Genomic DNA, 72,089 nt, shown 5'->3' with positions numbered 1-72,089 from the left:
GGTTATCTCCATGCCGTGCTATTCTGGACTGTCATGTTAAGATAGTGACATTGGCTATACCGGGTGTGCCACAGATTCAATGGCGAGGTTCGACTGATTTTGTCCCCAGCAGGGTGATATCATTTTTGAAGGCCCAACGGATGGTTGGGAAAGGTTGTCTTTCTTACTTGGATTTTTTGAGGGATGTAAGTGTAGAGACTCCTAGTATTGATTCAGTCCCGGTAGTGAGGGACTTTTCGGATGTGTTTCCTGTAGACCTTTCGAGCATGCCATCGGACAAGGATATTGACTTTGGTATTGATTTGGTGCCAGACACTTAGCCCATTTCTGTTCCACCGTATCGTATGGCACCGGCGGAGTTGAAAGAGTTGAGGAGCAGCTTTAGGAACTCCTTGATAAGGGTTTATTCGGCCTAGTGTGTCACCTTGGGGTGTACCAGTTCTATTTGTCAAGAAGAAGGATGACATTATGAGGATGTGCATGATTATAGGCAGTTGAACAAGGTCACAATCAAGAACAAGTATCCTTTACCTCGTATTGATGATTTATTTGACCAACTTCAGGGAGCAAGGGTGTTCTCCAAGATTAATCTCAGGTCTAGGTATCACCAATTGAAAATCAAGGACTCGGATATTCTTAAGACAACTTTCAGGATCCGATATGGTCATTATGAGTTCCTTGTGATGTCTTTTGGGCTGACCAATTCCCCATCAGCATTCATGCATTTGATGAACAACATGTTTCGGCCTCATCTTGATTCGTTTGTCATTGTATTCATTGATGATATTCAGGTGTACTCGCGTAGTCAAGAGGAGCACGCGAAGCATTTGAGAGTGGTATTGCAACGATTGAGGGAGGAGAAGCTTTATGCAAAGTTTTCCAATTGTGAGTTTTGACTTAGTTCAGTGGCTTTCTTGGATCATGTGGTGTCCAACGAGGGTATTAAGGTTGATCCAAAGAAGATAGAGGTGGTTCAGAGTTGGCCCAAGCCGTCTTTAGCCACATAGATTTGCAGATTTTTTGGTTTGGCGGGTTATTACCGTCGACTCGTTCAGGGATTTTCATCTATAGCATCACCTTTTGACCAAGTTGAATCAAAAGGGTGCGCCTTTAATGTGGTCGAATGAGTGTGAGGCGAGCTTTCAGAAGCTCAAGACTGCCTTGACCACAACTCCAATGTTAGTTTTTCTATCAACTTCAGGTTCATATATAGTGTATTATGATGCTTCAAGAGTTGGTATTGGGTGTGTGTTGATGTAGGAGGGGAGAGTGATTGCTTATGCTTCTCGTCAGTTGAAGTCCCATGAGAAAAACTACCCTGTTCATGATCTAGAGTTGACTGCCATTGTTCACGCGTTGATAATTTGGAGGCATTATCTATATGGTGTGTTTTGTGAGGTGTTTACTGATCATCGTAGCCTCCAGAACTTGTTCAAGGAGAAGGATCTCAATTTGAGGTAGCGGAGATGGTTGGAGCTGCTAAAGGACTATGATATCACTATCCTGTACCATCAAGGGAAGGCCAATGTAGTGGCTGATGCCTTGAGTAGGAAGCGGTGAGTATGGGTAATTTGGTGCATATTCGTATTGGGGAGAGACCTATTGCAGTTGATGTTCAGGCCTTGGCCAATCGGTTTGTGAGGTTGGATATTTCGGAACCTAGTCGGTCTTATCTTGTGTGGTTTCTCAGTCTTCCTTATTTGATAGCATCAGAGAGTGCCAGTATGATGATCCTCATTTGCTTGTCCTTAAGGACAAAGTTGAGCACGACGATGCCAGAGATGTGACTATTGGTGATGATGGAGTATTGAGGATGCAGTGCCGGATCTGTGTGCCCAATGTAGATGGGTTTCGGGAGTTGATTCTGGAGGAGGCCCATAGCTCGTGGTATTCTATTCATCCGGGTGTCGCAAAGATGTATCAGGATTTGAGACAACATTATTGGTGGAGAAGAATGAAGAAGGATATTTTGGGATTTGTAGCTCGGTGTCTCAATTATAAGCAGGTGAAATATGAGCATCAGATACCGGGTGGCTTGCTTCCCCGATTAGATATTCCAGAGTGGAAGTGGGAGCGGATCACCATGTATTTGTAGTTGGGCTTCCATAGACTTTGAAGAAGTACGATGCTATTTGGGTGATTGTGGATCGGCTGACCAAGTCCGTGCACTTCATTCCTGTGTGTACTACCTATTCTTCAGAGAGGTTAGCAGAGATTTACATCTGAGAGATTGTTCGCTTGCATGGTGTCCTAGTTTCCATCATTTCAGATAGAGGTACTTAGTTCACTTTGCAGTTTTGGAGAGCCGTGCAGCGGGAGTTGGGTACTCAGGTTGAGTTGAGCACAACTTTTCACCCTAAGACGAACGGGCAGTCCGTGCGCATTATTTAGATATTGGAGGACATGTTGCGCGCTTTTTTCAATGATTTTGGAGGTTCATGGGATTAGTTTCTACCGCTCACGAAGTTTGCATATAACAACAGTTATCAATCGAGTATTCAGATGGCTCCATATGAGGCTTTATATGGGAGATGGTGTATATCTCCAGTTGGTTGGTTTGAGCCGGGTGAGGCTAGACTTTTGGGCACAAACTTGGTGTAAGATGCCTTGGACAAGGTGAAAGTGATTACAGAGTGGCTTCGTACAGCACAATCAAGACAGAAGAGTTATACTGAAAGGAAGGTTCGTGATGTGTCTTACATGGTTGGGGAGAAGGTTCTACTGAAAGGTTTACCCATGAAGGGTGTTAAGAGATTTGGGAAGAAGGGTAAATTGAGTCCCCGTTTCATTGGGCATTTTGAGGTACTTTGGAGGATTGGGGAGGTGACTTATGAGCTGGCTTTGCCACCTAGCTTGTCGAGTGTGCATCCGGTATTCCATGTTTCTAAGCTCCGGAAGTATATTGGCGATCCGTCGCAATAGCTTGGGGCATTAGGTTCAAAAGTTGAGATCAAAGGATATAGCTTCAGTGAAAGTGCAGTGGAGAGGTCGGCCTGTGAAGGAGGCTATCTGGGAGATCGAGCAGAAGATGTGGAGCATATATCCTCACCTGTTTGAGGTTTTAGATATGTTTCTTGACTCGTTCGAGGACAAACGTTTCTTTAAGAGGGGGAAGATGTAACGACCCGGCTGATCGTTTCATGAGTTACCGCTCCGTTTCCCCTATTTTTGTTTCATTATGTGTTTTTTGGCTGTATTTCATCATATCATGTTGGTTGTTCTGTGTTCGGAGTGGTCATGGAGTGAAATGAGACACTTAGTCTCTTATTTGGAAGCTTTAGTTGGAAAAATCAAACGAAAGTTGACTTGTGAGTAAATGATCTCGGAATTTGGTTTTTATGGTTCAGATAGCTTCGCTAGGTGATTTGGGACTTAGGAGCGTGATCAGAATGTATTTTTGAGGTCTGTGGCAGATTTAGGCTTGAATTAGCGAAATTCAAACTTTGGCGTATTCCGGTTGGTAGTGGAAATTTTGATATCGGGGTCGGATTGGAATTCCGAAAATTGGAGTAGGTCCGTTGTGTCATTTAGGACATGTGTGCAAAATTTTAGGTCATTCAGATCAGGTTTGATAGGCTTTTCGATCGTTTGCGGAATTCGAAAGTTTTGGAATCCTTAGGCTTGAATTCGAGGGTGTTTTGATTTTTCGATGTTGTTTTGAGTGTTTCGAGGGTTGGTATGAGTTTGAATGGTGATATGTGACTTGTTTGCATGTTTGGTTGAGGTCCCGAGGTCCTCGGGGTGGATTTGGATAGTTGACGGAAGGTTTGGGTGAATTTGGAGTTGAGGGAATTTGTGTTGTTTCTGCACCAGCGAATTGGGGACCGTATGTGCGATGACCGCAGAAATGGGAAGAGACCACAGATGCGGTTTGGGCATCGCAGAAGCAAAAGGAGAGTCACACCTGCGAGCTCGCAGGTACAGTGGGTTGATCACATGTGCGAATAGGGGATTTTAAGTGAAGTCCGCAGATGCGGACGTTTTATCGCAGGTGTGGGGGCGCATGTGCGGTACTTGGACCGCAAATGCGGAACTCCTGAGCAGAACATATAAATTCTTGCCTTCGCGAAATTTGGTCATTTTTCCACCCATTTGTGTTCAAGCTTGGAGAGTTTTGAGAGGATTTGAAGAGAGATTCGAGGGGTAACACTTGGAGGTAAGGTTTTTGAACTCAATACTCGATTCTATGATGATTTTTAATTGATTAGACATGAAATTAGTGGGATTTGAGGGTTAAAATTTAGGGATTAGGGCTTGAAATTTGAGAGTTTTCATTGGAGATTTGAGGGGCCATTTGAGGTCCAATTTTGATGTTTTTGGTATGTATAGACTCGTGGGAGGATAAGGATTCTAGTGATCTAATTTTTATCGAATTCCGAGACGTGGGCCCGGGGGTCGGGTTTGGCCAATTTTGGGATTTTTGGGTTAATTTGATTTTTTTGCTTGGGCTTTGTTCCTTTAGCGCGTATTAATAGTATGCTACTGATTTTGGTTAGATTTGGAGCATTCGGAGGCCGAGTCAAGAGGCAAAGGAATCACGGGCTAGAGTTTGGACTGGTTTGAGGTAAGTAATGATTATAAATATTGTCTTGAGGGTATGAAACCCCAGATTTCACATCGTTTCACTACTTTGAGGTGATGCACACGCTAGATGACGAGTGTGGGGTCGTGCACCATTGAAAATTGTGACTTGGTCCGTTCCGTACGACTATTAGGTAGCACATTTGATTAAAAATTATTGAATTCTATTGTGTTTTGGAAAGTATTACTATGTTTGGGGCTGAATGCCGTATTTGGGCCTCGTGCCAATTATTTGGACCCTTAGGGGCTTTTTACTACTGTTTCCTCACTGTTTTGGTTTAATATCTACACTTAGTCATGCTATGTTTTACTGATTTCTTAACTCAGTTTTATTTACTCCGTTTTGATTCTATAAATGACATTTTGGGTTGAGCACCCTGTTTTGCTGTTAGCCCGAGTGGCTTGAGAGATTTCTGACTAAGTAAGGCCGAGGGCTTGTGTTCTGAGGATATCATGGGATCGGGCTGCACGCCACAACGTGTTGTACTGTTTTGTGATATTTGAGAGGCCGAGGGCCTGATTTATTATGCCATGAGATGGCTTGTGATAGCGCTTGGGCTGTAGGAGCTCTTCCGGAGTCTAAACACCCCCAGTGAGCGCGGGTACCCAGCGTGAGCGATGTGATGTTGCCCGAGGGGCTGATTATGAGTGATTGCGAGGTAGCTCGAGGGGTGGTTTATGGTAGATGTCTTGCCCGAGGGGCTTTTTATGTTCCTATTATTTTTACTCACTATTTAACCACTTGTTTGAAACTATTGAAAAATATTTTTAAAAGAAAAGGTTTTACTGAAATTGAGTTGTTTTTACGAGTTAATTGATTTCTATGTTGTTTTAGAAATATATTATTTTGCTATAGTGCTATGACGTGGAATTATCTGATTTCTTACTACTCAACTTGCATTTACTTTTATTACTTACTGGGTTGGTGTACTCACATTACTCTTTTCCAAATTAAAGTCTGTTAATGCCTTTATTTGGAGCGCCAGAAGAAACCCTATAACTAAGGGTATCTAACGGGTGGGCCGGGCTGGGCTAGGTAGGGAGTATTAGAACCGTACGAGTTACGAACCGAGCGGGTTAAGGATTATCGGACTTAACAGGTTCGGGTTCATCCGGGTAAAAAATGAACCGTAAGGGTTACAGGTACAAGGGGCCGGGCCGGGTTAGTTTTTAATTTTTTTTTTTATTTTGTATAACTATTGTAAGTTATATTAATGTAAAGTAAAAATATAAAGAATACAATGAAGATGGAAAAATATTGCACTTATAAATTGCAAGTGTTACATTTGTTTCAAAGTTATAAATTGAAGTTTGCATTTAACAAGTAAATTAACGAAAAAAGAGTAAAACTAAATTTTCATGCATAATGCTTCAAATTAATCTAACAAACTAAAACGTTAAGCATAAATACGTCTAATAATTTTAAAATAACACAAATTATCTCAAATCAACTTAAATACGAATTTCTGGAGGACGCTCAAGACAACTCTTCATATGCCTCCTTAAACAGCCTGTGCCCACACACTTTGGACAAAGATTTAAGACTCGACCATAGTTCTTACACTTTACTTTGTGAACTTCTTCATTTTCTTCTACCACCTCAAAGTGTTCCCAAACATATGAGCGCACTCTAGAAGTACGGGGCATGATTTAACTTGGTAAAAATAGCACGGTTTAGCCAGTTTTCGGACTGGTCATTCAAAAATAACCAGCGTTTACGAAGTCAATGAAAAATAGCCACTATTTTGCTGCAACAGAGACCGGTCCAGCATAATATACTGGAGTTCGGTGCACCTATGTATGAAGTCCAGCATATTATGCTGGACCGGTATACTTTGCTGACTCCAGTATAATATACTGGAGAATGGAGCACCGGTGCTCCAAACTCCAGTATATTATACTGGACAATTATACTTGCTGGAACTCCAGTATATTATGCTGGAGTTCTAGTGTACTTATGCTGGAACTCCAGTATAATATACTGGCGTATTTTCCGGGTGTTGAACAGTGTTTTCGCTCAGATTTATCTTTACATGAAAAATGGCTAAATTTCGATTACTTTTGAAACTGAGCTATTTTTGAACGACTAGATGTAAATCTGACTATTTTTTAATTTCTCCCTTTAGCTTGACACTACAAGAAATTAGGTTTTTTGTGGCGACTCAAAAACTTGCCACAATATTGACATGTTTAGTGGCGACTGTTTTATCCGTCACTAAAAATTATATTTTAGTGGCGACCAAAAATATATCGCCTCAAATGTGCGTTATTCTCTCTTTCGCATCAAACATATTTTTGGCTGACAGTGTATTTGTGGGGATAAGTTAGAAGTCGCTAAAGGATATTTAGAGGCGACTATGTCATCCTAAGTAAAGCTCTTGTGGCGATATTTTAATGAGGAAAAGACCCTAATAATCCCTTATGTACAAGGGTCGGACTATATTTGTCCTTTATATATTCCAATTGACACAAAAGGTCCTCTATGTTTAACAAAAGTAGACTCGTTTAGTTTTACGAGACGGAAGACGTCAAATTTAACCAAACGATTCTTATGCCTCGGTGCATATCATCCCTAAATCTGGAAAATACCTATTTGCTCACCAACTTGGGTTCTTTGACTCCAAGTAATGTTGAATTAGACGAGGAGAGAAAGTTAAAAGCAACTTGGTTAATAGCTACACAAAGCCCAATTCCAAGGTGAAGATAAAACTTAAGACATATGGCAATGGAAAATAGTTTGGATTCAGGGAAGACCAGCGGACTCATTTATCCACAAAAAAAAAAACGAAAGATTTTAAGGGATTGTTTAAGATTCTAGATTTAAATTGTAAGGCTAGAAGATGACAATCTTGACCAGAAGCTCCCTAATTCTTGGAATTTAGGAGCCATTGAGTGCACAATTGCACTCACTTGATGTGTCATCTTTAGTCTCATAATTCATCGACCTCTTCTTTGTCACCAAATCCTTCATGAACTTTGCATATCCGAACATTTGTTCCAAAGCCTCAACCACTGGTACATTAATAAATAAGCTCTTCATCATGTCAATCATCTAGCAGAAGCACATTAATGCGTGTAAAATCCTGAAGGAACATTCACCATAGAAGAAAAGTTGAGGGTTTCACTTTCAAACTACACAGCTAGTAGAAGTGTATGTTTTACATATGCCAGAGTCGTGGATCAATCTACACAGCATTAGAAGGAGAAAGAATCAGTCTCATGATTATAGGCACTCTTGAAGAATAAACTGACTTACTGAAATAGTTCACAAAAGTAATTCACTGAGATTTTCTTTATTAACATAAATTGCATGTCATTCAAGTCAAACTAATAGCCCCTTAAGCAAGCAATAAAAGGGATGAATAGATGTAAAAAATTGACTGCTATATAGGATGATAAATACAAGAAAAATGTTAAGAACTTACAGCTTATAGCCAATGCAATAGAGCAAGTTTTTGAGGTATCTCATCCTTTGAGAGTCCCTTTAAAACCTTGGAGACTCCTGCGCGCTCTAGTCCACTGTGAGAGAGCAGTTTATAGTTTCTCCACCTTGAAGAATGACACAAAACTCCTTATGAGAGCTGTGAAATCCCAGTCCTTCCACCTAGATATCACATAAACATTTTAGTAACTATAATAGAGACGTTAAATCAGGACTCAATTTTCAAAAGGTGAGACTACAAACCATAGCTCTTCAACCACAATAGAACAGTCCGCAAGGTTTTTTCTGGCCTTGGTACTCTTTCCGTACTTCTTGCGCGTAACAGCTCACTGAATTTGTCTTCTCCAAAAAGGAAAATCAATATCTTGTAATAAGTTTGCAAAGTCAGAATAATGAAGTGTAATTACTTGTGTTCATAGTAACTACAACTCTTATACAATGACTTTCATCTAGCTTTTCATTTTTTATCAAGATATACTTGGATCAAATATAGAAGGAAAAAAGAAAGTGAAATTTAAGTAACTTGTTAAATACAAAATGAAAAAAATCAGATTTGAAGCTTGAAACAATAAACTGAAACTAATGACCATTTAGAGTATCATTAAGCACTTATGGTAAAGCTCGACAGGTAAATCTCTATTGGCAAAAGGAAAATGCATTCAAATTGAAGTGCAAAAAGCACGTGGATGAAAATTAAAAAAAGATCACATCTAAAGGAAATGTAAGAGTAATAGAAAAAAAAGCTCCTTGAATGAATATCCAAACTAAAAGTTATAAATTATTTCAGAATATAAGAAAAGTTGCTAAAAACATGGTTAATCCTTCCTTAAACTCATCCTTTTTGTGGTGCTCTCAGCTCAGATGGGACTAATTTAATATGTCAATATGTAGAGGACCAACATTTATTTAGCCACACAATTTGACTAGTAATCATGCTACATAAGTTGATATTAGTGTAGATTCAAACTAAACAACCTATTCACATCTTTCATCTGTCTTCCAACCAGCACAGTCAAAAATGATATTGGCATCATCCTCGGAGAATGTCACCTAAAGTGAAATGTTATTCAACATGACAAAATAGAAAAGCTAAAGAGTTACGTCCGAGAACTACTTCTCTTGCACTATTAAATAATACCAAAGAGATCAGACACAACAAATAAAAGTATAAAATAGCTACAATATAAGCATACCTGTTTACATATTCCCACATGTTCAACTCCACACTGTCAATGTTTTTCTTTTCTGTTTCTTCCTTTTCTAGGTTGATATATCCAAATAATCCAAGCTCATTCTGTTACCACCTACCATCCATCAGCAGATATGTCGGTGAGGTTTCATAGAAACAAATATCAAACATCTTTTGGACGAACATAATAGGATAATTTCCCACTTCACCTTTTAGTATATCAGATTGATTCTCTTTGGATCAACAACTGTGACTTGCATGGAAGAGAGATGTTTACAAAATTTTACTAACAGTCAATTATCTTAACTTTCAAATACATATTTTTCCATTTTCATTCCCTCCTACTTTCTATATAAGCATAGCCATTTTCCTCTTCCCCTTTTTTATGGGAGAAAAGGAGTATAGGGGGCAAAAGTAGTGTGCACCAGATTTTAAACTACCGGAAATCATAAAGGAGCCGTCAAACTAATAACTCAAGTTTAGATAATTAGCTTTGATAAATATGAAGAACCCAAGCAGAAAGATATTAAATAGGTAAAATCACAAGATATACCAGCAAGCATAATCTCTAAATAGCTCCTATTTTATGATGAAATTGTAGCAAAAGATGTAGAAAAAAAAGTCTCAAATATTGAACGAACACATATGGACTATGTATTGGAAAAAAAACTGAATTTATATTAAAAATGATGTGGCATGACACGTGGATTAGTTGAATGGTCAAAGAACAGCAATTGACTAAGAGGCACAGTGAAAACAGCCACGGAAAGAAGAATTTAAATAGGCACGAGACGACGTATAGATACGAGTCTCGTACCAATTTAAATTATTTACAGCCAACGGATTAGAAGGCATTGAAAGCAAGGATCAGATGACAGAAAGGAGTCCAAATTCATTATTAAACGTTTGATACGTTATAAAGTTGGTATTTAATAGGAATGATTGTATAACGGCTTATTTAATGTCATTTATTGCTCATGATTATATCATTAAAGCTGAGGCTTTATTCCTTTACCTAGAATGATCTATAAAAGGAAGAAGTATCATCATTTGTAAGGACACGGAATACTATTGAGAATTCATTGAAATACTTATCTATTTACCTTCTACCATTGTTCTCAAAAGTATTTTATTTTTTGTCTCCTGATTATCAGTAACCCGAATTTCTCTTTTAGCTTTGACCAAGGACTCAGATTTTTGGTGAAACAAATTGGTTCCGTTACCGGGAATCTGATAATCTTTCCTTTTAAGCTATATCTTATCTATTATCGTCACCATGTCAAACAATAACGCCGACAACAACAGTAACAACACATTGGGAAACCATGAGAATCAAATACATCAAAATCAAGATATCGTGGTTCCCTCTCCTTTAAATTCACCACGTCAATCTCGTGAAGTCACTCCTGTTACTGAATCCCGTGCTGATCAACAAGAGCAATCTGAACATTTTGAAGGAGTTACAACTGAAGCTTTGCAAAAGCTAATTGATGCACAAGTCGGCAAAGCTCTTCAGGCACTTGTTAGTCGATTGCCTGCTGCGCCACCTACACCGACTCCTAATAATAATACATTGGAGAACCCCCGTTCTGGTCTTGATAATTCTGGAAACGGAGCAACCCCCAGTGAACCACAAGAAGGGGGACCAGGTAATTTAAATAATTCATATTTGCAAAATTTAGTACTAACCTTGCAGAAACAGCTGAAGGAACAAAATGAGCGAATAGAACAAATCCCTGGAGTTCCACCTGTAATAAAAGGAGTAGACATGGACAAATACTCACAACAACCATGGAAGCCTAGTGCTGCTCCCCTTCCAATTCCGAAAAAATTCAAAATGCCTGACATCCCGAAATATGATGGTACTACAGACCCACGTGACCACGTGACTGCATTTACAACCGGCGTGAAAGGCAACGACTTGACCAAACAAGAAATTGAATCAGTATTGGTCAAGAAATTTGGAGAAACACTCACCAAGGGTGCATTAACCTGGTATTCTCTTTTATCTGAAAATTTTATTAATTCTTTTGCTGAGCTTGCAAATTCTTTTATTAAAGCACATTCGGGAGCACAAAAAGTTGAGGAAAGGATGGAAGATATTTTCAAAATCAAACAAGGGGATTCAGAGTTGCTTAGAAACTTCGTTGATAGATTCCAACGTGAAAGAATGACTCTACCTCGTGTGCCAGACAATTGGGCTGCTATAGCTTTTGCAAGTAATTTAAATGACAAAAGTTCTGAAGCCACGAGACGACTCAAAGAAAGTCTTCGAGAATTTCCTGCAACCACATGGAATGATGTTTACAACAGGTATAGCATGAAGCTGCGAATCGAAGAAGATACCGTACCTAAACTCCATCATGAAGAAAGGGGCGGTACCCGAAGGTCAGATTCCGAAAAAAGATCAGGTAAAACCAGGTACGATCCATATATGGGACCCGCAGGAAAGGACCCACGGTCGAAGCAAGATAACCAGCAATACGATCAAAAGTCAAGAAACCGGGATTCTGGCTCTTCTTCAAAGTTCAGGAATGATCGGAATAGACAAGAATCACGTGATGATGACAGGAGTTTAAAGGCACGATTCGGTGGATATAATTTTAATGTCTCTACCTCCGAGCTCATAGCTGTTTTAAGAAGCATGGGAGATAAGGTACGGCGGTCGAAAGAAATGCGGTCAAATCCAAGTAGACGCAATCCGGATCATTGGTGCGAATTTCACAACGATCACGGGCACAAAACTTCAGAATGCAGATTCTTGCAAAGTGAAGTAGACCATTTATTGAAGCAAGGATACCTCACTGAGTTATTTAGTGAGAAAGGAAAACAAGCTTATATGAAAAACAGACAAGAACCACCACAACCTCCTTCACCCAAGAGGACAGTGAATGTCATAAGCGGGGGAGAAGATATTCATGGCATAACTTACACAGCTTCCAACAAGGTTTCTAAGGTAACGATTACACACGGGAAACGGGTGCGGCAGGTCCTTGACAATGAAAGCATTTCGTTCGATGATGCAGATACCGAAGGAGTGACAACTCCACATAATGATGCACTGGTAATATCTTTACTTGTACATGATACTAATGTAAAACGAGTTTTGATTGATCCAGGAAGTTCTGTAAATATTATATTACTAAGGGTACTGCGGGAAATGCAAGCTGAAGACAAAATGTTACCCAAGGCGCACACCTTGTCAGGCTTCGACAATTCAAGTGTAGTAACAAAAGGTGAGGTAATACTAACAACTTTTGCTATGGGTGTTGTGAAGGAAACTAAATTTCAGGTAGTTGATATGGAAATGGCCTACAATATGATCATGGGAAGGCCATGGATACACGATATGGATGCTGTCCCATCAACCCTGCATCAGGTTATCAAATTCCCATCACCATGGGGAATTTGTCAAATTCGTGAGGATCAACATATGGCCAGAAATGTCAACACTGTAACAAGTACGAGCACCGTAAATAAAGCAAAATAGCAATTACAGGAAACAGTTGAAGGTAAAAAAGATCAAACTTCAACTGAACAAGAGAAAACAGATTTGGACTCAAGGCCTGACACAATTCAAGAACCTGAAGAGAATAAAAGCATCAAAACGACGATTGAAGAGCTTGATGCGGTGATGTTATTTGATCAACGGCCTGGACGGAAGGTTTATATCGGGGCTAATTTAAACACGAACATGCGAGGTATGATAATCAAATTTTTAAAAGCTAACTTAGATTGCTTTGCTTGGTCCCACGCTGATATGACAGGGATACCACCAAATGTGATGACTCACAAACTCAACGAGGACCCTTCTTTTACACCAATAAAGCAAAAGAAACGGAAACAAGGTGCTTTCAAGAACTAGGTGATTCAGGATGAAGTCCAAAAATTATTAAAAATCGGATCAATCCGTGAGGTAAAATATCCAACTTGGTTAGCTAACACGGTGGTTGAACCCAAGAAAAATGGTAAGTGGCGTGTTTGTGTAGATTATACTGATTTAAATAAAGCCTGTCCGAAAGATTCCTTTCCCTTACCACATATAGATCAACTAATTGATACGACCGCAGGTCATGAACTTTTAAGTTTTTTAGATGCATACTCAGGATATAATCAAATCAAAATGGATCCTGGTGATGAAGAAAAAACTTCTTTCATCACAGACAGGGGGACTTATTGTTATAAAGTAATGCCCTTTGGTCTCAAAAATGCTGGGGCAACCTATCAAAGGTTGGTCACCAAAATGTTCCAAGAACATTTAGGGAAAACAATGGAGGTATATATAGACGATATGCTCGTCAAAACCCAGCAATCTCATGATCATATTTCTCATCTATCTATTACTTTTGAAATTTTGCGAAAATTTAATATGAAACTCAACCCAGAAAAATGTGCATTTGGAGTTGCATCAGGTAAGTTTTTGGGTTTTCTTGTTTCTAACCGTGGTATTGAAGTGAATCCTTCTCAGATCAAAGTAATAGAAGAAATACCGGATATCCTTACTAATAAAAGGGAAGTACAACGATTAACGGGAAGAATTGCAGCTTTGGGGAGATTTATTTCCAAATCCTCAGAAAGGTGTTTTAAGTTTTTCTCTGCACTTAAAAAGCAAGATCATTTTGAATGGAATGAAGATTGTCAGCAAGCCCTTAGAAATTTGAAAACTCATTTGTCAAAACCACCGTTGTTGGCAAAACCGAAGGTAGGGGAAAAACTTCTCATTTATCTGGCTGTATCTGAAGTCGTGGTAAGTGCTGTTTTAGTCCGCGAGGACCAAGGTAAACAATCTCCTATTTATTACGTAAGTAAGTCCTTATTGGAAGCTGAGACACGATACCCACAGCTAGAAAAATTAGCATTAGCTTTGGTCATGGCATCTAGAAAGTTAAGACCTTATTTTTAATGTCATCCCATTGTTGTAGTTACTGCTTTTCCGCTTCGAAATATTTTGCATAAACACGAACTTTTAGGAAGATTAGCAAAATGGGCTATAGAACTAAGTGAATATGAAGTTATTTATCAACCCAGGACCGCTATAAAGTCTCAAGTACTAGCTGATTTCGTGGCTGATTTTAGCCAGGGGATGCATTTAGAAGCAGAAAAAGAATTATTAGTTTTTAATGGTGCGAACCCGGGGACTTGGGTTTTATACACTGACGGTTCATCTAATGTAAAAGGGGCAGGCTTAGGAATAGTCCTCGTACCACCTGCGGGTGAGACCATTAGATAGGCTATAAAATGTCATTCTATAACTAACAATGAAGCAGAATATGAAGCTGTAATTGCAGGTTTAGAATTGGCACGAGAACTCGGCATAACACAGATTATAATCAAGAGTGATTCTCAACTCGTGGTTAATCAGTTGCTGGGGACTTACACAGCCAGAGAGTCACGAATGCAAGAATACCTCGCAAAGGTACGGGAGTTAATAAAGCAATTCCAAACTTGGAAAGTAGTGCAAGTCCCAAGAGATGAGAATGTAGAGGCAGATGCTTTAGCAAACCTTGCATCCGCAGCAGACGTGGCAAACAATACAGATGCTTCAGTCATACATGTATTTCATTCCGTTCTTGAACCTGAAAAAAACGAGGTAAATTTTAATCATCTAACATGGGATTGGAGAAATGAAATTGTTGCCTTTTTACAGCACGGGACCGTGCCTAATGACAAAGGAAATGCTTACGCGCTTCGCAAAAAAAGCTGCACGATATTGTTTATATCAAGGTAATCTTTATCGAAAGATGTTCGACGGACCACTAGCAAGGTGTCTCGGCCCTTCTCAAACCGAATATGTCATGAGAGAAGTACATGAAGGACATTGTGGGAATCACGCAGGAGGACGGTCACTGGTAAGAACATTAATTCGCACAGGATATTATTGGCCTAAGATGGAAGAAGAGGCAACCAGTTTCGTATCCAAGTGTGATAAATGTCAAAGGTACGACAATAATATGCACAGACCAGCTGAGTTACTACATCCTGTTTTAGCCCCTTGGCCCTTTATGAAATGGGGAATGGATATCGTAGGTCCACTTCCACAAGCAAAAGGTCAGGTAAAATTTCTACTTGTACTTACAGATTATTTCACTAAATGGGTAGAAGCAGGGGCATTTAAACAAGTACGAGAAAAAGAAATTAAAGACTTCATATGGCGAAATATAATATGCCGCTTTGAAGTACCAAAGGAGATCGTATGTGACAATGGACCACAATTCATTGGAGCACAAGTTACAGAATTTCTTCGAAGTTGGCAGATCAAAAGAATAACATCTATGCCATATCATCCAGTGCGGAATGGACAAGCGGAATCAACTAACAAAGTTATTATCAATAACTTGAAAAAGAGGTTACAAGATTCAAAAGGTAATTGGCCTGAGGTGTTACCCGGAGTACTATGGGCTTATCGTACAACGACCAAAACAGGCACTGGAGAAACACCATTTTTGATGGTTTATGGTACGGAAGCCTTAATACCAGTTGAAATAGGTGAGCCAAGCACACGGTACGATCAGGCAACAGAGGAATCCAATAATGAGGAGATGCGGGTTAGCCTAGATTTACTTGAAGGAAGAAGAGAAGCTGCTTTGATAAGGATGGCAGCACAAAAGCAAGTAATAGAACGATATTATAACAGGAAAGCACGCCTCAGATTTTTCAAAATTGGGGACTTCGTGCTTAAAAAGGTGTTCCAATCTGCAAAAGCTGTTAACTCAGGAAAGCTAAGTCCAACATGGGAAGGACCATACAAAGTCTGTGGCATTGCGGGAAAAGGAGCGTACCAGTTGGAAACAATGGATGGTAAAGTTTTACCCTCACATTGGAATGCTGTCCACTTAAAAAGATATTACTTTTAAGAAAGTACCTACGGTCAGGTATCATCATGTAAAAATTCTTCTCTTGGTTTATTAATATTTTACTAACGATTTTAGATGCTAGGCTAAATATCCTAACTCGTGCCAAATGATGAGTCACAACCTGCAAGGCAAAATGGAGTATGCTTAAATTCCTAGCCCAGGGTTACAATTAATCTGATGGAAATACACACGAGTTAGGCAGTCTTCATCTATAGTCACACCGTCGAGTCCCGTATATCTTTCTGTTTTAGGAAAAAGGGCCAAAGTAAAAGAAATAAACAAGTGCTCGAGGCTTCATACTTCACCGCTCAAACACTTGGGGGACTACATATCATACACAGATAGGTGCAAAGAAACAGATACGAGTATCGAACAAAAATCGGCCACAAAGAAGCAAGTGTTGAGAAGAAGTTACGAAGTCTTCAGCATTCATGAGAACAACAGAGTCATCTCTCAAACTCATAAACAAAGTCACCTCTCAAACCCTTCTTAACATGTAAAGATAGGGTCATGACTATGTACTGAAACAGGTTATAAAAAAAACCTTGTTTATTTTATGTTATTTACAAATCTGTTACAAGAAAAACAGTTACGAGAAAAGTTGTAGATGTATTGTAATACATGTAACAGTCAAACACTTGTTAAAAGTTTATGAATGAAAACTTGCCAAAGTTGTTTCATACAAAACGTGTGTTTTCCTATTACTTTCATCGTATTTTAACACCATTATGAAGTTGAGACGTCTTCTTCATTAAGTGTCGATAAAATAAAAGGGCCCTCTTTTATAAGCCTCATGTCAATAAGTCATGGGAAGAATCATAAAGCATTTTCAAAGGATAAAAATGCTAAACTATTCTATAAGTCCTAAATAAGTAAGGAAAAGGCAAGAGTAGAACACATTGAAGTACTAACAAAACTTCTTGATATAATTAAAAAGACTAAGTAGAAACTTAGTCAATAAAAGTTTATACAAGTGCCCCATTATGATAACTGGGGACTTTCACCAAAAAATCCTTTAAAAAAACTAAGGGATAAAACCATCATTCAATTGAGGGGGTTGTCATGGAAGCTTCAACTTCCACAGACTGGGTTGTAGAAGTTTCACCCTCTGAAGCTGGAATAACAACATTTTCAGGAACTTCAAGGGCAGGAGAAGGAGTATCAGTAGACTGTTGGCTTTCCTCGATGGTATCTATGACTTTGGCCAGTTCAGACTGCAAGTCAAAACCCTCTTGAGCAGCTTCTGTCAAAGCATCACGACGAGAATTCAGAAAAGCCCAACTCACTTCTATGTTAAAATTTTCCTCTAGAAGTCCATATTCCTTTTCCCACATAGCAAGATTGTTTTTTAAAATTTGATTTTAAGCTAAATGGGAATCAAGGGAAGCTTCAAGAGAAGCATGAGAACTCTTCAAGGCTTGAATCTCGTCAGAAGAAGTCTGTAAGTCAGCCTGAGCTTGAGTCAAGCTTTGCACTAACTCTCCTGCATATTCTTCCTTTTTAGCCAAAAGTGCCTTCAGCTCTCTAACTTCTTCACTAGCTCTGGATAATTGTTCTGACAAAGAGCATTCCAAAAGCTCTTTGTCTCTTTTCAATTGGCTTGAAGAGGCTTTGACTGTTGCCAGTTCAGAAGTTAAACCACGGTTTTGCTGCTCTAGGAGATTTTTATCTTCTTGCAACTCTTCTATGGTCCCTTGAGCATTTTCGAACTGCTCCTTCCAATTGGTTGCTTCAAGTTGGGCTCCCCTAGCTATTTCCTCAGCCTCGTGGACAGACTTTTCAGACTCACGAGCTTTTCTTTCCAGTAAGGAAATTCTTCTCATTAATTCCGTGCTAATAAGGTTAGCCTACAGAGGTAAGTCATGGAAATGAGAAATTGAAGATAATTTAAAAAAAAAGAGAAAAAAACTTGTTGGTAGAAATACCTTCAAAGTAGAATGAACTACGTCATTCATCAAAGTTAAGCAGCTATGGCTCTCCATCTTCTTCTTCTCGATATCTCCAATTAGAGGTTCGAGCCAAACATCGGCTCTGCCGGTCTTCCTCAGGAGGCTATGATTGGCAGGAACCTCCAAAGTAACACTTCTCATTGTCATATTTCCGCTGCTAGAACCTGTCTCTGTATGATGAACAGAGGGAAGAGGAGCAACGGAAGGAATGGAGGGAAAAGATGTAGAAACCAACACCGGAGCAGAAGCAGGTGCGGTTGAAGCAGCCAAGGGAACAGATATAGGAGCGGTAGAAATTGGCAAACAAACGGAAGTTGTTAAAGCTGGTAAAGAAACACTTACGGCTGGCAGAGGAATGGAGGAAATAGGAACAAATGAGGAAAGAGGAGCTTCATCAAAAATAGGTCCGAGCTCGCCACTCCCGAAGCCACTGTCAAAAAGGTGCTGAATTGACTCATTATTATCTCTTGGTTCGGCATCCTCATCAGATTGAATCAAAACAGGCTCGGTGGCGGAGGTACGAGCAGGAGTGTTTTCAATTTCATTATCAATGATTATTCGTCTCCTGACCCTTGGCCTGGTAATTAGGGAGGTACCCTCCTCTTCTTCTTCTTCAGAACTTTCCTTTGTAGCTTTTCTGTTAGGCAGCAAGGCTCGAGCCTTATCTAAATCCAGAGCAGCATTCGCAGACATGCGAATGACCATAGCTACTTCAGCTGTCATTCCTCTAATGCCAAATCCTGATTAAAGAATGGATATACATGATTAAAGTTGAGGAAAAAGTGCTTAACATGTAAAACAAATTTTTTTTAAAAAAAGGGGGGATACCATGTGTTTTGACTTTCCAGCCATGTAAATAAGAAATTGATTTCCAAGTTCTCTGCTCCCTAGTAGCAATCTTCAAAAGTGAATCTACCCAACCACGAAAGTTGGGAATAGGTTCCACATCTCCCATGGTTGCTACAAAAAACCAAGAAGGGACGAGGTTAAAAATAACATTCTTTTGAAATTCTCAAAAGTAGGTACGGTAAATAAGAGGAAACTTACGTTCAAAATTCCACTTCTCAGGAAAGGGAATATTTGTTTCGCCAATCAAATCCACTGTACGGACAGCAACGTAACGGATATACCATCCACGATCTTTATCATCCTCAGGGTTTACCAAAACTTTTTTGCTCCTTGCAGTTAAGGTGAAAACCCCATGGCGTATTAAGTTGGGATGGTATAGATGAATGAGATGAGAAAAGGTGAAATTGACGTTGGCCTTGGATGATAAATATCTCAAACAAGCCACTGTTCTCCACACCAATGGACCAATTTGGGCCAAACAAATTGTAAAGAAACGACAAAAATCGAGAATAACTGGGTCAATCGGAGGATTAAAACCTAAAGTGAAGGGGTAAGTGTAAACAGAAGAATACCCATTTCTAAAAGAGGAAATTCTTTGATTTGGGGAAGGAATTGACATTCGGAGACTATCCTTCCAGTTACAATCTCTTCTTATGGTGGGGATTGTAAGCTCGGTTACTAATGTTGGGTAAGTATCGGCTCTTTCTAAATTTTTAATTTGTTTTTGAAGAGACGTTTTGTCACTTTCAAAAGACAAATCGCCGGGAACTATATCATCAACTGAGGGTTCTTGAGAAGTATCAAGAATTTCCCTACTTTTAGAAGAAGGGGCTTTTGGGACAAAACTCCTTGAAGAAGAACCAGAGGAGCCGCCTCGCATAGATTCTAACCCTGTTCGAAGCCTACTTCCTCCGCCTCTTCTGTGTCTAACAGAGGCGTTGGGGAACTGATCTAGAATTGGAACTTTTTTACGGTTAGGGTTTGAAGAAGACATTGTTAAGAAGGAAGTATGTGCTGAAGATTTGTGAAGAAGACAAAGGAAGACAAAGTTATGTGTAAAATGGGAACCGTCAACTTTTTAAGTATAATGATGAAAAGTCTATAATAAAGGCAGCTATCACTTCGTAAATAGTGAGAATGAAGAAGTCTCGAAGAAGGGTATGAATAGCGGAATCAATTATAAAATGACACATGGACAGAACATTAAATGGAAAAGACTGCTGAGACGTTAGTACTGTCATGAGCATTAATTGTGGCAAAAGTTCTTTTTACATGAAGATCCACTTCCCAATTATTTAATTGATAAAAAAAATGGAAAGTGGGGGGACTATCTGTATTGGAAAAAAACTGAATTTATATTAAAAATGATGTGGCATGACACGTGGATTAGTTGAATGGTCAAAGAACAACAATTGACTAAGAGGCACGGTGAAAACAGCCACGGGAAGAATAATTTAAATAGGCACGAGACGACGTATAGATACGAGTCTCGTACCAATTTAAATTATTTACAGCCAACGGATTAGAAGGCATTGAAAGCAAGGATCAGATGACAGAAAGGAGTCCAAATTCATTATTAAACGTTTGATACGTTATAAAGTTGGTATTTAATAGGAATGATTGTATAACGGCTTATTTAATGTCATTTATTGCTCATGATTATATCATTAAAGCTGAGGCTTTATTCCTTTACCTAGAATGATCTATAAAAGGAAGAAGTATCATCATTTGTAAGGACACGGAATACTATTGAGAATTCATTGAAATACTTATCTATTTACCTTCTACCATTGTTCTCAAAAGTATTTTATTTTTTGTCTCCTGATTATCAGTAACCCGAATTTCTCTTTTAGCTTTGACCAAGGACTCAGATTTTTGGTGAAACAGACTATCATACAGATTAAGTGTAAATTGAATCAGCCAGTTACAATATCTTGAAATTATTTATGTTGTACCTCTGTTGACAGTACGCCCAAGATCATTATTTTCATTTCAAGGGTTCGGTTATATGTCGATGCTTTTGTTGAAATACTCATGTATGCATTTCAAGACCCTTGGATGAATTGAGAATACTTCCATACAGCTCCTTGCAAGCTCTTCAATAAGCAACTATATTATCTGGCATCGCAACTGCAGTAAAAAAGGAGCAATCATATGAAAAGGATCAAATAAAGAAAAAAATCAAATCTCTAAAAACTGAATCATATGTTCCACCCCCACAAGGCCACAAACCCCAAAAAGAATATTTGCAGCTCATTAAGGGTATAAATTTAAATGTGTATGACATTATGGGAAAGATTTAAGACTCAACTATTTTAGATAGTACAATATATTATCCAATGTCACATACAGATCAAATGGTTTTTTTCTGATTCTATAGATTGTTTCTCCACGACTAACAGATTGGGCCACTATAACCTCTCTAATATGAATAGTGTCACAAATTAATTTTTTTTACTTCCATCCTCATTCAAGATTCTATTCCTTAGAAATTTATAAATATTTTTATACCTCCTTTCTTCATTATTTGCATCACCAACAAATGCGCAACTATAACAGAGTTATTTGTCAATACTATTTCATAGCAAACTCAATCACTTGCTACCACATTCTAATTTACCACAATATTTTAGGAGTTATGCTAATCGCATAAATTTATTGATCAGAACTATGCTTCACCGCCCAAAAGAAGCAAAAAGTAGACAATGACATTTCTATCATTATATTTACCCTATATATAAAGCTTGACATCTTGCGTCGAATAACATCTTAAAGTTATAGCAGTAGACCACCATCACCAAAGACCCTAGTTATAAATTTACTTGTTCGGGAAATATGGAAGATAAAATAGAAGCTCCAATTTTGTAGCACGGCTTAGAATGGACAACATGGACCAACACATCATCAATAATACCCAATGATCTCTTCATAGTACGAGCCGCCATTTGTAGCCTCATAAAAATGGGTCTTGGTTGCCCAATCCCCAACGTTTTAAAAATTGAGTAGGACATTAAGTTGAGACTTGCCCCTAGATCACAAAGAGCTTTGGCAAAGTCGGCGCTCCAATGGTACAAGGGATTGTGAAAGCGCCGGGATCTTTCAATTTAGGAGCCATTGAGTGCACAATTGCACTCACTTGATGTGTCATCTTTATAGTCTCATAATTCATCGACCTCTTCTTTGTCACCAAATCCTTCATGAACTTTGCATATCCGGGCATTTGTTCCAAAGCCTCAACCAATGGCACATTAATAGATAAGCTCTTCATCATGTCAATGAACTTCTTGAATTGGTTCTTGCCATTTTACTTGGCAAGCCTTTGAGGGTATGGAGGAGGAGGCCTTGATATTATTGCATTAGCCTTTGACACTACCAGTTCCGGTATGTCAATAATGTGTTCCTTAGACGGGTTTACTTCTTCTTGAGTCTCCTCCACATTTTCATCAATATCAATTCTCACTTCGTCATTTGCTTGCACCACATTATTTGGAATCTCATCTTCTTGAATCACTTGTTCATCATCCACAATATTTCTTTGCTTGAGGTGGTTGCATCCCCACTTTTTTCACTTCTTGTGTCACGACCATGGCTTGTCCCGGGTCGTTCCACCCTTCGGGTTCACCACCGTGTCATTTGGTAGTGCCCTCATAGGACGGGTGTTCAAAACTTGTGAAATTTGCCCCAATTGAACTACCAAATTGCGAATTTAAATGTTGTGTGAGGCTAGTTGAGCATCAGAGTCGACATTCTTCTCCATAATTTGTTTGAACATTTCTCAATTTGCCCCATCTCATTATTGGACGAGCTAGGCCCATGAGAAGGATATGGAGACGGATTGCTTGGTTGTTGATACATCGGGGGCATTTGAAATCCCGACCCCCAATTCCCTTAGTTATTGTTCCAACCCCCTTGGTTGTTGCCTCCCCAATATCCTTGATTGTTTCTACTCTAATTGGCTTGGTTGTTTTGACCATTCCAATTGCCTTGATTGTTTTTGTGAGCACGTGATTTTTGCTTCACGAGACAATCGCTCCAAAAGAAATAAAAAATAACAACAATTGATCCCGTTGTACAATTTTGGGATTTTTACATGGCACTTCGTTAATTGTTTATGACTTTGGCCCATTTTTACTTTATTAAAACAAAATACAAAAAATGTACGTGTCATGCATAATCTGAACCGTAACATGGTTGTTAAATAGAAAAGCATAAACAGGCATCTTTGTCCGTGATTTTGTTTTGTTTGATTTTTACCTGTTTTGAATTATTTTAATGTGTGTGCAAATAATTGTATTAAGTGTTTATTTTAATTTGATTTTACTTAGTTTTGTATTTTTATAATAAAAAAAAGAGAAAAAAGAAGCCTTTCCTTTTTCCGGATTTAGGCCAATTTGTTAAAATTGGCCCAAACAAACAATGCCCAAACCAGGCCTGCCCGGTCCAGTCCGAGTTGATACCCAGGGTGTCCAAACGACGCCGTTTTAATCCAGCCTGATCTGGGCCGTTGATCTCAGATTGATCAACGGCCAAGATCACATTTCCCATACCCACGAACAAAACCCGACCCGTTCCACCCGGACCAACCCAAACCCCCTTTAGTTGAAACGACACCGTTTCCCCTAAGCCCTTAGATCCAAGCCATTGATTTCAGTTGATCCAACGGCTGAGATCAACCCACCCATTCCATATGTAAGCCCTTTAACCTTACCCTGCCCCCCAATTTGATACCCCAGCTCCCGTCTGCACCATCTTCCCCATCAAACCCTAGAGCCGCCCCTGTATCCTTCACCATGAAAGCCGGCGGCATGGACGCCGGTGACCCTACCCTCAACACCATAGATGCTCCTCACCATCCTGAACCCAAATCCACCAACCACACACCTCGAATCCCATCCCACCTTCTCGAATCTTCATTTGAAAATTCGAGTCGGAACCCGATTTACACCAACCGACCCCAGCTTCACACCAGACACTCCCCAGACCCCCCTCGTGACCAAACCATGCTTGGTTTGGTCCGAATCTGATCAGGGAAGCATGAATCCCAGATCTGAGTTTTGGAACCTTGTGATTCTTCGTCACTGGTCCATATCCGTTCAACCGAAGAGATTAAGGTCTAATGGACTTTAATCAAAGTGTTTCTCATCTGAGAAACACTTCGATTAAAATCCGTTCAGCCTTAAAAAAGGTCTGTCCGAGTCCGAGTTAAGGTTTTGATTTTTCAAGGTTTAAGGTGAGTTTCTTTCTTTTCTTTATTTGTTTTTGTCCATGTGATTGTTCTAAAAACTGTCCATGTTTGGTGGAATCTGGTGTTTTGAATTTTATTAACTGTGTCCTGTCCACCTTGCCCGAGCCTTTGTGTTTGATTTGTTTCTTTCTTCTACTTGTTCTGATAGTATGTATGTATGTATTTGTTGTGCAATTAGTTGAATTCCAAATTTGTACTGATTAACTGATTCCTCGAAGCACAATTCTGCTCAGTCAATATAATGCGAACCTTGTGTGATACTGTTAAATGTCGGATTTTTGGCTACGATTGTATGTGTTATAACTAATATAGTCGAGTCGACATGTGTCGTCAATTAGTTTCAACTGTCTGAACAAAAAATAAATCGATTTGCTTCTGTTGAACATTGCCTGAATCAATTAAGAACCAAGTTCAGTTACTTATAGTTGTTAATATGATTTCAGAAACCTAAGGCTTGGTCTGTAATTGAAATCTGAGTTGATGGCATGTGCACTTGTGCACAGCCTGTTTCCTGCATAAAAGGGCTTTTGATTTAAAAATGGTTAGACAGCATATGCTGTCAGATATATTCTACTGCCCATACTTTGCTTTAGTTTAAGAAGTATTAAACCTTTTAAAGGGTAAATCTGCCAGGGAATGTTGATGGGGGTTAATACTTAAATAACTAAGTGGAACTGAAAAGAAGAGGGCACATGGGAGGGATGTTCTTTTGGGGTCTAACAGGCTGCTAAAGGGCTGAGGTTTAGGCTTATAAAAGGGGGGGCTGGAAAATACATACAGGATACAGACAGAGAGAGAGGCACACAGTGAGGAATAAATTGAAAGAAAGAGAGGGTGATACAGATTGAGAGATATACACACACACACACATAGAAACAGACATTGACAAGAACAGAGTGATTTGAGGGGAGAACATTTTGAGAATTAAAGTGAGGAAAACAGAAAACTGGAAAAGAATTCTCTTTGATGACACAGACAGGCAGGATCAGAAATTACATCTTTGATTGCTGTCTTGATTTCACTAGTCTTGACCTGTTTGTGCAACATTGATTTCTTCCAAATCCCAGATGAGTCTGCTTGATTGTTGTCATTTTACTCGAAGACTTGGTCTAGTTGAGTATTCCCAGTTGAGGTCTTGATCCCACTTCAATTATTTCGTGTGTTTGTTGCTGCTGCTATTCTGTCCCTGTTGCTGCTGCTATTCTATGTCCTGCTGCTACTGTTAATTCTGTTTCCTGCTGCTGCTGATTTCCCCATCTTCTTCCTCTTCTCCTTTGCATTTTCAGTGTTTCCAGGTACACATTTCAAATCCCACTTTGGTGTTAACTGTAACAGTTCAAAAGCATGAAATGAAAGGAGTTCTTGAAGAAAATTTAGACGTCTGTTTTGTAATGCTCGTGGTATATTGACTTCTGTTGTATAAATTGATTAGTGTGATTCAGTAATGAAAGATTAGTTAGATAATACTTAATCAAGTTTTAGCCTCTTGCATCTTAGTTTATAGTTGTTTGCCAGTATAAGATGTAATGGTACAGTATATAGAAGGCATGGAGAATTGGTATAGATTTTTGACTGGATTCCCGTTTAACTAATGACATGCATAGAATAGAATATTTCCACCTTACACAAATGTTCCTCGTTTATTTTTAGTTTTCCTTTATCATAACCCGCTAGGCAGCATATAGAAGCGCGTTCGAATCCCCGCGAGTAATGAGACATAGTAGTTAATTCCCTTAAATTCAGCCTTAATAAGTCTAGTTAAATTCAATTCAAGAAACGTTTGGACGCAAGTATAACATTGGGTCAATCTCGAATGTAATTTCTTTGTCCAATTAAAGCATGTTTCACAAGTTATGACATCCCTCCACTTTGTAAATAATTAATCAGAAATTGATAAGAATCCGGATTAGGCAAAAGCATATAGTTAAATTAGCATGTCCCTTTTCTTTTAGTTTTAGGGACAAATGCATTAGAAATGTAGCCACTTTAGGATATCCTTTCTAAAATAGAGACGAGCCTCGCCAAATAAAAATGCAAATTGCGGGGCCCTCAATAAATAATCATAATATTTAGAATTCAGGCTAGGCCGTTTAGTGAATCTCATGGCTTTTCCACCATATAATAACGCGTTAGACTCTTTAGGCACGGTTTAAGTAAATTATATTCTTAAATTCGGGTGCGCATTGATGTGACCCAAATCCAAATCTCAACGGAGTCAGAATGTGTCGACGACCACGGGTGCATTGATTGTGACGTAGTTCGAGATGCATTTTCATGACGTTGCAATTCTATAAAAATAAATGATAATAATAAAAGCGGTTTAAACTTAATAAAAGCATGTAAATCATAACATATTTTTAAATTAGATAATTAGCCATTATAACAATTTAAGCAACCGTGCTAGAACCACGGGATTCGAGGGTGCCTAACACCTTCCCTCGGGTCAACAGAATTCCTTACTTAGAATTTCTGGTTCACAGACTTCACTCGGAAAAGTCGAAAATTTCCTCGATTTGGGATTCAAGATAAACCGGTGACTTGGGACACCAAAAGCCAAACCTTTCCCAAGTGGCGACTCTGAATTAAATAAATAATCCCATTTCGAATATTGTCACTTAAATTGAAAAAACTCCCCTCGCGCATTTACCCTTCGGGGCCGGGCGCGCAAAAAGGAGGTGTGACAGTTTTGATTGTTCCAATTACCTTGGTTGTTACCACCACACCAATTGCCTTGGTTGTTTGAGTTCCAATTCCTTTGATTACCTTGAGATTGCCATTGTTGTTGATTCGGGCCTTGAGAGTTGTTTCTTTGCCCTTGGAAGTTGTTCACATATTGCACTTCCTCATCTTGTTCATTGTAGGATTCATCTTGGTTAAATCCACTATCTTCTTGCACATATTGTTCCGCACGGTTTTGCACTTGTTAACCCTTTTGCCTTTGTTTGTTCACCATCATATTTACACCTTCCATTGCATTTACTTGCTTAGGACCTTGAACTTGTTGAAGTTGAGGTTTGGCTAATTGATTCATTGTGGTGGTCAACTCGACAATTGCTTGCCCATGATCATAAAATATTTTATGTAGGTGAATCACATTTGGATCACCTTGAAGAAAATTTTCTCTACTTTGTCATGCCGATGAAGTATCCTCCATTTCATCTAAGATCTCACAAGCTTCGGCATATGGTGTTGTCATGAAATTTTCACCGGCAAGTTGGTTGACCACGCATTAATTGGTAGTATTGATCCCCCAATAGAAAGTTTGTTGAATCATAGCCTCCGTCATATCATTGTTTGCGCACTTTTTTACCATAGTACGTTACCTCTCCCATTTCTCATGCAAAGGCTCATTGGGTTCTTGTTTGAATGCCAGAATCTCGTCTCTAAGAGTAGCCATTTGCCCGGGAGAAAAGAATTTGGAAATGAATTTCTCCGCCAATTCATCCCATGTACGGAGAGAATGGTCTGGCAATCTTTCTCACCAATCCAAGGCTTTCCCCCGTAGAGAGAAGGGAAATATCATCAACCTAAGAGCATCCTCAGAGATGTTGGTCTGTTTGCTCCCCCAGCAAGTGTCCATAAACCCCTTCAAGTTTCTGTATGTATTTTGACTCGGAGTCCCGGTGAAAAATCCTCGTTGCTCTAGCAATGTGAGCATAACATTAGTGATTAGGAAGTTGTTCGCCCTAATGTGGGGCAGGACTATGGCACTTGCATATCCTTCGTTTGGTAACACCCGGTGTGGAGCCGCTCTTGGGGTAGGTAGGGGAGGAACGGGAACATTGTCTTGAGGCAGACATCCTCGTCTATTTGCTTGAGGTTCAAGAGGAACCTCTTCAACTTGTTCATCCTCTTCGTCATCCCCCAATGGTAAGTTTCCGAGAGGATCATTGTTGTTGAGAGTCATTTTTGTACCTACAATTGTTTCACCAAAAATGATTAGTAACACAGAAGGAAAGGAAGACGAGTCACATACAAAACCAAATATATAGCTAAATTCGTTTTTAGCTCCCCGACAACGGCACCAAAAATTGATCTCGCCCAAGTCACACCTCAAATTGGGGTTGTGAAGCGGTCAATTGCAATAATAATTACCCAACTAAGAGTCGGAATCGATTCCACGTGGAGTGTAGATGAGATTAGGTATATATTCGAACTAAGAGCATAAAGTGTCTAAGATGAACTTCCACAATCTTTATCTTGATTCTACTTCCAAATTATGCTATGGTTTGCAAATGTAAAATATGAAATTAAGGAATGCTATTTTTGTTGTTGTTTTTCAAATATGTTAAAGGTCTAGGGCTGTGACTTCCACCTAGGTAGTTGCTTAATGGGTTGTGGGCTTTCGAGCGAGTTTCATTGTTCGGGATGTATTATAGCAATTAACACATAATTACCCACTCAATACCTCTCGATAAGAGAGTGGTTTTGTCCAATTTTGCTTTAAGTCCAAATGGGTATTGCACAAAACAATTGATAAATGCTCAAGTGGGGTTTTACTATCTCTAGATTCAACCCTTTAATTGAGACTATCAATCTCTTGAGTTCATCCAAATTTGCCAAGTTTTCCTAGACTTTGTCTCTGTTCCTCAAGATGAGACTAAGTCAAATAGGTATGAACTAATGTTTGCAAACATTAATTCTACAATTATAAGAAAAAACTAGGCTAAATATTAAAGGCCTCGAATAAATCAAAGAACATCAAACACTTTGTAAAAACCGGTTAAATTAGGCTACCCTCGGCAAAAGAAAAATATAATGGGCTTCGATAAATTCATCCCTTGAATAATTTAAAGGGCTACGATAAATCCAGACCTCGAATAGTTTAAAGGCTTCGATAACATCAGCCCTCAATAAAACCTCAAGAGGTTTTCAATTATCAGTACACAAACAAGGTTCCGATACGTTGAACCCTCGAAAAACCCAACGGGTACAAAAACACATGCTAAGGCATAACTAAATTTTCACTAATTCTTTTAGCCGACAAGAGGGAAAATTATATAGCCATTCTAGAGGCCAAATTGGCCCAACTAAAAGGGCCTAAGGGCCGAAATAAAAGAGCCTAAGGGCCAAAAGATATAGAGTTCGAGACCCCGTTCTCACTCAACTCGGACTCAAGAGTCACATTATTCCGAGCTCACATCAAATTGGTTTAAGCTTAGCCCGAGGATTAACAAAACCTTAAAAGGTGTTATATTGATCAATAAAAACCTAAGGGTTTATTATGTTCTGAATCCGAACCAATACTCGGACTGACTATTTGAATTGTACAATCGAAATCCTTCATAAATGAGAATAAATAAAATTCAACACAAGTTGAGGATAGAGAAAAAAAATACTTTATATTCATAAGGCATGTATTACAAAACATATTTCCAATGCAAACAAGGGACCCTTGCACAAAAAAGAAAAATAGAAACTAATCTATTTTCGAGGTCACATCCCCAGAAGCGCCATCATCAGGAACTGTACCCTCGGCAGCTTTGTCTTTGGGAACCTCCTCTTCCTTGGAGGCACCTTCCTCACCTTCCCTGCTCTCGAAGCTGCTCATAACATCTTCATCATCTCAAGAAACAAGAAACCTGGCATCGATTTCCTGAGCCTTTGCTTCGGCTATCTCTTCAGTAAGGTCGAACCCTCGGACGTGGATTTCTTTGAGAGTCTCCCTCCGACCTTGACACTTGGCCAAATCATTTCTCCATTTTTGTCGGTTAGAGGCCTCCCTCAGCTCCGCTTGAACAACCGCGTCATCTCTTAAGTACACGACAATGGCCTTATCAGTTGTGGCCTATGTGTTCTCAAATTCACCCTTAGCTTGTGCAGCTTCAGCACGGGCTCTAGCAAGCTCTCAAATTCACCCTTAGCTTGTGCAGCTTCAGCCCGGGCTCTAGCAAGCTCTACCTCTAACTCCTCAATTTTTCGGGCCTGGGCCATACCCTTCACTTTAATATCCCAAAGTTGAGTTTCAGCCGAGGTCAGTTGGGCTATGACGGCTTCCTTATCGGTAGCAAGCTGATTTATATTTTTTTCCATCAATGGCAGTCAGCCTTCACTTGATCAACCTTACCCTGGATCTGCCCAATCATCTCCAACTTTTGCTGCAACTGAGATATCGAACTGTTAGCCTCCGAAGTAGGGCCAAGGAGACCATACTCTATTAAAATCATAGTTACCTGCTCATCTAGATCGGCCTCGTTTTTTCGAGCTTTGGCCAATTCAACCCGGGGGTCCTTAAGCTCCTCTTCTTTTTGGCTGCAGAGGAGCCTCATGGCCTTCTCTTTGCCCAGAACTTTCTTGAGCTTGGCCTCACATTGTCTCAGCTCATCTCTAAACTTGACAGTATCCTATACATAAATAAAGATATGTCAGTCAGAGGAAAGGAAAGATAGGAAAAATTACAATAATTAAAGTTAGTATTTACCTGAGAGAGGAGATGTTGAGCCTCTTCGAAGATTGTAGATGCATCATTAAGGTCGGTGGCATCCTCAACCCCAGCAAAACAACCCTAAAAGGGATCTTCCTCGAGGACCTTGCTCGGGTTGGGCGTACACAGAGTTTTAGCATCTTCAATTGTCTCCTCAAAATAAGAGGGTAGAGAAAGGGAGTGACCTGTTGTCATGGCTTTGAGCTCTTCACACAGGGAGTTTTGATTTGCTTCGAGGGTTTCTGCACTCACCCCTTCAGGTATATTTGTTGAAGGTGGAGGTGTCGCGCCCCCTTTTTCACTCCTCATGGAGAGAGGTCCGAGTTTCGACATTCCATGGAGTGCAATGACTCATTTCCTTTTTGAAATTAGGTATTTGAAGAGTCGCCACCTAACAGATTATGGTGCGTTAGGACACCTAGAGTGATTAACTCTTGGGTTGGTTTACATTACTACATATTAGGGTAAGGGCTCGAGATAACCTCGAAGGGAAGGGGTTAGACACCCCTATTGGTCTACAACTGTGGGTCCCGACCGAACTTACATTTACAAATTAGTCCATACAAATAGTTGAATCAAATAAGTTGTAAAGCTCATTGATCAAGTCAAGTAGGGAAATAAAGGTTGAACAAATTGTAAAGAAAACAAAGTTTTAAACAAGGAGAAGGTTTGGGGTAAGGAGGGGTCCTAGGTTGTTTATCCTATAGGATCACCCCATGCAATGTCCGGTAAACACTCCTCAATAAGGGGCTACACGTGACATTAGCGCGTAGTCATCATATCCTATGTCTACCCTTCCCATCCCCTTATTGGTCATGCAAAGCGAGTGTTGGACATTGATTCCTATTGCGTGCTACTACCCGTCCCTTCTTAATAGTCATGGAGGGAGTTAGGACCTCTACCTATAGGTGGTTCTAGATGTATCCCTAAGGTTTTAAAGGCAAAAATCTAAGGCGACAGTCAACGAAAAGCATTTAGGACTTTCACATAAATGGAGCAATTAAAGGCTCATAGTTTCCTCTACAAACAAGCATACATGCAACACGAGTCAACCACAAGTAAGGTATTTAGTAATCAAAGTCCTAAAACAAGATTTCTAAGTGATCATGTAGAAATAAACCACTTTCAGATACAGAAGTCAAAACCTATTAGTTGCCTAAGACCTCATCTTTAAAAGCTTTTTAGAATTCAGAGACGTTGAATGACAAAAACAACTTCAAAGAAATGCAGGCTTTGAAAATGCCCTAAGGCTTGCCTATATGCAGTACTGTGTCTATGTTAATGCAAAAATAGACAAGTTTTGAAATAGAACATTTCAAACCTATAGGCAGGATATCTAATGAGATTACAACAATTTTGAAAGGACTAATTTTAGAAAAGTTATTGCTTAATGAGGCCAGTTTTAAGAAGTAAACTAAGTGAAATGAAATCGACTTGTTAGGCTAATTAGATTTTCAGACATAATTGCAAGTAGAAGTCCCTATAGGCATAGTATCTAGGCGTGTTACCGGTTTTAGCCGATTTGTAGTAACATGTGAAAAACTTACTTAGTCGGAATTATGTCCTATAAGCATGGTATGTATACTTGAATTGATTTAAAACATGATGGCTTGGAACCTAAAAACATGGTTTCTAACATGATAAATGCCAGATTTATGAACATGGTTCATATTTGATGCAAATGACATTAAAAGTAAAGTCCTTGTAGGCATAATTTCTATTATGATGCAAAATGAAATTGAAAGTGGAACCCTATAGGCATGATTCTATTATGCAAACCCAATCAGATTCATCGAATAAAGAAAAACCTATAGACATGTTTCTTATTGAGTGAAACATGCAAGTTTGAAAATAAATCCTAAGAGCAGGATTTCTACCTATATTACCCCATAGAGCATACATCTACCCACCCTTTTACTAAGTACCTGTGATGACCCGACCAGTCGTCTCATGAGTTACCACTCAGTTTTCCCCTATTTCTGCTTCTTTATGCTTTGTTTATCCATGTTATGTGGTATCGGGTTGGTCAAATCGAATCTGAAATGATTTTGGTAAGGTTTGAGACACTTAGTCTCTTTTAATAAAGCTTAAGTTGGAAATGTCACTTGGATGTTGACTTATGTGTTAGAGGGATCGGATGTGAGTTCCGATGGTTCGGTTAGCTTCAGGAGATAATTTATGACTTAGAAGCGTGATCGAAATGAGTTTCAGAGTAGATTTAGGCTTGGATTGGCAAAGTTGATATTTTGGTGATTTTCGGTTGGTAGGCGAGGTTTTGATATAGGGGTCGGAATAGAATTTCAAGAGTTGCAGTAGTTCTGTTGAGTCATTTGGAATGTGCGTGCAAAATTTTAGGTCATTCGGGCGTGGTTTGGTTGGGTTTTTGATCAATAGCGGAATTCAGAAGATATTAGAAAATTTGGCTTGAATCTGAGGTGTTTTGATCGATTTGATGTTGTTTGAGGTGCTTTGAAGATTGGAACAAGTTTGAATAAGGTATTAGGATATGTTTGTACTTTTGGTTGAGGTCCCGGGGGCCTCGGGGTGATTTCGGATGGTCGACGGGGAGTGTGAGAAATGTTTGCAGCTGCTGAACTTTTGCTGCTTCTGATATTTCCGCACCTGCGGATTTGGGGACCACAGGTGCGATGCCGCACATGTGGAAGGGGAGCCGCAAAAGTGGGATATCGAGGAGTTTTCAGGAACCGCAGATGCAGTAGTGGGACCGTACATGCGGAGTCGTAGGTGCGGAATATTGAGTGTAGGTGCAATTTTGGTCCGTTAAGTGATTTCCATAGAAACGGTGGAAGAACCGCATATGCGGTACCACAGAAGCGGCTATGGGATCACATATGCGAAAACCCTAGCCAGAAGGTATATATTGCTTTCTTCGCGAATTTTTGCAAAATACTCCATTTTGAAAACGAGAAAGAGGCTAAGACATAGGATTTCGAGAGGAATCAAAGGATATCATATGGGTAAGTTCCCTAAGCTTAATTACTTGGGTTTAAGATCATTTTTCCATTGTTTAATCATGGTTTTAGTGGAGATTAAGGAAGAAAAATTGGGGATTAGAGCTTGAGATTAAGAGACCTTTAAATGGAGATTTGAGGGGTCATTTGGACTCCGATTTCAGTGTTCTTGATATGTATGAACTCATGAGGAGATGAGGAATCTATTGATGCAAAAATTATCAAATTCCGAGAAGTGGGATCGGGGGTCGGGTTTCACCAATTTCGAGATTTTTGGTATTATTTGATTGTTTTCGCTTGGACTTCATTCCTTTAGCATATTTTGACGTTGTGATTCTGCTTTTGGATAGATTCGATGCGAGTGGAGTCTGATTAGAGGGGAAAAGGCATAATAAAGTAAGAGATAGAAATGATAAAGAGGGAGAAACACGGGACTGCGGGCATTAAGCAGCTGCCTCGTGGACTCTGATATCTGTCGGGAGCTCTCAACTCGCACTGGCAGGATCCACAACTGAATATGCACACAGGGGTGCTGGGAGTAAAGTGAGTACTCCAACTCAGTGAGTAACAAATGTAAATAAGGACTGAAAGCAAGAAATTACGTAAGGCACAAAGCATTCTATAGTGAAGAAGTAACATCATTTTCTAACACAGGTTTAAATACCAAATCTTCATAATAAGTGTTTAAAACACAGTTACAAACGCGGAATATCAAATAAGCATGAAAACTACACAGCCCTATAATCTGGTGTCACGTGTATAGAGCCTCTAAATATACAAGTATGTCTGTCTAGTACATAACAAGTTTAAAATGTGGGAAAACAAGGATAATAGTAAGAAAGCAGGGCTGTGGGCGCCATGCAGCTACCTTGAAATTCCCGGCAAACTCTGACAATGCTGAGGACCCTTACTCTGCCGCTCAGGCACCTGGATCTGCACACAAGGTGCAGGCTGTAATGTGAGTACACCAACTCAGTAAGTAACTAAAGTAAATAAGGTCTGAAAGCAGTGACGAGCAGTTAAAAATTATATAACTGAATAAACAACAGGATAACAAATCCATTTCACAGTTTAAAACTAGTTCTGTCATAAAATCATCAATTTTAGTTTAAATACTTGTAATCATATACTTAGCACTTTTTCAACAGAGGCTTATTTTAAAAGAAGGGTGAAATCAGTAAAAATATCATAACTGAGCCTTTCGGCCAATGTATCACTCAGAATATGGCCTCTCGGGTAGCCTCTCAGTCACTCGTGACTCAGCTCTCATCACTCAGTACTCACTCTCAGCACTCATGCTCCTTAATATCTCATAATAATAATAATAATAATAATAATAATAATAATAATAATAATAATAATAATAATAATAATAATAATAATAATAATAATAATAATAATCATAGTAACTGCTGCGACGTGCAGCCCGATCCATAATTTATAGTCGACTACACTCACTGGGGGTTTACAGACTCCGGAAGGGCTCCTACAACCCAAGCATCATATCTCTGCGGCGCGCAGCCCGATCCAATATATATATATCGCTGTGGCGTGCAGCCCGATCCAATATATATGTCACTGCGGCGTGCAACCCGATCCATAATATATACATATAATATTCTCACTATTAGGTTCTCAACCTCTCTCAGTCATTAACCTCACACAACCTCTCGGGCACAACAATAGAACTTAGGGAACTCAGCCCAAACAGTCCTCACAATTAGAAGTGGAGTGATAAAACCAGTTTTAAAATATTTGAACAGGTAGAACATGACTGAGGATGTGCTTCAACAAGTAAAGTGAGAAAAACAGTAAAAATGCCCCTAAAGGTCTCAACAGGTCGACACAAGGCCCCAAACATAGCATACAACCCATAATACAATATAAATGACTAAAGTACGGAATATCATAAGGTTTCAAATCAAATATGCGGCTCAATAGTTTCTAAGGGACGGAACAAGTCACAATCCCTATCGGCGCACACCTACATGCTCATCACCTAGCATATGCGTCACCGCATTTATCGAAACAAGTCAAATACTGGGGTTTTGTACCCTCAGTTCCAGATTTACAATGGTTACTTAACTCAAACCGGTGAAAATACTACTCCGTGATGCTTTTTCCCCTTGAATCGGCCTCCACTCGCGTCGAATCTATCTAAAATACGAATCATGGCATCAAAATAAGCTAGGAACAAAGGCCAAGCGAAAACAATCAAATAATACCAAAAATCTCGAAATTGGCCAAACCCGACCCCTGGGCCCACGTCTTGGCATTCAATAATTTTTGCATCAACAGATTCCTTATCTCCTCACGAATTCATACATATCAGGAACACTGAAATCGGAGTCCAAATGACCCCTCAAATCTCCATTTAAAGGTCTCTTAATCTCAAGCCCTAGTCCCCAATTTTTCTTCCTTAATCTCCACTAAAATCATGATTAAACAATGGAAAAGTGATATTAACCCCAAGTAATTAATCTTAGGGAACTTACCCAACTGATATCCTTTGATTCCTCTCGAAATACTATGCCTTAGTCTCTTTCCCGTCTTCAAAAATGGAGTATTTTGCAAAAATTCACGATGAAAGCAATATATATACCTTCTGGCCAGGGATTTTCGCATCTGCAATCCCATAGACGCTTCTGCGCTACCGCATATGCAGTTCTTCCTCCGCTTCTGCGGAAATCACTTAACGGACCAAAATCGCACCACGCTCAATATTCCCCACCCACGACTTCGCAGGTACGGTCCCACTACCGTATGGCGTATCTGCGGTTCTTGACAACTCCTCGATAATCCACTTTTGCGGCTCCCCTTCTTCATGTGCGGCGTGACACCTGCGGTCCCCAAATTCGCAGGTGCGGAAAGCAGCAAAAGTTCAGCAACTGCAAACATTCCTCACACTCCCCGTCAACTATCCGAAATCACCCCGAGGCCCCCGGGACCTCAACCAAAAGTAAAAACATATCCAAATACCTTATTCAAACTTGTTCCAATCTTCAAAGCACCTCAAACAACATCAAATAGATCAAAACACCTCGGATTCAAGCCAAATTTTCTAAAATATTCAGAATTCTGCCTTTGATAAAAAACCTAACCAAAACACATCCGAATGACCTAAAATTTTGCACACACATTCCAAATGACTCAATGGAACTATTGCAACTCTTGAAATTCCATTCCAACTCCTATATCAAAACCTCTCCTACCAAATGGAAATCACCAAAATATCAACTTTGCCAATTCAAGCCTAAATCTACTCCGAACCTCCGAAACTCATTCCAATCATGCTCCTAAGTCATAAATTACCTCCCGAAGCTAACCGAACCATCGAAACTTACATCCGAGCCCTCTAACACATAAGTCAATATCCGGCTGACTTTTCCAACTTAAGCTTCCTTAAAAGAGACTAAGTGTCTAAAACATTACCAAAATCATTCCAGATTTGATCCGACCAACCTGATACCATATAACATGGATAAACAAAGTATAAAGAAGCAAAAATAGGGAGAAACGAAGCGGTAAATCATGAGACAACTGGCCGGATCATCACATCCTCCTCAACTTAAACAACGTTCGTCCTCAAACGAGTCAAGAAACATACTTGAAGCCTCAAATATGTGAGGATATCTGCTCTGCATCTCCCGCTCGGTCTCCCAAGTTGCCTCCTCCACGGGCCGACCTCTCCACTGCACTTTCACTGAAGCTATATCCTTTGACCTCAACTTTCGAACATGTTGACCCAAAATCGCTATTGGTTCCACATCATAAGTCAAAATACCATCCAACTGAATCGTGCTGAAATCCAAAACATGAGACGGATCCCCAATATACTTCTAGAGCATTGAAACATGAAATACTGGATGCACACTCGACAAGCTGGGTGGCAAATCAAGCTCATAAGCCTCCTCCCCAATCCTCCGAAGTACCTCAAAAGGCCCAATGAATCGAGGACTCAATTTCCCTTTCTTCCCAAATCTCATAACACCCTTCATGGGCGAAACCTTCTATAGCACCTGGGAGTTGTTGTGAGTGCGGTGATATGGGTCACATGTGGAGGCAGTGCCCTCGTCGTCTTGCGAGTTCATCTCAGTAGAAGGGTTAGTCATCGGCTTCAGTTCCAGTTACTTCACCACCACCCGCCCAGCCAGCTAAGGGTGGAGGTTAGTCAGCTAGGGGTTACCCCAGAGGGGGAGTCCTATCAGGTGGCAGTCAAGCCTATTTCTATGCACTTCCAGTCAGACCCGATGCTATTGCTTCAGATGCTATTATTACAGGTATTGTTTTAGTGTGCCACAGAGATGCCTCTGTATTATTTGATCCTGGTTCCACCTTTTCTTATGTGTCATCATACTTTGCTTGTTATATGGGTACACCCCGTGAGTTTGTTGCTTCACCTATTCATGTATCTACCCCGGTGGGCAATACGGTTGTTGTAGACCGTGTGTACCAGTCTTGTGTTGTGACTATTGGCTGTCTGGAGACCCGTGTGAATATTTTATTATTGCGTATAGTGGATTTTGATGTCATTTTGGGCATGGATTGGCTGTCTCTATGTCAACTATTCTGGACTGTCATGCTAAGACAATCACGTTGGTTGTACCGGGTGTGCCACAAATTGAGTAGTGAGGTACAACTGATTATATTCCTAGTAGAGTGATTTCATTCTTGAAAGCCCAGCGTAGGGTTGGGAAGAGTTGTCTTTCGTATCTAGCATTTGTGAGGGACGTCAGAGCTGAGACTCCTAGTATTGATTCTGTTCTAGTTGTGAGGGGTTTTCCCGATGTGTTTCCTACAGACCTGCCGGGCATGCTACCAGACAGGGATATTGATTAAGGTATTGACCTGGTGCTGGGCACTCAACCCGTTTATATTGCGTCATATCGTATGGCACCAACAGAGTTGAAGAAACTAAGGGACCAGCTTCAGGAACTCCTTGATAAAGGGTTCATTCGGCCTAGTGTGTCACCTTGGGGTGGGCCGGTTCTATTTGTGAAGAAGAAGGATGGCACTGTGAGAATGTGCATTGATTATAGGCAATTGAACAAAGTAACAATTAAGAACAAGTATCCTTTGCCTCGCATTGATGATTTAATCGACCAGCTTCAAGGAGCGAGAGTGTTCTCCAAGATTGATCTCCATTTAGGTTATCACTATTTGAAGATCAAGGAATTGGATAATCTTAAGACAGCTTTCAGGACCAGATATGGTCATTATGAGTTCTTGGTGATGTCTTTTGGGCTGACCAATGCCCCAGCGACATTCATGCATTTGATGAACAATGTATTTCGGCCTTATCTCGATTCATTTGTCATAGTCTTCATTGATGATATTCTGGTATATTCGTGTAGTCAGGGGGAACACGCGGAGCATTTAAAAGTTGTGTTGCAGAGATTGAGGGAGGAGAAGCTTTATGCAAAATTCTCCAAGTGTGAGTTTTGGCTTAGTTCAGTTGGTTTCTTAGGGCACGTGGTGTCCAACGAGGGTATTCAAGTTGATCCGAAGAAGATAGAGGCGGTTTAGAGTTGGCCCAGACCATCCTCATCCACAGAGATTTGTAGCTTTCTTGGTTTGACGGGTTATTATCGCCGTTTTGTTCAGGTATTCTCATCTATCACATCGCTCTTGACCAAGTTGATTCAGAAGGGCGCTTTATTTGTATGGTCATACGAGTGTGAGGAGAGCTTTCAGAAGCTCATGACAGCTTTGACCACAACTCTAGTGTTAGTTTTGCCATCAACTTCAGGTTCATATACCATGTATTGTGATACTTCGAGAGTTTGCATTGGTTATGTTTTGATGTAGGAGGATAGAGTTATTGCTTATGCTTCTCGTTAGTTGAAGCCCCATGAGAAGAACTACCCCGTTCACGATTTAGAGTTGACTTCCATAGTTCACGTGTTGAAAATTTGGATGCATTAGTTGTATAGTGTGTCTTGTGAGGTGTTTACTGATCATCGTAGCCTCCAACACTTGTTCAAACAAAAGGATCTTAATTTGAGGCGGCGGAGATGGTTGGAGTTGCTTAAGGATTATGATATCACTATATTTTACCATCCGGGAAAGGCCAATGTGGTAGCCGATTGTCACTACCCAAAATAGGATTGTGACTGACGCTTAGGAGCAAGTGCTCCCAAGTAAGCCTCATCAAAAATTTTACAGAAAATTGGACAGAGTTTTCCCTGTTTTTAGACCATCCCAAAAATTTTCCTGTCTCAAATCAATAACCAAGCATCATAATATCATACCAAACAATTAACAACTTATCAATTAACCAATACAAGTCTCCACCATAACTAAACCACCAACTAACCACTAGAAATACTAATTTATCTCCAACTTTGACAAATGAGAACGATACTCAACATAAAACTATATAACAAAAGAATACTCATGACACTAAAATAATGACTATGGAGCGACTCTAAGAGTTCAATGAGAAGACCATAATAATAAATAAAATCTCTGTCCACGCGAACAAGTGCGAGGCTCACCGAGAAATATCAACCTGTGCACTCTAATTAACGAAATCCTCGCATGCGTCAACTGTTGTCTCTGTAAAAAAATTAGCGGGGAATGAGTCGCTAGCTCAGTGAGTAATAACACATAACCACGACCGTTTTTATTGGGGACAAGTTAGAAAACATGCTAGTATATCATATAGGAAATAACATAAAAATGCCCTTTCAGAAATAATAATTATTTTTCAATCACATCATGTTTTTCTTGTATCATAATACAATAAATAATTCAGTAATAAGCTTGGTAACCACTGTATAATATCAATATTCACATTTGGGAGGTTTTAACGAACAGATCATGTAATCGGTATAACTGTGGACTTCTTTGTAAGAAATCAAATATAACGGTAGTCCCTACTCAAGGAAAATCGGTAATGGTATGCTAGTTCAATCTTCCCACTAGCGAGGACTATAACTGTACTTTGTAATCGGTAAATACAAGGTGCACCAGGTCTAACGAACTCACCGTTAGCTACGGGATCCTTCAAAGTCTACTCCCATTTATACTTGTCTCTGTATCCGTATATACTCACAAAAAAATATTTTGAAACAATATAGGGCATTTAGGTTCTTATCAAATCATGTAATTTCATTTCGATAATAGTATATTCAAGTAACGGTAAAACATATCTAGTGACAACAAGAATATTTAAAACAACGATAATCAAGTCAAATAACTATTTCGGTATCATATCGAGTAAAAGACTTGTCCTACATGCAACTTAAAATAATCGGTAACATATTCATATTAGAAATCATGTGTAAATCATGCAAGTTATGAAAACACAAATTACGGTAAGATTACTACTCACCTCTTGATGCCTACTAGCCAAAGCTCGACTTTTTATCACTCCAAATGCCCAATTTGTGTGAAATCTATAAATCAATATAAATCTAGTGTTACTACCCATCAACTCCATAATTCATCCTCTAAATAAATATCTATCAAATTAAATTCTCTTTTTTTTTTATTCTCAAACCCTTCCAACTTTTTTTACTAGTATTCTGGAGCTTCAGGGGATGGCTAACAATAAGATTATATTTCCTTATCCCTTTAATAGTTAATATAGGCACAACAGATTAAGTTGGCATCTTGACTTCCAACTCAAACAATTGAAAGTATAAATATGATATTGATTTGTAAATATGATATGAATAGAAAACTCAAATATAAATTTGTTCCCTTTACCTAGTGCTACAAACAGTCTAATAGATTGTTCGATGTAGTTATATGAACACCTTAAAAAGGATTCTGGCAACATAAATTTTGATGGAGGGTTCACGTAATACCCGAAAGAAGTAAAAGAGTTTTTCTCTGGTCTTCAAGAACAATGTTGGTATGGTTCCAAGAAACCGTATCAGCTGCTCCCCAAACCTAGCACTTGTGTGTCCTTCACTGTTACGAATTCGATCTCTTAATTCTCGAATTGCTCCTGTTAATTTTTTTTTCTTTCCAATTCAACAATTCAATTGCTAGTGTATTAGGACTCTTTCCTTAAGACTTTGTTGCGGCAGAAGCTTTTGCTTCGTAACCCCTCCCTTAATCCTTATTCTTTTTTTCTTTTTTTTGGACTTTACCAAATATTTCCTATAGGTTTTGGCCTATTATCCCTTTTTTGGTTTAATTATTTTGGATAAATGAATATTATGTCCTTCTTTAAATTATGAGGTATTACATTTTCCCCACCTTATGAAATTCGGTCCCCGAATTTAACTTAAGTTCGTACCTGTAGACTGAAACAAATGGGGATACTTCGCTTGCATATCTTTTTCTACTTCCCAAGTAGCTTCTTCAATGGTATGATTTCTCCACAAAACTTTAACGAACATAATTTGTTTTGACTGTAGCTTTCTTACTTGTCTATCAATAATTGTCATTGGTTCCTCCTTGTAAGACAACTTTTCATCAAGCGGTATAGTAGGGGCTTCAATTATCTGAGATAAGTCTGATATATATTTCCTTAACATTGAGATATGAAAAACTGGATGAATAAAGGACAACCCAGGAGGAAGTGCCAAACGATAAGCCACAACTCCCACTCCGTCTAGTATCTCATACAGTCCTATAAACCTAGGGCTCAAGTTTCCTCTTTTCCCAAATAGCATCACACCTTTCATGAAAGAGACTCGTAAGAATACTTTGTCGCCAATTGTGAACACTAAATCTCTTCTTCTCTTATCAGCATAAGACTTTTGTCTACTTTGAGCTGTAAGCAATCTCTGTCTGATCAACTGAACTTTGTCCATAGCTTTTTGTACTAAGTCGGGTCCCAATAAGTTAGTCTCACCAGATTCAAACCATCCGATAGGAGAATGACATTTTCTACCATACAATGCTTCATACGGTGCTATTTGAATAATGGACTGGAAGCTATTGTTGTAAGCAAATTCAGATAACTGTAGATAAGTGTCCCAACTACCTCCAAACTAAAGAATGCAAGCTCTCAACATATCTTGCAAGATCTGATTAGTACGTTCAGACTGCCCGTCTGTCTGTGGATGAAATGTAGTACTAAGATCTACTCATGTACCCAATGTTTCTTGAAAATATTTCCAAAAGCATGAAGTGAACTGTGATCATCTATCATAGATGATGGATACTGGAACTCCGTGAAGTCAAACAATTTCGTTCATAAATATCTGTGCATACCTGACTCTACCATATGTCGTCTTCACTGGCAAAAAGTGTGTTGATTTCGTCAGTCGATCTAAAATCACCCATACCGAGTCATAACCTCTAAAGGTTCGTGTTAGCCTGGGGACAAAATCCATAGTAATTCTTTTCCATTTCCACTCTGGAATCTCAATTTGTTGTAGTAGTCCTGCGGGTCGTTGATGCTCAGCCTTGACCTGCTGACAAGTCAAACAACTAGAAACAAAGTTAGCAACATCTTTCTTCATACCTTCCCACCAATAAAATTACTTTAGGTCATGGTACATTTTTGTGGATCCAGGATATATAATGTATTTAGTGTTGTGAGCTTCTTTAAGAATAACATGTCTCAACCTATCTACGTCTGCTACATATAGCCTGTCACCCATTTGAAGAATACCATCACTTTCAACAATCATATCCTTGCTTTTACCAGCTAAGGCCTCATCTCTGTATTCGCATAATCGTTCATCCTCATATTGGATTACCTTAATGCGCTCAACTAATGAAGACTTAGCCTGAGAACAAGTCAACAATGCCTCTGAATTTCCGACACTAAATCTGATACCTGTATCTTCTAGTCTCTGAATATCTTTGGCCAAAAGTCTCTTTGTAGGGGCTATATGTGCCAAACTCCCCATAGATTTTCTACTCAATGCATCAGCCACTACATTGGCTTTTCCAGGATGATACAAAATAGAACAATCATAGTTTTGAGTAGTTCCATCCAACAACGCTGCCAAAGATTTAGATCTCTCTGCTGAAAGATATACCTTAGACTTTTATGGTCAGTATAAATCTCACAAGTTTTGCCGTATAGATAATGTCTCCAAATTTTTAGAACAAATACCACTGCAGCCATCTCCAAATCATGTGTAGGATAGTTTTGCTCGTGATTTTTCAATTGTCTCAAAGCATAAGCAATAACGCGACCATTTTGCATAAGAACACATCATAATCCCACCCTCAAGCGTCACTGAATACTGTAAATCCTCCGGAACCTAATGGTAAGGCTAATATTGGTGCAGTTGTCAAACATGTTTTGACTTTTCAAAAGCTCTCCTCACATTCCTCCGTCCACTGAAACTTTGCATTTTTCTGTGTTAGCTTGGTCAATGGCGCTGCAATTCTAGAGAAATCCTGCACAAAATACTTGTAATAGCATGCTAAGCCTAAAAAGCTATGAATCTCTGTAGGACAAGTAGGTCTGGGCCATTTTTGCACAACTTCGATCTTCTTAGGATCTATCATAATTCCATCTTTGGATACAACATGAGAAATGCTACCGAGTCTAGCCAAAATTCACATTTCGAGAACTTAGCATAAAGCCGATGTTCTCGCAATGTCTACAACACAATCCTGAGATGATCCTCATGTTCTCCTTGGCTACGAGAATATATCAGGATATCATCAATAAATACTATTACAAATCTATCCAAAAATGGCTTGAACACCCTATTCATTAAATCCATGAATGTTGCTGGGGCATTAGTCAGTCCAAAAGGCATCACAAGAAACTCATAGTGTCTGTATCGAGTTCTAAAAGCAGTCTTAGAAATATCTTCATCTTTGATTCTAAGTTGATGATAACTAGAACGGAGGTCAATCTTTGAAAAGTGGGAAGCTCCTTGTAACTGATCAAACATGTCATCTATACGAGGCAAATGATATTTATTGCGTATTGTTATCTTATTCAACTGCCTGTAGTCAATGCACATTCTCCGGGAATCATCTTTCTTCTTTACAAACAGTACTGGTGCACCCCATGGTGATACACTAGGTCTAATAAAACCCTTATCTAACAAATCTTGTAACTGTTGCTTTAGCTCCCTCAACTCTGCTGGTGCCATTCGATATGGGGGTATCGATATGGGCTGTGTGTCAGGTAGAAAATCAATACCAAAGTCTATTTCTCGTACTAGAGGCAATCTTGGTAATTCCTCAAGATATACATCAGAAAATTCTCTCACTACGGGTACATTTTCTATACTAATTGTTTCCTTTCTTGTGTCATTTACAATATCTAAGAGACCCAAACAACCTTCCTTCAAAAGTCGTTGAGCCTTCATAAAAGATACTCCCTCCATTTCAATTTATGTGAACCTGTTTGACTGGGCACGAAGTTTAAGAAAAAAATGAAGACTTTTGGAATTTGTGGTCCTAAATAAGTCCAAATGGGGCCTAGAGTATTTGTATGGTTATAAAAGCTTTTCATTAAGGGTAGAGTTGTAATTTAAGCTAAATTGTTACCAAATTTAGAAAGGGTTCATTCTTTTTGGAACGGACCAAAAAGGAAATAGGTTCACATAAACTGGAACAGAGGGAGTACAATTTTGCAAGTCTCTGAACCTGACTCCCTCTTAGAATAAAATTTGGTTCATTTGGTATCTCAAACTTAACTATCTTTGCAGGACAATCGACTATAGCATAGCAAGAATATAACCAATCCATTCCCATCAGCATGTCAAAGTCAATCATATCAAGTACAATAAGTTCAGCTAGAGTATCTCTACCCTCAACCCGAATCTGACAAGCACAATATACGTATTCAGATAATAGAGACTCTTCTGCAGGAGTAGTAACTAGAAAATGATCATTCAATAGCTCGGGATGTCTACTAAATCTCAAAGCAAAGTAGGAGGACACATAGGAGTGAGTAGATCCCGGATCAATCAACGCAAGTGCATCAAATGAACAGACAGAAAGAATACCTGTAACTATTGCATTCGAGGCCTGAGCATCCTATCTAGTAAATGCAAAAACTCTCGCCTGACCTCTACCAGTATTGCCTTGTCCTTGATTCACAGTAGCACAGTCTCCAGCACCTCAACCTCTATTTCCTGTACCTGTAGCACCTGAAGTATTACGAGTAGTCTGAGTCGGTGCAGCTGACTGAATAGAAGCCTGGTTGAAATTTCTCGGAGGCTGAGGGCAATCCCTCAAGTGATGTACCAACTGGCCACACCGAAAGAACTCTCCAGTTAGAACACGACATTGGCCCAAATGTGATCTACCACAAGTCTGGCAGACTGGAGTAGTGGCATATATCTGCCCTGAATTGCGATGTCCAGAAGATGATGGTCCCCTATTACCTTGTCTGTAATGTGGTCTGTATGTGGACTGTGAAGACATGTGTGTCCATGTCTGAGAACCCTATCGTTGTTGTTGTCCCTGATTTCCTACTCTTCTATTTTTACTAAAACCACCACTGAAAGCCCCTCTTGTCTTGTCATTCTTACGTAAATCACTAGCTGCATGCTCCACACGTCCCTTGTTTTCAATCTTTCTAGTAAGGTCGACTACATCAGAGTAGGATAAAGTCTTTAGCTGTGGGGCTACTGCAGTGTATAGACGACCAACCAATCCATCAACAAACCTCTGAACTCGAGCTTCTTCAGTAGGCACTAAGTGAGGAGCATATATAGCCAGCTTACAGAACTTAGTGTTATATGTTGACACATCCATATCCGGAGTCTAAACCAATCTCTCAAAGTCTCTAGCATATTGTTGCATCAGACTGTCTGGAAGAAGATGATTCTTGAACAACTTAGTGAACTTGTCCCATGTCAGTGGTGATACTCCTGCTGGCCTTCCTAGCAATACCGTTACATACATGTGTTGGCCATATCCTCTAGTTTGTATGCTGCGAGCTCCACGGATCTCTCACTAGAACATCCAAGAGCACGTAATGCCTTAAGCGTCCCATCCAAGAAACTTTGAGGATATGTTGAACTATCGGAACCTGTGAATTTTGGTGATTTAAATTTCAGAAACTCTTGTAGGGATACTTCCTTATTCCCGAAAGTCTGAGTCTGTGCAGGTGCTTGTATCTGTAAAGTAGCCTGAGGAGCTGAACTTCCTCCTTGAGTAGGCACCAATGCCTCTAACACATTCAATAACCTTGCCACTACATCTGCAGGTAACGCAACAGTAGGTACAACAGTTGGCACTGGTGGTGGAGCATTCTGAACTCCCTGCTCTTGCACTTGATCTGGCATAACAGCTTGGGTTTGACTCATGTTCCCAACTTGAGGTTGAGGAGCTATCTATATTCTAGTTTGGTGAACCCCAACTTGACCGCCACTCTAGGTAGCACCACGTCCAACAAATAAGGGTATGCGTGTCCTAGCCATCTACGAAATAAATATTCCAAAGTCAATCTCAAGTTATCTCAATGCACGATCAAAGAATGAAAGAAGAGAAAACATTCCTAGATGTTCAGTAGCCTCAAGATCATAACTATGGACGCCTACATACCCATGAACAAGACTCTACTAAACATTGCTCCATGACTCGGGACTTAAAGCCTAAGCTCTGATACCAACTTTGTCACAACCAAATTTAGGATTGTGACCGGCGCTTAGGAGCAAGTGCTCCCAAGTAAGCCTCATCGAAAATTTTACAGAAAATCGGACAGAGTTTCCCCTGTTTTTGAACCATCCCAAAAATTTTCCTATCTCAAATCAACAACCAAACATCCTAATATCATACCAAACAATTGAAAACTTGTCAATTAACACAAGTCTCCACCATAACTAAACCACCAACTAACTACTAGAAATACTAATTTATCTCCAACTTTGATAAATGAGAACGATACTCAACATAAAACTATAATAACAAAAGAATACTCATGACACTAAAATAATAAATATGGAGCGATTCTAAGAGTTCAATGAGAATACCATAACAATAAATAAAATTTCTGCCCACGCGAACAAGTACGAGGCTCACCGAGAAATATCAACCTGTGCGCTCTAATTAACGAAATCCTCGCCTGCGTCAACTGCAGTCTCTGTAAAAAATATTAGCGGAGAAGGAGTCGCTAGCTCAGTGAGTAATAACACTTAACCACAACCGTTTTTATTGGGGACAAGTCAGAAAACATGCTAGTATATCATACAGGAAATAACATAAAAATACCCTTTCAGAAATAATAAATAATTTTCAATCATATCATGTTTTTCTTGTAGGTTAATACAATTTACATTTCAGTAATAAGCTCGGTAACCACTGTATAATATCAATATTCATATTTGGAAGGTTTCAATGAACGAATCATGTAATTGGTATAACTGTGGACTTCTTCGTAAGAAGTCAAATATAACGGTAGTCCTTACTCAAGGGAAATCGGTAACGGTATACTAGTTATACCTTCCCACTAGCGAGGGTTATAACTGTACTTTGTAATCGGTAAATACAAGGTGCACCAGGTATAACGAACCCACCGTTAGCTACGGGATCCTTCAAAGTCTACTCCTATTTATAATTGTCTCTGTATCCATATATACTTATAGAAAAATATTTTAAAACAATATAGGTCATTTAGGTTCTTATCAAATCATGTAATTTCATTTCGATAACAATATATTCAAGTAACGATAAAACATATCTAGTGACATCAAGAATATTTAAAACAACGATAATCATGTCAAATAACTATTTCGGTATCATATCAAGTAAAAGACTTATCCCACATGCAACTTAAAATAATCGGTAATATATTCATATTAGAAATCATATGTAAATCATGCAAGTTATAAAAACACAAATTACGGTAAGATTACAACTCACCTCTTGATACCTACTAGCCAAAGCTTGACTTTTTATCACTCCAAATGCCCAATTTGTGTGAAATCTATAAATCAATATAAATCTAGTGTTATTACCCATCAACTCCATAATTCATCCTCTAAATAAATATCTATCGAATTAAATTCTCTTTTTTTCTATTTTTGTTTTCCGCTAGGCAAGCGCCTAGGGCTATTTTTTTTATTAATGAAATAGGAAATACAAATATCTTGATGTCCTACAAAATGTAAAGCATAAACTTTGTAAAATACATGTACCCTATTATCAATTTGAGTAGATCACTCAAACTTGATATCACAAGTATTACTAATCATTTCATAATAAAATTAGCCCATGAGAAGCATGTGTAGCCCATGAATAAGTACAGGCGTGCATTATTCTTGTAATTCAAATCTTTTTTGTCCCTATTGTTTAATGGATGAAAGCCTCGTTGATCGAGAACTTCAAGCAATAAACAATTAATATGCCTTCCATGTGCTGCTGCATTTCGAAAAGAATGTTGGTGCAAATATCTAGACATCCTTTTGCACCTGCTTGTTGTAGGTCCCCTCTCTTAGCTCCTTAACCGAATACTCTCAAGCATCCAAACATCTTGAAGCACTATTAAAATGCTATAAGCCTGAGTGGATTCCATGTCTTTGTTGAAGCATGCGTTCATTTTAAAATCAACAAAACTGTAATTTTATAATCCATAAGTGCATGCCTACACTTTCCAGCTTTGTTCTTGTAAATTGCATCCACGCTTCTAAGCTTTTCGTTTGCATCGAGGACTCTTTTTAAGCATTACTCTTGTTTACATTGCCAAGCCTTTGTTTAATTCCCAGGCGTGCCACGATCCATTTCTTAGTGGTTGTAGGTAGCGTGAATGAACATCCATCGTAAATTGCCCCCTTTCGATTCTTAATCCAGTTGTTGTCCTTGCTTTGTCGACAATGTTGCCTTCCCAATGTACTAGCGCACGGCTTTCTGCATCTATGCGTATGCCACGCGTGCCCCTCCAGAAACATGAGAAATCATGCTTGACCAAAATAGCATATTCCAATTCATTTTCCAGCTTTCGTTACACTGCCAACGAGCAATTCCATATCCCTTTTTTACGTCGAAACCCCATGCACATGCCTTCTTTCCCATGTGTATGTCAGCGTGAAAAACCTTGTGAAAACAAGCGTGCATACCTGTTGGAATTTAAACTGTCCTCCCAACTCTTGTAGCTCGTCGACTGAGTAATATCCAGGACCCAAACATCTTGAAGCATGCATTCATATAGTAATGCTAGAAGCATGCGTGTATTCCATGTCTCTGATTACACCCAGTAGTGTTATCCCAATGTGCATGCCTTCATATTCTATCAAGCTGCTGGACGCATGCTTACAAAATAGCTCGAATTTTTCTTCTAACGATGACTCCTCGATCCCATGCATTTTTATTAATTTAAAACTCCAGGCGTGCCTGCCTTTGTCGTTCCTTTTGTCTTGATGGAAAACAAGACATTCCCAAGTCATGGCCCATATATGCATTTTAATTCTTGGCTTTTTGAAAGCATTGGATAATATACTCATAGTGGCACCTCCTGCTCTTCCTTTTCTCTTTGCTTCTTATCTCCTGTCCACCTTCACCCTTAGACTTGGACATTGCAGCTTATCTTCATTAACTAACCTCCTTCCCTGTACATCTAGATGCCAGAATTGTTGGCATTCTATTTCTCCATGATCTAAAGCATAATTAGCCAAGTGATCTGCCAGCTTGTTGCCCTCCCTATGAATATGAGTAACTATGTAATTGCCCCCATTCATTAGTTGCTTCATTTCCTCTACCTGCTCAGATATGATCCATGGTGGTTTCCAGATCCCATCCATTATCTTTTTTAATAACATTGAGTCAGTTTGAAGCCATACATGAGAGTATTGTTGAAATCTGCAGAACCTTAGTGCTTCTACCATGGCCTTCGCTTCAGCTACTGTGTTTGTTGTCTCCTCAATCTCCTTCCCTACAGACTTGACTATGTCACCATTTCATTTCTTATACAAAAACCTATTGAGCTGCTGCCTGGATTTCCCCTCGATGCACCATCCGTATTAACTTTTAGCCATCCTGCACTTGGAAATTCCCACATGACTTTGGTAACCTTAAGTTTAGGAGTGAAGTTTTCCATCATAGCTAATAGATCTTGCCATTTGTGAGGTACCATATTCATCCCAGGTTTTCTCACTTTCACCAATGCTTCGAGATTTGATGAAACTTGATAAATCACCCTGCTAGTTGTCACAGCATCACCATACTTCATACTATTTCTTCTTTTCTAGAGTTCCCAGACTACACATGAGGGGAGTGCTTGCATTACTGGTTTGAGCCTTAAACATACATTTGCAGTCCAACATTTTGTGATTTCCTGGTGCAATGTTAGTCCCTCCACAGCTATTCTTGCCCTCGATAGAAAATACTTCCAAGTTGTCTTTGCAGTTTCTGATCTAAAAAACAAGTGCTGAAGAGATTCCTCGTCAGGCTTTACACAACACCAACATTTTGATGGCATGCAGTAGCCTACCCTTTTCAAGAAATCATCTAAAGGTAGCTTTGCTTTCCACAGTTTCCACATGAAAAATGCTATTTTAAAAGGCAGTCCCTTTACCCAAATCATCCTATAAGCTGTTCTTGGTTCGTCTCTTCCTCTTGTATAATCCCATGCTGACTTAACACTGAAATATCCTCTTGTTTCCAGCATCCACCAAGGCATGCCAAGAACCAGCTGAGGTGAAGGTGGTTTGATTTTCTCCTAGAATGTGTATTGCTAAGTCTTCAGGAAGCATTTCAAATAGCCTGTCCACATCCCACTCACCATCTAAGGTAACATCATGTAGATTTTGTACAGTTTCATCAATGCCAAAGTCCTGAGGAACTAAAAAATATAGTGCCCCAAGACCTGTCTAGTTTTCAAACCAAAATAGTGAGGATCCCCTTTTTGTTTGCCAAAAGATTTGATTTTCAATCAGATCTCTGCATTCCAACATTTTTCTCCAAATGTGAGACCCTTTTTTCTATGGAACAATTATAGAATTTAATTTTTACAGTATTTCTGACATACGAAAGAGCTCCATAGGCTTGGTTTTGTTCTGAAATTCCACCACAACTTGCTGAATAATGCCTTTGCTACATCATGCAGTGACCTAAAACCTATTCCTCCTTCCTCAACTGACATGCATAAGGTATTCCATGAAGCCCAATGCCTACTAGTTCCTCCTACAGAGCTGCTCCAGAAAAACTGAGCAAACAATTTGTGCAACCTATTTATCACATAATTTGGAGGGTTTACAGCTGATAATAGATGCATAGGCATGCTTTGCAGTACATGGGATAAGAGAACTGTCCTGCCCACTACTGATAATAACTTACCCTGCCATGATTGTAGTTTGTCCATTACCTTAGTAATTAGGGGTTGATAGTATTCCAGCTTTCTCCTTGCATAAAATATAGGACAACCTAGATATATGATAGGAAAATCATTCCTATGAATGCCTGTGATCCTTTCCACCTTGTTGACACTTCCATGTCTGTTAAATGATGCAGGAACACAACTGATTTGGTCTTGTTAACAAGCTGCCTAGATGCAACTTCAAATGCATTCAACACTTGCATAATCAGCATCAAAGATGTTTCATCTGAGGATGAGAAAATAATCATGTCATCTGCATACGCCAAATGATTGATCTTTGGACTTCACTTTGGCATCCCAAATCCACAAAATACAGGTTAGTATGTAGTGCATTGAGACCCCTAGATAATGCTTCTGCTTCCAAGATAAACAAAGTTGGAGATACAAGATCACCTTGTTTTACTCCCCTTGAGGACTTAAAGAACCCATGAGCTTGACCACTGATTAGAATAGAATACCAATTGTTTGAAACTAATCCAAAGACAATCCCTATCAACCTTTCTGTGAATCCCATCTTTCTCAGTACCTTGGTTAGGAATAGCCAAGATAATCTATCATACGCTTTGGTCATATCTAACTTCAGGATGACATTAGGTTCAGCCTTAGTTCTAAGCCTAATGTCAGTGACTATCTCCTGAGTTAGAAGGATTGTTTCTACTATATTCCTGCCCTTAACAAAACCTGACTGTTCCTCCGATGTCAGACTTGGGAGAAATTTCACTAGCCTTTCATGTACCACCCTCGATATAACCTTATTTGAAAAGTTACTGAGGTTTATTGGTCTTAAATCAGAAAAATGGTAACTTCTTTTTTCTTTGGTAGCAGAACTAGGTTGGTGTGTGTTACACACTTGGGTAGCTCATGACCATTGAAAATGGCCCTCACCATGTCGTACAGGTCATGCCCTATTATGTCCCAACAAGAATGATAGAATTTGCCTGTCATACCATCTGGCCCCCCAGCACTATCACCATTAAGTCCAAGTACTTCCACTTTAACCTCCTCTTTTGTTGGCTGCTTAATCAATTCTGCATTCTGCTCAGTGTTAATCAGATTAGGAACATGCTCTATGATATCAAATGATGAAGGAGTAGCTGCTTCTGTGAACTGTTCCTCGTAGAATTTGATAGCCTCTTCTGCAATTTCTTGTTCTTCTTCAATCCAGGTTCCTCCACTATTTTGAATTCTGTTAAGCTGAAGTCTCTTCCTCCTACCTCTCACTTGTGCATGGAAGAACTTAGTGTTCCTATCCCCTTCCTTGAACCAAGTCATGCCTGCCTTTTGTTGCCAATATTTCTCCTCTAGTGCAAGACATTTGATCAATTCTGCCTGAACCTTTTGTAGCCTTTCCCTGTTCATCCCTGTAGGATTTGCTTCAAATTCTGCTTCATGAACCATCACTACCTCCTCCATGCTTGCTATCTTTTGGAAAATATCTCCAAATGTAGCCTTACTCCACAATGAAAGGGCCTTCTTTAATTTTTTTAACTTGTGATTAAAAAGAATATAAGGATTTGCACTGAAATCAGTTGTCCAATTCTCTTTCACCACATAATTAAAATTCGCATGTTCCACCCAAAAATTCAAGAACTTAAAAGGCTTTTTTATTGGTGGAGTCTAAATATCACACTTCAGATACATTGGACTATGATCAGAACCAGTCTTTGACAAATGTTTCACCTCTATTCCTGGAAATATTTGTTGGAACTCAACATTGACCAAGCATCTGTCTAGCCTTTTGAATATACAGTCTTCATCTACTCTCCCATTCCACCATGTAAATATGCTGCCTTTAAATCCAAGGTCGAAGAGATTGCAAGTGTTGACGCAGTGTCGAAAGTCATCAATTTCATTCAATGACACAGGTAACCCACCAAACTTCTCTTCTTCGTCCCATATTACATTGAAATCACCTCCTATAAGCCATGGTACATCCATATCCCTTGCCATTGCATATAATGAATCCCATAATTCTATCCTCTCAATTGCATCACATTTAGCATATATCAATGTTAGGACAAACTCCACATGCGATTCAGTATGAAACAATCATAGTGTTAATTGTTGCACCATATTGTACATAACAATCACCTCAAATACCTCATCTATAAAAGCCTAGATCTTGTTGAAAACATTTGAAATTGCCTGTGCAAGTCCTATCTTGTTTCTGTACCTTTCCAGTTTTTTGCTTGTTGCTTTGGCTCCATTAATCCTACAAATTCATAGTGATTTTGCCTGTGCATTTTTGTCAACCTTTCAAAGGCCTGCCGTGTGTTGACTGACCTTATATTCCAAATGAGAGCATTCATCTCTGATTGTTGGATTTAGTTAGTGTTCTCCTTGTGTGCACCCCAGCTTTTGGGGTTGCAAAATTATCTTTTTGTTGCTTTTTCTTACCTTTTGCTGTTGATTTTGCCTTTTCCACTTGCGTAGGTGATAAGTCACCTTGCCTTGCAGCATTCATAAGGTGTTGTGTAGTTGATTCTTGATCCATGTCATATCCTGATCTACCAGGTTCTTCTCCTTCTTTATTGTCTTCCTTCCCTCTTGATGTAGCTCCAAATGCATTCTTTTTAGGGACCAAGGCCTTCTCTTCTCCTCTTTTTAACAGCTGCAACTGGTTTTTCTCCAATGTAATAGTAACATTTACTATTTTTGTTTTTTGTTTTGGCTGTTTCTCTTTCTCTATTGTGTTGTGTCCTTGTGGGTCTTCTTGTGATTTCTGAAGTTTATCATCTTCTGTTCCTCTAGGATCATTTACCTCTGGGCCTCTTCTTTCATAGTTTCTAATTTCTGTAACTTCTGCTATCTGATAATTATTGTTGTGCTCAACATTTTTTGATCCTCCCTTTATTAAAAAATTACCATTTGTATTGTTGTCATTGGGCATGGGGCTCTCCATTTACACTTTGCTCATCTTCTTCTTTGTCCTTCTCATTTGGTTCCTCATCAGCTTGTGCTCCTAGTGGTACTTCGTTCTCCTCTGAATCGTATTCCCTTTGTGTATCCCATAGCCTGCCTCCACAGCCTTGCACTCTTTCTTTAAATGTAGACAATTTTGACCCTTCTGCTTGAGAATTTGGAGTTTTATTAAGTTCCTTTTTCACTAATGTATCTTGTGATGGGATTTCCTGGCATGATGTATTGATCTTCACTATTCCATCTCCTGTTTTATCCTTGAAACTTCTTTCTACCCATTGTGCAGTATCTTTTTTTGCTTTTGATGCCTCCTTTCCATTGACTAGACCATTAGTCGAACCAATCCACGATGAGTTAAGATGAAAAGATTGTGTTGCTGGATTTAGCTTTCCCTCATTATTGACCATATGTTCTGGTTTTTGCTTTGTAGATGCTTGGTTATGAACTTCTGAACTGTTTGTTGTTTCATTAGCTGCCACCATTGCCAATTGATTAACATGTTCTTCCTCTTCATCCATCCCTTGTAATATTGCAAACTTGTTATCTACTTGAACATGATCATTATCTTCATTGTCTACTGCCACCAATTCCTTACCACTGTTGCTTTGTGCTCCTGCTTGTCTATCTACAGTACTTGTACCCTCCTTGTTCTGATTGTTTTCAAGCTGCTTAGCTGGTGCCATCTCCATTCCATTATTATTGAGACTAGTATTTTGATTTACTACATTTCTAACTCTGTTGTCCTTCACTTCCTTCCATTGCTCTTTTGCTGTAACATTCACATTACCCACGACCTTTCCACTAGATAAAATCATTATAGGCTGTGAGTTCCCTATGTCCTGCTTCTTAACTGTATCTGCTTGGTTAGCATTCCCCTTCTCCACATATAGTTCAGGGTGTATCCTCCAACATTCAAATTGATCATACCCTTGAAATTTACAGTGTCTGCAATATTTAGGCATCATGTCATATTGAATTCTCACCCATTCAGTTCTTATTGTTCCTTTAGCTTCATTGAATATGTCCATCCTCACCTTTTTAGGCAAATCTGCATGTAGATCAACTAGTACCTTCACCCTAGCACAACTAGGTCTAGTTTTATTAATTGTTGCCATGTCTAGATGCATAGGTTTACCTACTGCTGTAGCTAGATAAAATAGACATTCCTTCACAACAAAAGGTTGGCAATAGACCTGGGAATGAAATCCAAGCCATTGCCTTGGGTGTTTCTTCATCTGCTCTAAACTTTGAGTCATAAATCAATGGCCTAAGCTGATATTGATAGCCATCCCTGTCCTTTATGTAATGATTTTTTGATGAGAAATGAAGATAGTCCTGCCTTAACATCATTCTAATCAAAATATGTCTATCCCTTAGAAATCCAATGTTACACTTACCTTTAATTCCGCATTGAATTGGTATTAACTTACGCAGTTGTTGAATTTCTGGGCTGCCATAAGAACATTTACCAACTATTGCATATTGTAATCCTTCGATGATATCCATCCTTTCTACTTTTGCTTCTGTGAACTGAATAACATGCTCTCCATTCAATATTGTAGGTGTACGAATGGGAATTGGCTCAACTTCCTGTTGCTCCTGCATTGCAGCATTTAAAGTGCAAGGTTTCAGAATTTTGGAGTAATCCATCGGCTGTTTGTTGTTATTTGTGTTCCCTGATGTTTGTGCAATGTTTGGAGGAGGTTGGGTAGGCAGCGCAGCCACCAAAGGTGGCTGGCCACCTGCCTGTGTGTCCATTACAATTGTAATTCTTTAGCACTTTAATTACATGACAAAGGTGCATCAGCTTTGCAAGAAAACGATGCTACTGTAATTCGAATTAGCTTTACGTTACTTACTGCTTATGGATGTGAACCCAATTTCACAGTCCAAACTGTAAAAACAATAATTTCAATTTAAAAGTAAGCTTAGAATTCAAACCAATCTTAGAAGAGAAGAGAACACTTTCACGTTATCAAAACAAACTGTTGTGCTGAAAGGTAGTGCTGGAATTAGCTGAATCGCTGAAATTGAATGAAGAACACTGTCTGCTACAGTAACTCGTGAAAATGAAATTAAGATATACTAAAATTGACTATAGATCTGAAGTTGAAACCAATTGGGAATTATTCATATGGAAATTATGTATCTTTTGACACCAAGTTTGGTTAGTTCCACCACCGGATGCCGGAGTTATGACCGGATTTCCAACTTTATTTTTACTAGTTTTCTGGAGCTTTAGGCGAATGGCTAACAATAAGGTTATATTTCCTTATCCCTTTAATAGTTAATATAGGCATAACAAATTAAGTTGTCATCTTGACTTCCAACTCAAACAATTGAAAGTATAAATATGATATTAATTTGTAAATATGATATGAATAGAAAACTCAAATATAAATTTGTTCCCTTTACCTAGTGCTACAAAACAGTCTAATAGATTGTTCGATAGTAGTTATAAGAACACCTTAAAAAGGATTCTGGCAACAAAAATTTAGATGGAGGGTTCACGTAATACCCGAATGAAGTAAAAGAGTTTTTCTTCGGTCTTCAAGAACAATGTTGCTATGGTTCCAAGAAACCCTATCAGCTGCTCCCCAAGCCTAGCACTTGTGTGTCCTTCACTGGTACGAATTCGTTCTCTTAATTCTCAAATTTCTCCTGTTAAGTTTTTTTTCTTTCCAATTCAACAATTCAATTGGTAGTATATTAGGACTCTTTCCTTAAGACTTTGTTGCAGCAGAAGCTTTTGCTTCGTAACCCCTCCCTTAATCCCTATTCTTTTTTTCTTTTTTTTAAACTTTACCAAATATTTCCCATAGGTTTTGGCCTATTATCCTCTTTTTTGTATTTTTTTTGGTTTAATTATTTTGGCTAAATGACTATTATGTCCTTCTTTAAATTATGAGGTATTACACCGATGGTCTAAGCCAAAAGGCAGTGAGTATGGGGAGTTTGACATATATTCTAGTTGGGGAGAGACCTCTTGCAGTTGATGTTCAGGCCTTGGCCAATCGGTTCACGAGGTTAGATGTTTCGGAGCGCAACCGGGTATTGGCTTGTGTGGTTTCTCGGTCTTCCTTATATGATCGCATCAGAGAGCGCCAGTATGATGATCTGCATTTTCTTGTTCTGAAGGACAAAGTTCAGCATGATCATGCCAGAGATGTGACCATTGGTGATGATGGGGTATTGATGATGCAGGGCCAGATTTGTGTGTCTAATGTGGATAGGCTTCGGGAGTTGACTCTGGAGGAGGCCCATAGCTTGCGGTATTCCATTCATCTGGGTGCCACAAAGATGTATCAGGATCTGAGACAACATTATTGGTGGAGAAGAATGAAGAAAGACATTGTGGGATTTGTATCTCGGTGCCTCAATTGTCAGCAAGTGAAATATGAGCATTAGAGACCGGGTGCTTTCTTCAGCACATGGATATTCCCGAGTGAAAGTGAGAGAGGATCACTATGGCTTTGTTGTTGGACTTCCACGGACTTTGAGAAAGTTTGATGCTATTTGGGTGATTGTGGATCGGCTGACCAAGTCCTCCCACTTCATTCCTGTATGTACTACTTATTCTTCAAAGCGATTAGTAGAGGTCTATATCCGCGAGATTGTTTGGTTGCATGGTGTCCTAGTTTCTATCATTTCATATAGGGGCACTCAGTTTACATTGTAGTTTTGGAAGTCTGTGCAGCGAGAGTTGGGTACTCAGGTTGAGTTGAGCACAACTTTTCACCCTTAGACGGACGGACAGTCCGAGTGCACTATTCAGATATTGGAAGACATGTTGCGTGCTTGTGTCATTGATTTTGGAGGTTCATGGGATCAGCTTCTACCGCATGCGAAGTTTGCTAATAACAACAGCTACCAGTCGAGTATTCAGATGGCTCCATATGATGCTTTGTACGGGAGGCGATATAGATCTCTAGTTGGTTGGTTCGAGCCCGATAAGGCTAGGCTATTGGGGACAGATTTGGTGCGGGATGATTTAGAAAAGGTGAAGGTGATTCAGTAGAGACTTCGTATAGCGTAGTCGAGGCAAAAGAGTTATGCTGACCGGAAGGTTCGGGATGTGTCCTACATGGTTGGTGAAAAGGTTCTGTTGAAGGTTTCGCCCATGAAGGGTGTTATGAGATTTGGGAAGAAAGGGAAATTGAGTCCTCGGTTCATTGGGCCTTTTGAAGTGCTTCAGAGGATTGGGGAGGTGGCTTATAAGCTTGCTTTGCCACCTAGCTTGTTGAGTGTGCATCCGGTATTTCATGTTTCAATGCTCCGGATGTATATTAGGGATCCATATCATGTTTTGGATTTCAACACGGTTCAATTGGATGATGATTTGACTTATGATGTAGAGCCAGTAGCTATTTTAGGTCGACAGGTTCGAAAGTTGAGGTCAAAGGATATAGCTTCAGTGAAAGTGCTGTGGAGAGGTCGGCCTGTGGAGGAGGATACTTGGGAGACCGAGCGGGAGATGCAGAGTAGATATCCTCACCTGTTTGAGGCTTCAGGTATGTTTCTTGACTCGTTCGAGGATGAACATTTGTTTAAGTTGGGGAGGATGTGACGACCCGCTCAATCGTCTCATGAGTTACCGCTCTGTTTCCCCCATTTCTACTTCGTTATGCTTTGTTTATCCGTGTTATGTGGTATCGAGTTGGTCGAATCGAATCCGGAATGATTTTGGTGAGGTTTGAGATACTTAGTCTCTTTTAAGGAAGCTTAAGTTGAAAAAGTCAACCGGATATTGCCTTATATGTTAGACAGCTCGGATGTGAGTTCTGATGATTTGGTTAGCTTCAGGAGGTGATTTATGACTTAGGAGCATGATCGGAATGAGTTTCGGAGGCTCGGAGTAGATTTAGGCTTGAATTGACGAAGTTGATATTTTGGCGATTTCTGGTTGGTAGGCGAGGTTTTGATATAGGGGTAAGAATGGAATTTCAGGAGTTGCAGTAGTTCCGTTGAGTCATTTGGGATGTGCGTGCACAGTTTCAGGTCATTCGAACGTGGTTTGGTTGGGTTTTTGATCAAAAACGAATTTCAGAAGATTTTAGAAAATTTAGCTTGAATCCGAGGTGTTTTGATCGATCTGATGTTGTTTGAGGTGCTTTGAAGATTGGAACAAGTTTGAATAAGGTATTAGGATATGTTTGTTCTTTTTGGTTGAGGTCTCGGGGGTCTCGGGGTGATTTCGGATGGTTGACAGGGAGTGTAAGGAATGTTTGCAGTTGCTGAACTTTTGCTGCTTCTGGTATTTCTGCACCTGCGGATTTGGGGACTGCAGGTGCAACGCTGCACATGTGGAAGGGGAGCCGCAGAAGTGGATTATTGAGGAATTGTCAGGAACCGCATATGCGGTAGTGGGACCGCACCTGCAGAGTCGTAGGTGCGGAATATTGAGCGCATGTGAGATTTTGGTCTGTTAAGTGATTTTTGCAGAAGCGGAGGAAGGACCGCATATGCGGTACCGCAGAAGCTGCTATGGGATCGTAGATGAGAAAATCCTTGGCCAGAAGGTATATATATTGCTTTTTCGCGAATTTTTGCAAAATACTCCATTTTTGAAGACGGGAAAGAGGCTAAGGCATAGGATTTCGAGAGGAATCAAAGGATATTAGTTGGGTAAGTTCCCTAAGCTTAATTACTTGGGTTTAATATCACTTTTCCATTGTTTAATCATGGTTTTAGTGGAGATTAAGGAAGAAAAATTGGGGATTAGGGCTTGAGATTAAAAGACCTTTAAATGGGGATTTGAGGGGTCATTTGGACTTCGATTTTAGTGTTCTTGATATGTCTGAATTCGCGAGGAGATGAGGAATCTATTGATGCAAAAATTATTGAATTCTGAGGCGTGGACCCGGGGGTTGGGTTTGGCCAATTTTGAGATTTTTGGTATTATTTGATTGTTTTCGCTTGGACTTTATTCCTTTAGCATATTTTGACGTTGTGATTCTGATTTTGGATAGATTCGACGCGAGTAGAGTCTGATTAAAGGGGCAAAGGCATCACGGAGTAAGAGATAGAAATGATAAAGAGGGAGAAACACGGGACTGCGGGCGTTAAGCAGCTGCCTCGTGGACTCTGATATCTGCCGGGAGCTCTCAACTCGCACTGGCAGGATCCACAACGCCTGAATATGCACACAGGAGTGCTGGGAGTAAAGTGAGTACTCCAACTCAGTGAGTAACAAATGTAAATAAGGACTGAAAGCAAGAAATTACGTAAGGCACAAAACATTCTATAATGAAGAAGTAACATCATTTTCGAACACAGGTTTAAATACCAAATCTTCATAATAAGTGTTTAAAACACAGTTACAAACGCGGAAAATCAAATAAGCATGAAAACTACACAGCCCCATAATCTGGTGTCACGAGTATAGAGCCTCTAAATATACAAGTCTGTCTGTCTAGTACATAACAAGTCTAAAATGTGGGAAAACAAGGATAATAGTAAGAAAGCAGGGCTGCGGGCGCCATGCAGCTACCTTGCAATTCCCGGCAAACTCTGACAATGCTGAGGACCCTCACTCTGCCGCTCAGGCACCTGGATCTGCACACAAGGTGCAGGCTGTAACGTGAGTACACCAACTCAGTAAGTAACTAAAGTAAATAAGGTCTGAAAGCAGTGACGAGCAGTTAAAAATCATATAACTGAATAAACAACAGGATAACAAATCCATTTCACAGTTTAAAACTTGTTCCATCATAAAATCATCAATTTTAGTTTAAATACTTGAAATCATATACTTAGCACTTTTTCAACAGAGGCTTATTTTAAAAGAAGGGTGAAATCAGTAAAAATATCATAACTGGGCCTTTCGGCCAATGTATCACTCAGAATATGGCCTCTCGGGTAGCCTCTCAGTCACTCGTGACTCAGCTCTCATCACTCAGTACTCACTCTCAGCACTCAGGCTCATTAATATCTCATAATAATAATAATAATAATAATAATAATAATAATAATAATAATAATAATAATAATAATAATAATAATAATAATAATAATAATAATCATCATCATCAACCTTTGCGGCGTGCAGCCCGATCCATAATTTATAGTCGACTACACTCACTGGGGGTGTACAGACTCCGGAAGGGCTCTTACAACCCAAGCATCATATCTCCGCGGCGCGCAGCCCGATCCAATATATATATATATCACTGTAGCGTGCAGCCCGATCCAATATATATGTCACTGCGGCGTGCAACCCGATATGATGGTTACTTATATATATTGGATAATAATACCAATATATATTATTTTTGGTATTATTTGATATTATTTGATTGTTTTCGATTTGCGCAGCCCGGGGTTTGGGTTGTACGCCACAATGATATATATATTGGATCGGGCTGCGCGCCGCAGCTATATGAAGCTTGGGCTGTAGGAGCCCCTCCGGAGTCTATACACCCCTAGTGAGCATAGTCGACTATAAATTATGGATTGGGCTGCACTCCGCAGCGGTTACTATGAGTATTATTATTATGAGATATTAAGGAAATGAGTGTTGAGTGTAAGTACTGAGTGACGAGACCTGAGTTACGAGTGACTGAGAGGCTGCCGAGAGGCCATATTCTGAGTGATACCTTGGCCGAGAGGCCCAGTTATGATATTTTTTACTGATTTTACCCTTTTTTTAAAACAAGCCTCTATTGAAAAATTGCTAAGTATATGATTTCAAGTATTTAAACTGAAATTGATGATTTTATGACGGAACTAGTTTTAAACTGTGAAATAGATTTGTTATCCTGTTGTTTATTCAATTATATGGTGCTTGAGCGATCGAGTGAGGGTCCTCAACATTGTCAGAGTTTGCCGGAAACTGCAAGGTAGCTGCACGGCGTCCGCAGACCTACTTTCTTCCTCTTATCCTTGTTTTTCCCGCATTTTAGACTTGTTATGTACTAGACAGTTAGACTTGTATATTTAGAGGCTCTAGACTCGTGACACCAGATTATGGGGCTGTGTAGTTTTCATGCTTATTTGATATTCTGCATTTATAACTGTGTTTTAAACACTTATTATCAAGATTTGGTATCTAAACCTGTGTTAGAAAATGATTTATTAAAAGGAACTCTTTGTGGTTAAAGGTTCGGGTTGGCTTGCCTAGTAATGTGATAGACACCATCACGACCGGATATTTGGGGTCGTGACAGTACCCCAAGTATTTGTTTACAAATTATTACAGGCCAATAAATGAATTACATAAATGAAATAGAAAACCAAGAAGCTATTCTATAGGGAGCCTGCAATTAGGCCCAAGTTACCCAAAGCCTCCAATGGTCTTTCAAGCCTCATTTCCATAGACAATCAGAGTCTAGGTGCATCAAAGTTCCCTAAGGGTCTCAAGGACTCCCGACAATCCTTACACCTAGACTTAATAGCCAAGAATTGAACCAGTGCAGTATGGAAAGGCCAACCTCAGTACGCCAGAGTTTACAAGGTTCTCAAGAGGATCCCAAGGCAGTACACATACTAGAGGGGACAGAACTTATTAACTAAGAGTAGAGTGAAAGTGCAGGACACATGTTGAAATAAGATTATTAAAGACTGGACTCAAAAGTTTGTTTTGAAAGCAATTAGTAACAGAGATTGTTGAAAAAAAGTTGGAATAGTAAATAGAGTTCAAAAACTTTAGGATTAGACCATACACAACAAGTTCACATAATCCAAATGAATTCAGTAATCACATAGGGGTCAAGGGTTTGGGGATACACAGATATTTGATTACAGACACATGATCCCAGCAGGAGTATTAGGACTGGTATGGACATGCTCAGAGATAGTTTGACACTGTCATAATCACAAACCAGTCATAAACACATAGAGCAGAACAGGGATTTGGGATTCACAAAGTGGTAAGTGCACAACAGGTAAAAGAATACAATTGTCCAGGCATGCTTTAATCACACAAGGGAATGCATGAATTTGAAGGGAAGGGAGTCATACTAGCATGCTTAACTACAAACTTAACAACAAAACCACAAGTAAAATCATGCTAGAAATAAAAGAAACTGAAATAAGAAGAGAAACATGTTGTTGTTTAGACTTTAAATTAAACAAGGACATACCAGTGAAGATAGAAGTAAGTATATGAAAGAACCAAAGAGCACAGATGACTAGCCTTGGCTTACAACCGGCTAATAGTAGTAGAATAACACAGAGATTTTAAATAAGAGAGGGGTTTTTGGAAGCCAAGTGTGTGTGTCGTTTGTGAAAGACTTAGAATATTTATAGTTGAAAATAGGTAGTGGAATAAGGTAAAAATCATAGTAGTGTGATAATTGAAGAACTCAGAATCAATCACTTAGGGAACCAAGGGAGTACTCCCTTAAGTTAAAGGAATCAAATCAAACGGGGAGATTCAGTATCATATAAGGCAAGAAGAAAAAAATCAGTGCATGACTAAATAAGGAAGGAGTCAAGATTTCGTAGCATAGAGTGTCGATTAGGACCAAATTCAGAAAGACCCAATTAAGAAAAAACTAAGTAAAACCGAGTACCATAATTTAGAAGGTAATAAAATCAGTTAATTCAAACAGACGAGTAGAAATCTAGGGCATTGAAGGAAAATCTTTCAATTACCAACAATTAAGAAAAATTAAAATCAATCATGAGGGGTCATGATTCTGCATATTTTGCCCAAAATCACACCAGAGAAGCCTCGAACCACAGAATCAGAAACCCTATGTCCAAATCGACATTGCCCGGGACCCTTGAATGCCTTAGAGATGATAAGCAAGGTGATGAGAGTGACCATTGGAGGCTTGGGTTGGAAGGGATAGTTTTCGGAGATGACCGGAGAAAGAGGTGAGTGGAGGAGTCTAGGGTTAGGTTTGAGAGAAAATTGGAGATGAGAGAAAATCTGAAGGCGACGCCTTTGGAAAAATGACTTAGGGTTAGAGGTTGATTAAAGTTAAAAAAGGAAGGGAATGATTTGGACAGAGATAAACGGTCAGGATTAAAACGGGTAGGTGGGTTTCGGGTTTGGGTAAGGGTTAATAAAGTATGGGTCGGGTGATTTGGGTGTGAAATTGGGCTAGAAAGGGGTCCAATTTTGGCTATAATTGAAAGCCAAATTTGGTTGTTATTTAAATAGCCAATTTTCCCCTATTTAATTTATAAAATATAAAAGGTAATTTTTGGAAAATAAATTAAGGTTCAAAATGATTTAAAATACATAATTAACAATTTAAAAAATACAGGGTCCAATTTTATGCATAGAAAACATAATTATCTCTAAAAATGGGCTAACATTGCAATTACATGCAATTTAGTTTTAAAAATACTAAATGTAATTGTAAAAATATATAAAAAATTTATTAGCCATATTTTGGTATAAATATTGAAATTCAATAGATGAATTATCAAAACAATAATTTTGAAAATAATTATTGGGGATTTTATGGATAAAAAGGGAGAAAATAAATCAATTTAAACCCGTATAATTATGGAAAAAATAATGAAAGCCTTGTGCATGCTTATATATGCATATATATGCTATTTTGAAGGCTTTTATGCCTATTTAAAAATATATAGGAAAAAATTGGGTATCAACAACTGTCCTTCTTTACCCGGGAAGGATGAAAGAGTTTTTAGGCAAAGAAATGATAGCCAATTTTGACCAGAAGGGATGCTTTGAAAGATAGAGGCCGAGCTCTGATTTTCGAGTTGCCTACATATCCCTGGCTTTACAGGAATCAGGCCATGTGTAGTTCTGGATTCACTTGCGGAGTGTGCCAATGAAATCAATGTAAGAACGGACTTGAGATGTGGAAGCAGCTACAATCAGGACGATCAGAGGGAACTGGAGTGAGATCGCTCCTGATAGGATAACGGTTGCTTATTGGTTACCTGCAAATAAAAGATGCTACAAACGTATTTACAAAAATTTCAAAATAGTGCAAATTCCCTTCGGACAATAAAGGTTGTCTTCGGACAGTTAAAGATGACGTCCTTGGACCATGACGTCCTGGGCCATAAATTGTTTAATGAGGGATTCACAGACCATGAAATGATGTTCTCGGGCGATGAAAATGGTGCCTCCAAACCATGACGCCTTTGAATAATGATATGCAAATTTGAGAGATCCTCAGGCCATGGCATGGTGTCTTCAGGCTATGAGGATGGTGCCTTTAGACTATGACACCCTTGGATAGATTGGCGATATTTCAGCCCATGATATGCAATAATATGATGTAACAAGACAAGGCTTAGTCTTGGTGAGGTTTAGTGCAAAGCCTAGCCCGAAAGAAGAGCAAATAGATAGTGCCAGAGAGACAACGCTTAGTCTCGGTGAAAGAATATAAATTGGAGGCAGAATTTAGTCTCATGCAGGTATGGAGATAGAGCTTACTCTCATGCAAATGAAGGCAGAAGTTAGCCTTATATAAATATGGAGTCCGGGATTAGACTCATTCAAGTGTGGAGGCAAGGATTATCCTCATGCAAGATTCGGGACGGGGCTTAGTCCCATGCAAATGAAGGCAGAGATTAGCCTTATGCAAGTATAGAGTCCGAGATTTGACTCATGCAAATATGGAGTCAGGGATTAGACTCATGCAAGGAGAAGGCAACGCTTGGCCTTATGCAAAGAGAAGACAACGCTTGGCCTTATGCAAAGAGAAGGCAAATATGGAGGTAGGTTTAGCCTCATGCAAGATGCGGGATAGGGCTTAGTCCCATGCAAATGGAAGGCAGTGCTTAGCCTTATGCAAATATAAAGGTAGGGCTTAGTCTCATGCAAAAAATGAAGTCAGGGCTTAGACTCATACAAATATGGAGTCAGGGATTAGGCTCATGCAAATGTGGAGTTAAGGATTAGACTTATGCAAATGTGGAGTTAGAGATTAGACTCGTGCAAAGAGAAAATAGCAGATAAGGGTAGAGTGTCTTAGCTAGGATATGTTCAGTGTCTAACGGCTGGATGCATGGTGAATCTACTATATGTACAAAAGCTATCGTCAAATGTGCATGCGTTCAAAGAAAAATCATAAGTTTCATAAGGGGAAGTTGGTTCTTACTTCGTCTGTCGGCCTTGCTCTGCTTCGCTCTAGAAGCCCCCTTCGAGCTCCCCTAGTAGCACGTGACGGTTATAGAATTTTCGGAAAATACGCATTTATTGATAAAAAATAGAATTGTTTTGGAAGCGTATTGATATATTAAATAATTTTGATGAACTAGCGACTGTGACACATTTCAGAGATATTGCAGCTTTCTTGTGTTGGAATTTTTAGGGTCCACCTTAAAATTCTGTCCCAGTTTGGTAGATGATCCTCCAACCATTTGCGAGTGACAGAAGTGGTTGAACCTTCTTCAGAATTTTGAGAATCCTTTTCAAAATTCTACCCCAGTTTCTTAACCAATTTTTGACCTTCTGACATGCGATGGTGTTGGCTGGACTTGCTCCGGAATTTTGAGGGTCATCCTCAAAATTCTGCCCCAATTTTTGAATCTAGGGGAAATGGAAATTTTATTATGATATGACCGAACCCACAAGGTTGTCTACGTATCCCCTCTTAAACGGGAATCAGGTCAAACATAGTTCAATTACATCAGAAAAAGGAGTATGAAATAATCTAAGTATAGTATCTCTTGACTGCGTCTGAATTGATTGGTTTTGGCCAGATCTCTCCATCCATTTCTGCAAGTATGAGTGCTCCTCGTATTAGTGCTCTGTGCCATATACGGACCTTGCCAGTTGGGAGAGAATTTCCCTTTTGCTTCATCTTGGTGTGGAAAAATCTTATTCAATACCAGTTGTCCTGGTGCGAACTGTCTTGGTTTGATCCTTTTGTTGAAAGCTCTGGACATTCTGGTACAATTGGCCATTACACACTATGTTTGTAGACATAATGTAAGGCCCCGTGAATTTCTTACTCAGAACCTCGAATCCCATGGTGCCAAGTTAGGATCATGCATTAGAAATGCGTAAGCGAGCCACTATTCAGACCTTTTTGGATTGATCTATGATATAAAAGTCAAGAAATAATGTTTTCCAGAAAATGCGATTCTATGGTCGAGAATATGGTTGCATATTAGGTATGCGGACCGCATAATCGCCGTAAAGTGAGTCAGTGTGTTGGTCAAATTTGAGGTCAACTATGCGATCGCATAACCGATATGCGGTCCGCATAGTCGTCGCACATTTCCCTTGGGATTTTGTGAGAGGCAGTTCTGCGGTGCATTATGCGACCGTAGAACGGGTATGCGGACCGCATTTCTACCGCATACCCAGGAAGTGTGTTCAGATTTTGGTAGCACTTTTGCGGTCCATTCTGCGGGCCGCATTTCCACTTTGCCATCGCAGATCGTAGAGGGGCTCCAATTTTCTAAATTTTAAACCCGACCCCTTATTGATATATTCGGTATTATAGCTCATTTTGAGCATATTTCCTGATGCTTTTAGAGAGAGAGAGAGGGTCTTAGAGAGGGAAGTGCTTTCCATCAAATTACTCCATGAAACCTTGCCAAATCTTTGAAGATAATCAAGTGAGGGCACCTAAATCTTCATCCCAAGAGGTAAGACTTCATTACCTCAGCTCTTATTCCTATGCTTAGCAATAAGGGATCACTAGTGAAGTAATTCATGGGTATAAGAATGAATTTCTTGCATGCATATCACACCATAGAATATTGGGAGGTAGTGAACTAAAAAGGAAAGCAATTAGGGTATAAAATGATAGAAACTTCTCTCAAAATGGCCTAAGATCACAATGAACCTTTAGTGTTTGATAGTATGCTCAAAACAAACTAAAATCTCAATCTCATCTCTAATTCTCGATTTAATTTGTAATTCTTACACAATAGATCGAAGTGCTAAAAGTTCCGGAATTTTGTAAGGAATAAGGAAAGCTTTATTGAGGTATGTATGGCTAAAACCCCGTCTTTTAGAAATTGAGCTTCCTCGGTGTTTGTGTGGGCATGGCAAGATTAAAGTTGAATTGTTGCATTGCTTATTGTTTTACATGAGTTGGTGTTGTAACCCTATGTGTGTGAAAAATATGTCCCAACATAATCAACGTGCTATCTTGACAGCTTGAAAGGGGCAAAGGTATGAATTATGTATTGGAGATGTTTAGACCTTAAATTGAGATTGCAACCGAATATATTGTGCTATCTACATGAAATCTTATCTATGTTTACAATCTAAATTGCTCTTGTGTGCACCTACTGTCCTAACTGGCAAAGCTAATATTGAAAATTGGGAACGATATAAAATGTGGCCTAGTGCCAAGAATAATTTGATAAGTCGTGGCCCCAAGTGCCTATGAAATGATATATGAGAAATGAATTGATTTATGAGAAGGGAACAATACCTTGATGAGGCGACCTAGCCGATCGGGTCGAGATCGGACTCCGCTCAAGATAGCGGTGGTATTGGAAAGGTATTGTGAATGAATTCCGGGAAAGAAGGAAAATGAGATTGTGATTGAAGCATATGTCTCAAATGAGACAACCTAGCCGATTGGGTTGAGATCGGACTCCGCTCAAGATAGCGGTGGTATTGTGAACAAATAATGAATAGTGTGAATTGCCCCAAACTAAAAAGTATGGGAAAATGATGTGAAAGTTGTATGATTTTTTTATTTGATAATGTGGTGATCATTTAAAGTTTAGAGTTATACTTGTGATTTCTTATTCTTGTATGAAAGTTCTTTCTAATTTGATGGTGTTTAGTTATACATACTAGTGCTATTCGATGGCACTAACATCCCTTTTGTCGGGGCGCTGCATTTTTTTAAATGAATGTAGGTGGATCCATAGAGGATAGTGCCGATCGTGTGTAGCGGAGCATCCTCTTCTCAAACTCTTGGTGAGGCCCTTCCTCCTTCAAGGGGTTTTGTGACATGCCTTTTGTTATAGATGTCTCTTTTGAGGTATAACGGGGGCCTTGTCGCCGGCATTGATATCGCTGCCATGGGTATCCTTAGAGGCTCCGTAGACATATGTGTAGGTTATGTACGGGCATTGGATCTGTCTACGAACTATGATGTAATTCAAATTCTCGTTTTGCTAAAGTGTAACTGTATGTAATCTTGGAAACTTAATTACGGATTAATGTTGTGATTTAAAATGAACTAACTTTGTAGAATGCACTATCTTTCCTCGTCTAAGCAAATGAATGAAAGTATAGTTTCCTTATTCGTATCGAGTTGGGTAGGAAGTGTTTGATAAGGCTTGCTCAGTTGGGTTTACTCGATTCAGCGCCGGTCGCACCTCCCGAGGTTGGGGCGTGACACATGTGATTTTCAAACCTCCCCAACATTTTACATATTTTAGCATGTAAATATTTAGTTAGGCCTAATATAGTTATTTCAACTAATTTTGACTAGTTTATATCTTTCGTAAAACTAAAAAAAATACAAAAATAGTACCTTATTTTTAGTTTAATATGATATTTGAAAATACCAAAAAAAATAGGTTTGTTTTAACGGTTAGTCTTATTTTAATAGTTATTTTACTTAAATAAGATTAATTAGTAAATGAGGTCGTATTTTTAGTCTCGTTCACCAAGAAAGAATAAATTTGGGCTCAAATAACCCATTTTTAGGCCTAATTTTCGGACCTAGCCCATAATAACTCAAGTCTAATATCCCTAAAATCCTAGACTTAGACTAACTAGACCAAAAAATAAGGAGAAGAAAACGGCGCCCTCCACCTTCATCAACGGCAGAACCCCTGAATCTCCCTAAAAACAAAGAGGGAATTTTACCAAATCTTCCTTTGACATCTCCGTGAACCTAACATTTTTCCCTTTGACATTTTACCAAATCTTCATTATCTCAAATACAAAAGAAAAGGACACACACATATAGAAATGAGGAGAAACGAGAAGTAATTGATTAAAGTAAAAGGAAATGAGTCAATTCGTATGAGCAGTCTCACTTTCGGCATCATTTCTAGGCAGCAACCTTTTTTCGCCATTTCCCCAATTCCAATATTCCATCCAAACCGCCATCAAAATACCACTGTTTCAGTCCAAAACCCAGCTCAAAAATAGCTGAAAACAACCTCAAAATCAACCGAAGTTCAACTTCGGCGTTTTGGTTTAGTTTGAGTTTTCCGGAGAATTTCGAGGCTGCCGGAAAGGTGGTTCTGAGGTCGTTCAAGGCGCCGAGGTCGTTGGAAAATGTTCCGGTCAAAAGTTGTTTAATTTCCGGGTTGGTTGTAATTTAGGCTCAAATTCAATACAAATGTTCCATATTTTAACTCCTTCGTCTATTTCTTTTTCATCAACTACAATGCTTTAGTGGTGAATAATGTCTGCATGCCTGGATAGAATTTTATCCTGTGGTATAAAAGAGCTATAGTACATTTTCTTCAATTCCAGAAATGACAACCACTCGCCATAAGAAGCAATACTTGGAGAATGTTATGGTAATAGTGCTACTTCGGTTCCTTTTCTCTTTGCTTACATGTTTCGATTTCAATTTTGCATTGCTATGTAGTTAGTTAGTTTGAATACTTCAGATTTTTGATTGGGTGTAAAACATGTTTAGTCGTCTGTAATTTAGGACAAAAATGAATTTTCTAATCATTTGTTGATATTGGTTGCATTTTATTTTGAAAACATCTACATTACATTATTATAATTGTAGTGGATCATCATGTTGGTTGTTACAATAGTGATAAAGTATAGCACTGCAATTAGTGCAAGATACACGGATGGAGTTACGTTGCTAAGGAGAAAATTCATTTCCTTTGCCAATTTTATGTCTTTTGTTTGGAAAATCTTGAAGGAGATACAACCAATATTATACTGATTTGTTGTAGACGGTTGAGAGAATTAGTCGTTGTCTACTTTATTATTAATAATGTGAGGATAAATAAATCATCGTGACTATGGATACGGTTCTCGTGGCATGGTCATGATACGTAATTTCCAAATTTGGGTGTGCATTTCATGTGACCCGATCGTAACAACTTTGAATAATAATAAAATAAACATGTTGTAAACCGCGGGTGCATTTCATGTAACGCGATTCACAATGTGTACAAAACAGACGAGCGCGCGTAATCGCGACTTGTTCAAATAAATTTCACAAATCCTAAAAAGTGGTTAAATGATTAATTAAAAGTGGTAGAAGGAATAAAATGCACAATAGGTTTAAAACGTGTAATAAATCAGATAATGAGGCCAATTATTAATAGTTGAACGACCGTGCTAAAACCACGAAATTTGGAAGTGCCTCATACCTTCTCTCGGGTTAACAGTATTCCTTACCCGGTCTTCTGTGTTCGCGGACCATAAATAAGAGTCAGTTTCCTCGATTTGGGATTAAAATAAACCGGTGACTTGGGACACCATAATTATTCCAAGTGGCGACTCTGAAATAAATAAAATAATCCCATTTTGAATTATGTCACTTTAATTGGAAAAACTCTCTTATACCCTTTCGGGTGGTAAAAAGGAGGTGTGACAACGTTCATTCTTTTTCCATCGATAAGGGCCAA

The 72,089-nt window shown here is 39.1% G+C and overlaps 3 protein-coding genes across 3 annotated transcripts; all 3 read right to left on the bottom strand.

Annotated features, from left to right (window-relative positions):
* Positions 1-17,427: 17,427 nt before the first annotated feature.
* LOC142162984 (uncharacterized) lies at positions 17,428-18,473 on the bottom strand. Its single transcript, XM_075220223.1, has 3 exons — positions 18,470-18,473; positions 17,992-18,359; positions 17,428-17,913 (listed from the first exon to the last, which is right to left on the bottom strand). The coding sequence occupies exons 1-3, from the start codon at positions 18,471-18,473 to the stop codon at positions 17,428-17,430; spliced, it is 858 nt and encodes a 285-aa protein (XP_075076324.1).
* A 31,933-nt stretch (positions 18,474-50,406) lies between these two features.
* LOC142162983 (uncharacterized) lies at positions 50,407-52,218 on the bottom strand. The gene is made up of 5 exons (XM_075220222.1): positions 52,044-52,218; positions 51,804-51,930; positions 51,357-51,555; positions 50,637-51,047; positions 50,407-50,526 (listed from the first exon to the last, which is right to left on the bottom strand). Exons 1-5 carry the CDS (start codon positions 52,216-52,218, stop codon positions 50,407-50,409), a joined length of 1,032 nt encoding a protein of 343 aa, XP_075076323.1.
* A 269-nt stretch (positions 52,219-52,487) lies between these two features.
* LOC142162982 (uncharacterized) lies at positions 52,488-53,654 on the bottom strand. Its single transcript, XM_075220221.1, has 2 exons — positions 53,344-53,654; positions 52,488-53,223 (listed from the first exon to the last, which is right to left on the bottom strand). Exons 1-2 carry the CDS (start codon positions 53,652-53,654, stop codon positions 52,488-52,490), a joined length of 1,047 nt encoding a protein of 348 aa, XP_075076322.1.
* Positions 53,655-72,089: the final 18,435 nt, after the last annotated feature.

This window comes from Nicotiana tabacum, chromosome 8 (assembly GCF_000715075.1).
Source record: "Nicotiana tabacum cultivar K326 chromosome 8, ASM71507v2, whole genome shotgun sequence".
Classification (NCBI taxonomy): domain Eukaryota; kingdom Viridiplantae; phylum Streptophyta; class Magnoliopsida; order Solanales; family Solanaceae; genus Nicotiana; species Nicotiana tabacum.
The sequence above is the reverse complement of the archived record's forward strand: the minus strand, read 5'-3'. Positions and strand labels throughout refer to the sequence as shown.

What these genes read in the sequence shown, in the direction of transcription:
- LOC142162983 (XM_075220222.1), bottom strand. Translation starts at nt 52,218, where the DNA reads ATGGGATTCACAGAAAGGTTGATAGGGATTGTCTTTGGATTAGTTTCA. An exon ending in AGCAGAAGCATTATCTAGGG is followed by an intron (nt 51,931 to 52,043) that starts GTCTCAATGCAC and finishes TCTCATCCTCAG; the next exon opens with ATGAAACATCTTTGATGCTG. An exon ending in CAAGCCTATGGAGCTCTTTC is followed by an intron (nt 51,048 to 51,356) that starts GTATGTCAGAAA and finishes TACACATTCTAG; the next exon opens with GAGAAAATCAAACCACCTTC.
- LOC142162984 (XM_075220223.1), bottom strand. An exon ending in TAGTTCATTCTACTTTGAAG is followed by an intron (nt 17,914 to 17,991) that starts GTATTTCTACCA and finishes TTACCTCTGTAG; the next exon opens with GCTAACCTTATTAGCACGGA.
- LOC142162982 (XM_075220221.1), bottom strand. Translation starts at nt 53,654, where the DNA reads ATGGCAAGGGATATGGATGTACCATGGCTTATAGGAGGTGATTTCAAT. An exon ending in GGTTCTGATCATAGTCCAAT is followed by an intron (nt 53,224 to 53,343) that starts GTATCTGAAGTG and finishes AACTGATTTCAG; the next exon opens with TGCAAATCCTTATATTCTTT.